General features: G+C 39.1%; 4 protein-coding genes across 5 annotated transcripts; all 4 read right to left on the minus strand.

The window, feature by feature from the left end:
- Positions 1–6,294: 6,294 nt before the first annotated feature.
- On the minus strand, positions 6,295–11,976 carry kcna1a (potassium voltage-gated channel, shaker-related subfamily, member 1a). The gene is made up of 2 exons (XM_041995934.1): positions 11,517–11,976; positions 6,295–10,891 (listed from the first exon to the last, which is right to left on the minus strand). The coding sequence occupies exon 2, from the start codon at positions 10,627–10,629 to the stop codon at positions 9,154–9,156; it is 1,476 nt and encodes a 491-aa protein (XP_041851868.1). The 5' UTR covers positions 10,630–10,891; positions 11,517–11,976; the 3' UTR covers positions 6,295–9,153.
- Positions 11,977–13,321: 1,345 nt separating this feature from the next.
- Positions 13,322–16,627, minus strand: LOC121647703 (shaker-related potassium channel tsha2-like). Of its 2 annotated transcripts, none has more exons than XM_041997358.1 (2): positions 15,131–16,627; positions 13,322–13,530 (listed from the first exon to the last, which is right to left on the minus strand). In XM_041997358.1, the coding sequence occupies exon 1, from the start codon at positions 16,588–16,590 to the stop codon at positions 15,151–15,153; it is 1,440 nt and encodes a 479-aa protein (XP_041853292.1). In that variant the 5' UTR covers positions 16,591–16,627; the 3' UTR covers positions 13,322–13,530; positions 15,131–15,150. The 2 variants fall into 2 exon arrangements, with proteins under 2 accessions (XP_041853292.1, XP_041853293.1); XM_041997359.1 differs by lacking the exon at positions 13,322–13,530 and having other exon boundaries at positions 15,203–15,361; positions 15,459–16,627.
- A 14,157-nt stretch (positions 16,628–30,784) lies between these two features.
- LOC121648106 (galanin receptor 2a) lies at positions 30,785–31,708 on the minus strand. Its single transcript, XM_041998054.1, has one exon. The coding sequence runs from the start codon at positions 31,706–31,708 to the stop codon at positions 30,785–30,787; it is 924 nt and encodes a 307-aa protein (XP_041853988.1).
- Positions 31,709–34,307: 2,599 nt separating this feature from the next.
- pthlhb (parathyroid hormone-like hormone b) lies at positions 34,308–36,670 on the minus strand. The gene is made up of 3 exons (XM_041997563.1): positions 36,397–36,670; positions 36,067–36,185; positions 34,308–35,434 (listed from the first exon to the last, which is right to left on the minus strand). Exons 2-3 carry the CDS (start codon positions 36,168–36,170, stop codon positions 35,023–35,025), a joined length of 516 nt encoding a protein of 171 aa, XP_041853497.1. The 5' UTR covers positions 36,171–36,185; positions 36,397–36,670; the 3' UTR covers positions 34,308–35,022.
- Between the last annotated feature and the right edge of the window lie 24,278 nt (positions 36,671–60,948).

The raw sequence follows: 60,948 nt of genomic DNA on the forward strand, positions 1-60,948 counted from the left end.
CTTCTCCAGCATAACAAGAGAGGGAACACCCAGCAACTAGCTTATAAACCATCAACTGTGATGGTGGCTCTGTTTACATGGTATGGGCAGCTTGCACAAATATGAAAGTATAATTTATGCTGAATGATTTTTAAAGGCTTGGGAATAACATATGCTGCCATCCACATTGCATCTTGTTTATTTCAGCAAGAAAATGACAAAGCACATTCTGTACATTACAGCAGCATGGCTTTTAAAACTGGCCCAAACTGTTAAAATCCCATTTACCTGTAAACTGTTACCTAACAGTACAAAATCCTCACTGTGTTAAAAATGGGACCTTTACAGGAATATGTTTGTTTATATAAAGTAGCAAAGGCACTGTGAAACTGTCAATGTCTGAGCTCCTCTTCTGGACCATATTCCTGGTCATTACAGTCCAGTTGGGTTTATAAGCACTCAAGAGAGGGAGAATGAAGGAGAAAACAAAAGACAAAGACAGGCAGAGAGAGAGACTTAGTGTGTGTAAGGAGAGTGGGACCAATGCCAGCCTACCCCACCCTTACTGCTGCTGCCTGCAGAGGGGAGAGTACTGCATTTCCTGAGGGCAATGCAGAGGAAGGGGGAAGAGGCTCAGTTTTGTTCAGGTCACCATAGACCATACAGCAAACATAGACAAAGTGAGCAAGGGAGAAACAATGTTCAGAAGCTGTTTGTTAATTAAGTAAAATATATCCAATTTCCAGCATAGTTGGAACATTTTCTAAGATACAATATAAGACTTAATTTTATAGTTTGCTAATTAGCTTGAAGTTTATTCAGCAGACAGAAGAAAAAGCAAAATGATTTTCAGTGTTTCCACTCACCAGCATCATTGTATTTAGAAAATGTAAACAAATCTAGAATTAAATACCAGCAACACACTCAAAATTAAGCTAGCAGAGAGGCATGTATAACATTGTGTTACATCACCCTTCCTTTTAATTACATTTTCAATTTATTTGATAACTAGGAAAATTGTTGGAGTTTTGTGGAAGGAATGACCAATTTTACTATAAATAAGGCTGCACTTTTCCTGGGTTGCTGTCCAATTCCTGCCTTCATGGTGCTTCTTACATTTTCAATAGGACATAAATGTGGAATGCAGGTAAGCCAGTCAAGCTGTTCTAAGGCATGCAGACTGAAGCCAGGCATTGTACTGGGAAGTATATGCTGACCTCCCTCGAAAAGAGATTATATTGATTGTAGCATATGTCTCCTCAAATTCCCATATACACCTCTTTACCAGTGGTATCAGTGGTATTTTCACACATCTGCATGTCATTCATGCCATGAACACTGATGTACCTCTAAAGCATCACAAACACTGGACTTTGGGTCTTTTTTTTGAATGACCTTACTGATCTTTGGCATGTAGAATCAAATGCCAGCTTTTTCATCTGGACATCGAACATGTGTCCAGTCATTTTCTTTGTCTGTGAGGAAATTATGGCAGGAGATCTCATCATAATTTTAACACAATTTGTAGTGGCAGGAAGCAGTGCATTGAGTGACAAATGTTTTTTAGTATATTCCTGAGCCCATGTGACTACACTAATCATGCCATTTGAAGGTTTGAAGGTCATGCACATTCAGCTGTACTTTCTGTTCACAGCCTTAACACACTAAGATTTTCTAAGACTTGAGTTCTTTGTAATTTTGCATTGAAAAACATTTCACTAATATTAAACTGGCAGGGTTTGGCCAAAAGAGGTGAACCACTAATTATTACTGCGTGGAAAGACGAAGCCTTCAGAAGCCTCCTTTTATACTCAACCCTGACACCCTCACCTGTCAACAGTTAATCTGCTGATTATAGAAACCTTTCTGTCTTTGTCTGTATTCCAACATTTTTTAGTATGCTTCTGACATTAAATTCAAGATATAATTAACTGTCCTTTGAAATAAATGATTGAATATTACAGCAAATGGTCATCTAATGGAAAAAACTAAGCTAAATTTGTAAAAGCAAATAGTCAAGAGTGTTTTTAAGCAATTATTTATTTAGGATAAGCCTACATTGTATAGCTTTAATCACAGCTGCACAAACATGTATACTTCATTGATAATCACAAAAATTGGCTTTGAGTCAAATCACAATAAATCAGTGTTTTATTTTTTGGAGGGTTCTTTTTTTCAGTATTGGCTGTTTAACTTTGAAGATTTCTTCATCACATCTGATGGTTTTATGACTTTTACACCTTCTTCATAAAATGTACACAGTTTGGACAGAGAAATATTATCACCCACATAAGCAGTTGGTGAAATGATGCTGTATGGATGCTGAATTGCAATCAAGAACATGGTAGCATTAATATAGAAAAACATAAAGAAGTTAATTACATGCTGCATTCACTTGTACTTGGGCACCTGAGGTTTACCCAAGTAAAGGTCACTTTACACTAAATATTTAGCATAATTTTATAGTCTATTCTTGGGTTGGCACCTGCAGGCTATTCAGATTTTAGAATCCTCACAGCCCACCCATGCTTATGTGTACTTTTTTTGCTGTGTTCACAGGACTTGGATTAATTTTACTGAAACAAAGGACAGACTGACTGTCCCCATTTTAGATTATGAGGACAAAAATAAATAAATAAATTATTTTGATCAATTATTTTATAAAAAAAAAAACAATTTCAAAGGGGAACGGAGAAATCCCTGTTTCAAAAGTTTATGTTTGTGAATGTTTATAGTTATAAAACTTAAAAGACATGACCCTAAAACGTTAATGGCAGATGTCTATGAAAATGTGTGTGGACTGTGGCAAAAACATAACAATTACTTCAGGCTGACCTTCAGCCAATATCAGACACTACACATTAAACCAAACAGGACTTTGTGTGTAAAGACTAAGAGAGAGGCCACTATTAACAGAATGGAAAAGTTCAAGCAGAAAAGACTAACACTAAAATTACCCACAGTCTCTACTACACAGTAGAATGCAGTGCATTGATTTATTCAGATGTGATGAAAAACAGATTGAACCTTCAGTAAAACATGGTTGAAGTTCTTTATAATGGGACTGCTTTGCTGCTACTGGTACTGGAAGCATCGAGTGTAAAGAAAGAAATCAGGAGATGGCTGTGTAATTTTAGAACAAAATGGGTTAATGTCAGAAAACTTAAGTTAAAAGTTTTGAGTCTTTAAGCAGAGAAGCAGCAAAAGAAAGAGCAGCTGAAAGGGAAAAGATTAACTGACTCACAGTATACCTGTGGAGAGAAAAGAAATCTGCCATTGCAAACTGGTCTTCCGCACATTGAAATAAGTTTAAATTCAAAGCAATGGGAACTTGTGAAAAACTACCAGTAGACTAGTCCAGCAAGCTTGAAGATGACCACAGGAAACATACTAAGGATGCCAAAAGCAGTTTATATGAGTTTTTTTTTTTTTTTTTTTTCTTTGATTTAATTTTCATTTAATGTAGCCTAAAATTCTTGAAATGTCAACAGCTTTGGTTTACTTGCATTTGTTTTCGTGTCTTTCGTTTTAATTACATGCTTGAAGTTCAGAGGTGAAAGTAAGTGTAAATGTGAAGTCAGCAACTTATCTTCTCGGGGGAATTTCTACAAGTTAAATAGCCAATAAATCGAAAAAACCAAAGAAAGAACATATGCAGCCAATATTATGTAATAATAAGTATTAAATTGCAAAAACGACAGACTTTGTCTTCTTTGAGCTGCTCAGATGTGAGGAGCTAAATGTCTTTAAAAATGAATCAGTTACTTATAGGAGTTTTAGAGATTTGGGCTTTCAGAAATATTTTCATTGTCATATAATTTAATAATAATATTAAATAATTTCAGCCGTCACTCAGCTGTAAGTTAAAAAGACAGCAGTGACCTGAGAGAGAAAGAGAAAGACAGAGGACCTTTTCAGGCATTTGAGGTGTGAAACAAGTTGCAGGGAGTGACAGAGGTAAGTGGTCCCCTCCTGGGACAAGAGGATTAGTGTGGAACCATTACCTTAGCCCCATGAATCACTGCTAATGGCTTCAGTGAGAGAGTACTGTATAGTGGATGGACACCTCAAGTTTTCTAACACAGCAGCATATTTCTGCTGTTAGTGCCACACAGAGAGGGCTGTGGAAAGAGTAGGAGAAAGAATCATTCATTTGTTTTATAGCACAGGTATGTGGTGCAGATGCACACCCAACCAACCCCAAGCTAAAATAAGCATACACCAGCAGATCCTTAAAAATTTATTGAAGTTAATGTAAGATTAAATCATAGGTGGTATAACAAAGAAAACACAAATAACCCTTGCATAGATCACAGACCATGCCTTTGTCATCATCTGACAAACTGAACACATAGTAGCATAATCCTCGGTAAACACAACATGAGAATGACAGCTGGATTAGATAACACAGTCGGAGTTGGGCTTGCATGAGGATGAAAAGAAGAGCAGAAGAGTTCAACAGTCCTTCAGCGCTTTGCTCCAAAGAGGCCCAGCTTCCCAACCAGCACGTAAATGTTGACAGAAAATAGAAAGGCATAGCCATCACATTTCTAATACAAACAAGAATTTCTCAAGCATGATACACACCATCGCAGCATTTGATCCCATATAGTGACTCCTCAGCAGGTCAAACGAGCAGTCCAGCAACATGACTTTCAATAACACCTTGAAACACGTACAGAGGATTGTGTGCAGCACAGGCCCTGTTTAGATGTGATGGGCATGTTTTCCACAACACAAAATCACTACAGTCTGGAGTGAGATAAGAGAGGGCGTAATGTTAGTTGAGAGAGCATTTCAGTTCTGGAATAGTCTAAGAAACTAGCCCTTGTTGTCCTTGCTCACATTCAGAGCCCAGCAAGCATAACCTGAACATCACACAGAGTCGGTGAGCACGGCCCAGATACCCGGCGCCATCTCAGTGATGCTAAGGTGCTTTTAGGAAAATCCAGTAAAGGACAAGCTTCGCAACAACTCCTGAACAGGGCCTCACAGGAAGCCGAGGTGCAGATGAAAGCAAGGGTTTCTTTTTTAAATGATGCAACCATATAATAGTTGATCCGCAGCTTGAAAGGCAAAGCTCATGCAGTCTTCCATCGCCCATGCAGGTTTTTTTTTCTGTTTGTTTGTTTTGTTTTGCTTTTGTTTATGTTTTTTTCAACTTGTCTTGTGTCTCTACAGAAACCTACAATCCATAGGTTTCTGTAGAGACGCATTGTAGCAGAAGTTTCAGCAGAAGAGTTTGGAGGAAAAAATGTGAACAGGAATAAATCCTGGTTTTTGTTCTTACTTTTAACCAAAAACACAAATCATATTTTCTTATTATAATTCGTATTATCTAGTATAAGTGATTATTATACAGTAGTTTCATTTTCATGGCTTGCTGGAGGAACATTGTTTTTATATTCCAATGTAAGGCATGTTTGTCCTAAACCACTAAGGTTATAGTGCCACCACAGAAAAACAAAACTCAGTAATAGCAAATTAGGAACACACATTAGGCTTGTTTTCTTAGGTAATTGCATTATATAGTAGTTACTTTTCTAGCTAAACAACATTTTCTTCTTATGACATTTCCTTTTTTATGGGATAAATTTAGTCTTTTTTTTTTAATGTTCTTACATGTATTTCCAGAAGTGTAACCCCTAACAGTGAGCTAAATTAATAAATGTGTAAAATGAATAAAAATCTGCAAAATCTGAACAGTCTCCAGAACTTCACAAGATCAGGTTTTCGCTAAATGTATGACAAGCTCTTTTTTGTGGGGTTGACTAAACCATTTGCAGCTTTTTTTCCCAACCACTGTCTGTTTAGTTGGATTTTTCAGGATTTTATCTAAACAAAATATCATCCTCCACATCTGACCCCAGTGACATTACAAACTCTGTAGAACAGACAATCAGAGGTTGGTACATGAGCAGCCCTGTTGTGAGTATCTGACAAATGATCGGTGTCTCTCAGGCAATGAGTTTTTTTCTTTTTTTTAACAGCAAAAATCTTATGTACAGGGTTTCTATTGCTGTAAAGAATGCACGTTTCTGTTGGGTAATTTTATGTATAGCACCGTCTGTACCTGCCCTCACTGTTAAAGTAAGGGGTATCATTTACATGATCATTACCTCATTTTGGACCATTTCAAACAGGCTGTACTTGTTGATTCTTTCAAGAAACTGCATGACCACAACAAATAGTTTCTTGAAAGCTGCATTTTTGTATGCTAATACATATTTACCTATATTTATGTTTATATATATATATATATATATATATATATATATATATATATATATATATATATACAGCATTGTAATTAATGCTACCAATGCTTATTTTGGCTGTTTTACTGTTCTAAAAAGTAAAGACAAGTTGAATGACCTCTATTTCTTTTTCTTTTTTTGCACTTGTGATTAGTTACTGACACGTAGCATATTTACTTTGCCTGAGGCAGATACTCTTCAGAGGTACAGTACAAAGATTAGTTCCAAACAAAATTACAAACAATCCTCTAAACAAACCACCCACCAATAACATAAGAGTTTGGAAGAAACATGATTGAATGGAAAATCTTTTTTTTTTCTAAACATTTAGCAAAGGCTCACTTCAGCTTCAGATGACATGTTGTGGTAACAAGACAACAGCAGTAGTCTTGTACTAGCACCACAAAGGATGGCCATTGCACCAACAGAAACAGCTATGACATTCAAATAGCACTGCAGTGGTTTTTTTTCATACAGGATGTTGTCAGGAGAGTGCTAAATAATAAGAAAAATAAAGCATATAGTTCAGTACAAAACTTGTTATCATTTTGATGAATTCATCCCAGTACTGAGTGTAGATTAATGTACAATAGCTGGAGATTTTCAAGTAGTTGTTACATTTTGTCCCAACTTATCTGCAGTTCTCCTGCAATATGCTGAGAAAATATATTTATGAAAATGTGCAAGCACAGTGAAAAAAAAAATAAAAAAAATCTTGCAGGTATGAAAAAAGTCCAAGCAAACACAATGAAGCTATTGTGCAAAAAGGATGGGCTGCATTTTAGTGTGCATGATAATGCCCTTATCTGCATTGTGACAGATTATATGACTATAGATCTAATTTTCCTGTTGCAGTCCACACAGATGTGCTTAAACACATTCAGGTGTTTCCCTGTGACACAGCTGTAACTTGACATGGCACTGTTTCAGTTAGGAAGAGTCAAGTCATCTCTGCAAACTCTTTACAAATTAATGTCCTGATTGTGCGCAGCTTTATGTGAAAAAAGGAGCAGGACTGTGGTACACTACTTGCCCTACATGTAAGTGCTTGTGTAAAGGCTATGCTTCGGGACTCTCACATTCAATATTGCATGACTGCAGTTTTACACTTAAGGTTCTATTTTGCATTATGGGGTAGGAAGCCCTGCATTGAAGCTTGCAGCTCTGCAGCAAGTTTGCAATGACCTCGCTGAGGTAGAGACCCTGAAAGGATGCATGGTGAACAACAAAAAACAACAGGCATGAACAAAGTTGTGAAAATCAGATATTCCCTTTTAAGTTGGAATAGTAAACATGCAGAGTACATTACATTGCTGCCTAAGGGCATAGTTAAGTGCATGACAGCATGAAAACTTGGTTGTGCATGACAGCATGGAGATCAATTTCTTCTTTTTTCTATTTTTGACCACTGTCACCTGCTGTTTGAACTACTCATCTGGCATCATTAATATCATATGTAACACTGCTTCATCACTAAGGCCAGCTCTACTCAACCATACACATATACCATTGTACACTGAGGCACTTTCACTGGACCTGTTGGTGGAAGGGGAAAAGGCACTGGCAACTAATGTCAGAATAATTCTCACAAATGTGAAATTTGAACTGATCCTTTTCATTGGATTCAAAACTAATACATATTAAAATCAGAGGTGGAGATGGAAGCATGACTAACATTATGTTAACTTTTCTTGTTCAAAGAAGGTCCATGCACTGCACTATTGACTAATACTGTAACTGGTGCCTATTATGATTATATGCATTTTTTGATATTATTTGTTTCTTTGCCTACTTTTAAATTAGAAACTCTGCATCCTCATGGTGGCGTTGGATATATTTGATCACAATTCAGAAACACCCACATTTTTGATTTCTTCAGTTGCCCTGATGGTAGGGATACTGCAGAGTGCTTGAATTGCAACAAGCTGTATATTCACGTCATGCATTAAATATACCGGGATACAAAAGTACCTTAGTCGATAGGCCATAATGCAGTTTACTTTTTTCATGCTATGATCTCATTTATGTACTGTTCCCTTAAGATTTAACATTCAATTTCTATGCTTCTAAATGATTAGCATTTCTAATTAAAAACTCATCCAGTGCACTCAGTATGAAAACATATGAGAAGGAGGGAAATGGAGGCAGATATCCAAAAGAACATCCTTTCCAGTATGTGACATATGTCTCATGCATGCCAATATCAAAATGGAAAGTCTCTAAATCATGCTAATGTGAAGCTCACTTTTATCATTGTGCTGTGTTGCATCTAAAGGGCATGGCATTGAATCACTTGGTGATAACACAATTACAGCAACTGCCGGAAAACAGCAGCATTGCAGATGTCCGTGAAGCAAGCAGATCGCCATCTGTTTACATCCAAACAAGAGAGATCAGTCTTCCTCCTATAAGGTGCTTTGCTGAGTAGTAGATCCTTCACAGGGAAGAGAGGAGAGAGGAGGAGAGGAGGAGGGAAGGTTGAAGGGGGAGGTGGTCTAACTTCTTGGCTGTTACCACTTGGCTGCAGAGGCTTGCATGTCTGCAGTCGTTTCTGGTGCATTGTGCAACTTGCTTTAAATGTTATCTGTACTCCATGCATAAAATTTTAATTATCACGCTGTCGTCTGATAAGACAGGGTGTGCTCTGCATCCTCCAGGGAGCCGTGTATATGTGTAATAATGGATGTCTTGTCTTTGATATAACTATATATTTGTAGGATCAGTAGAATTAATTATTCTATCTACATGGCATATATTTTAACAGCTTTGTATTTTTCTGTTTCCTTTCCATATAGCTGAGCATAGTTGTAGGTCTAATGTCTTAGAGTGCTTTGGGGAGATAAATGAAGCGTTCCTAACTTATGGTCTACTCCACATATGACAGTCCAATAGAGATCTTAAAGTTCCTTACTGGCGTCTAAACATCTGTAAGCAGCTTGCTTTTATTTACACAGTTTTGATTGGCTATAGTGCAATTGCCAGTTCTAAGGTTTGCCTCCCTAAAATTGTCGATGCTATTGTTGATATCTCCGTCGATCTCCATGTACTCTGACTTGCTGACAGTTGATGAGCTGCGGCGGCTGGAGTTGGTTTCAGAGGGGATGTTGGGATTGCTGACGTTGAGCAGCTGGGCCTGCTCCTCTCCCTCGGTCTCTCTGTGGTAGAAGTAGTTGAAGTTGGACACGATGACAGGCACTGGGAGAGCAATTGTCAACACTCCAGCGATGGCACACAGAGATCCAACAATCTTGCCCCCAATAGTGACGGGGACCATGTCCCCATAGCCCACAGTTGTCATGGATACAACAGCCCACCAGAATGCATCTGGGATGCTGCCAAAGTAGGAACCTTGCTCCTCCGCCTCAGCAAAGTAGACAGCACTGGAGAACAAGATGACTCCAATGAACAGAAAGAAGATCAGCAATCCCAGCTCTCTCATGCTGGCCTTGAGGGTCTGCCCTAGAATCTGAAGTCCTTTGGAGTGTCGTGACAGCTTGAAGATCCGAAACACTCTGACCAGACGGATCACCCTGAGTATGGCCAGAGATGTTGCTTGCTCCCCTACCCCCTCATTATCTGGGTCTTCAGCCAGCTCGGTGCCGAGTGTGATGAAATAAGGGATGATAGCAACAATGTCGATCATGTTCATCATGTTCTTGAAGAAGGCCGGTTTGCTTGGGCATGCCAGAAAGCGTACTATCAACTCAAAAGAGAACCAGATTATACAGAGAGTCTCAATGATGAAGAAGGGGTCAGTGAGGATATTTGGCTTATAATAAATAGTAGTGTTCCCCACTCTCTGGAAATGACCCATTGGGTCCTCTTTCAGCTGTGGCAAAGTCTCTAAACAAAATATGACTATTGAAATCAGAATTACCATCACAGACACAATGGCAATCCCTCTGGCGGTGCCTGAGCTTTCTGGGTGCTCAAACAGGAGCCAGATCTGACGCTGGAACTCCTTCTCAGGTAAAGGACGCTCTTCCTCCCTGATGAAACCCTCATCCTCACGGAACCTCTCCATCGCCTCCACTCCCAGCTCATAAAATTTGATTTCTTCTGAGAACATATCCAAAGGGACATTCACTGGCCTTCTCAGACGCCCCCCAGACTGGTAATAATACAGAATGGCATCAAAGCTGGGGCGATTTCTGTCAAAAAAGTACTCGTTTCTCAGGGGGTCAAAGTACCGCATCCGCTTTTTGGGGTTGCCCAGCAATGTCTCCGGAAACTGGGAGAGAGTTTTTAACTGCGTCTCAAATCGAAGGCCGGCTATGTTGATGACCACCCTCTCGCAGCACTCGTGGTCATTGTGATCTGGGGGGTAGGTGTCCTGAGGGTGGCCCGGAACGGCAGAGGTCTCATCCATGTTATCTCCTGCTACTACAGTCATTTTGTATTGGGAAAAGGAGAAGAATGTGAAAGAAGAGGCATAGGAAATATATTGGGGTGTTGGTTAGTCAGACTGAGCAGGCATTCAGGATTGGGAGAAATTTTCCACTCCTCAGCTTCCCACACCCCTTGGATTGTTGGAGGCGTCCCCAGTTGCAAGGGGGGTGGTTGGCTGGTCTGCCTCAGTGCGGCTCCACTGCGGCTCTCGCTGACTTGACCATTGCTGCTCTCCAGTGCATCTGCAGCAGTTGCTGCTGCTGCTTCTGTCACCCAAAGAGAGAGGGAGGGAGGGAGGGAATAATGGAATCAAACAGCCAAGATATTTGCTGGCTCAGCAATTTTCTGTAGTTTCCTTGTTTATTTATTTACATGTCAAGGGCTGCAATTAGTGCAACCATCCATTATAGAGGTAAAAAATATCTCATTAAAGAATAATTAATAATCATTTTGCTTTAGTACAAACACTTAATATCACTTCATAAGTGAGTTTTTCATGAAAGTACTGTTTTTCTTCTTTTTCTTGAAATCCCAAGTCTTAACTCTGATGGCAGTTTTATAACGTCCCATCATGTTTCTATGGGAATGTTTGCCTTAGTTTGTCAGATCAGTTCTTTGGTTTTATGTCTTAAAGGAGCATGGCAACATTATCCTAAGCCACTCTCACCAGCCTGAGTTGTAATATGACGCATAGCAATTTATGCTGGTATTGTTTTAACTCTTGTTTCTTCATGCATGTCATAGGCCTAATAATTGCTTACAAATCCATAGACAAAATTAGAAACACACAGCAGCTATTAGTACAGTACTTTTACATCAACAGAACCTCCTAATCAAAATAAAGCATGTGATAAATAACTGTTGTATAAGTCAATAGTTTCGGAGACTTACCGTGACTTGATCTTAAGGGGTCTTAAATGCGTCTTAGCCTCGAGTAAAATCATCCAACAGCGGGGCACCGGTGGGTGTCAGGTGGCAACTTTAGTTGCACCTATAAAGAGCCTAGAGCTTTACTGTGCGCATAGCCGTCTAAGCTGTGCTGCAAAAGGATACAACTCAAAGTGAAAATCAGATTAATCAAATAAGGAGAGCCTGAGATGGAAAAAGAGCAAAAAGAGGCAACTGCCAAGCTGCAGAGTCGGTAGTTCCTTGAGCGGCGGCACGGCGGTGAGAGGTGCTTACAGTTTATACCGCAGGAGAAAATCTTGCGCTGCAATTCGGGAGGGAGATACATTAAGGGGCAATAAGCGAGCCCTTGACATTTCCAGACATCAATGCATCAGCAGAAATCTGCTGCTTTTTTCCACTAAACGGGATGACGGACAGAATGCGTTTCAGAGCAGGATGCTGAGCACGATAAGAAAAAAATAAAGATTTAAAAAATCCAAAAGGTTAAGCTGAGGAATAAACAAGTGTAGCAGCGACGTCGAATAGTTTCTTAACAATGTCAAGCATGTTTTGCTGTGTATTTTACATGCAAGTGCAGAGAAGGCGAAGGGAAGGAGAGGAGGGGAGAGGGAGGGCAGCAGCAGGAGGAGGAGTTGGAGGGTTTCGACGCAATGCAGACCGGCTCTACTAAAGGACGCCGCCAGAAGTTCTTCATACACCACAAAAACAAGAGCTCTTCTGTGTCAGCACTGGCGCAATCATTCTGCAAATATAGACAAATCCCCCTAAAGCAGTGCTGTGTAACATTTTAGATAATCTGTAAATTGATAAATCAGCCTTCATTTGTTTAGAGATTAAAACATCACCTTTTCATTTAGCCACTCCTTGATTTAAGGGCATTCAGGCGTTAGTTTGGCACGAGATGCGCAACTGCAAATCTCGGCGTAAGTTACATCAAATCGTAACTTGGCATGTTTAATTCCCCCCCCCCCAAGTGAGAAATTGAAAGAGGATAAAGTTACAATTGTATGTGTTAGAAAACCTTGATAGCTGTGGAGCAGCACATCAAATTAGCTTGAATCTTGTAGGTTTCACACCCATGATACTCTCCTTCACCATACTGGTCAGATCAAAATAGTTTTGTCAACAAACTGTTGTTGCTTTTGATCCCAGAAGCTCACATGTGAGGAAAAACGGAAATTTGGCCAAACGTTGCGCAGAGGAGAATTACATTCAGCACCACGGACAGCGAAGATAACTAATTCCCCTTAAAAATGCAAACCCCAAAATAAACAAAAGGACATAGTCAAATCAATTCCATACACCTAATATGACAAGAAACAATATGCGTTTGACATTTGGCCCTTACTGGCATGGTGGTTTGTGCTTGAGGGTTCATAAAACAGGAAGGAGTTGACCTTGCTGACTCAAAATTGCAGTTTCAATCCATCCAACGCAAAAGCAGCTTATCAAACGTCTGCGTAATTTTCTAATATGGGCCAACCAAATAAATACCCTTCATTTAACACTGTGACATTTTATTAAGTTAATTGGTTTTGTGGGAGAACAGGCCAACTGCTTCTGTACCTTTGTTTCCAGCTGCACCAGAGGTGGTACGTTGTACTGAACTTATTTGTGAGAGGGAATTTACTCTATTTATTTCTCTGTTTTATTTTTACATAAGATGCTTGTTCTCTGAATTTCGTCTCCTTGATAAAATAATGAAAATGACGAGTATGTTTTCTTGTTCATATTCGTTTATGAAAAAATATACAGGGTTTTTTATGCACATTCATTTACAAAGTCTAAACAAAAGAATGTTATTTTTTACGGATGTTGCACACAATGTCCATTGCTTTCTCCGTGTGTCCACCGTGAAGTCTCTGTAGGTTAAAACACCGGCATTGTAATAGTAATCCGTAAGAAAATGATCCAGTGTGGGAGAAGATGAGAATGCCACCCGTGTACCTTGTTGTGATTCTGAGTGGACGACAAACTTCATCTAATCGTCTGCCACCTGTAAGTAAGCAGAAAATAAAACCCACCACGTTAACATCGGGAGTTGACAGGGCTTAGTAAACCTCTGCAAGCATCCGGCCACATGGGGAGCGTGATCACTGGAGCTTGTGCTAAACCAGTCAAGGCCAACTGTAACAGTGCAAAGATGCTCAAGCTGAAGTGTTAATATGCTACTGTCTGCAGAGGAATTAATCATCCACACAGTGGCGCTCAGAGCTCACTTTTTTCCAGCTCTAATCAGATTCCCATGAAGCTCACAGCAGACTTTCTAGAATCATAAAGACAGACATGGTTTATTCTGTCTTAAATTTTAAATGTATTTATTTAACAACACTGAAGCAATAATCAGACATTCAACTTTATATTAGGTGATGGCGGTTTAATATTGACATTATTTTTTTATTATTATAATTACACTTGACAGAGTTTGTTTCATAACTTGATAGTTATGTATTGTTGCGTGAATGTAGCTGTATTCTGCTCCATTAAGGCGGAGCTTTGCACCTCCCCAGACGTGTTCAGCGTCACTTTTAAATGGACGGACAGATGAGATGTTAATGTTCACAGTACAGCGTTACAGTAATATGAAAATCACGTGAACTCGACATCTTCAGGACGAACACTTCTGTTAAGCACATCTAGGTAAAGACGTTATTTTCCGTGACAAAGGTAACAACTTCTCACATTGTATTGGGACTGCGTTCAAAGTTTTCGCTGAGACGTGGCAATGTCACCAGAATCTGGGAAGACCACCGACACACATATGATCTCTATAAATCCAAGCTGTAATTTGACACATCATCGTCTTATTGACAGTCTTTCGGCGCCGCAGAAAAACAAAACAGACTGTGCGCTTTAACGCGCAGCTGAAGTCTCTCTTGATCGCTCTATAGAGATTTGAGCTTACAAAAGTTGACGAAGCGATGTCATTAAACCATTTTATCTTAAAGAGGAATGTATTTTTGTCATGCGTAAACAAAGGAAACTTGCTTCAATATCACCTGATTAAGTTTAGTTAGTTAGTTGGTTAATTTGTGGAATTTAGCAGACTATGTCTAAATATCTCAAGACATGAAAACATCTCCCCATATATTATTTATTATTATTTTTAAGAGGTGGTTGTAACCTTAATTCGACGAAACTGCTGTGACTTTATTTAATCCACAATTTCCATCCCCTGTCATATACCTCAAAGAATGATTGTCATATTTTTCTTTTTGCGTGACATTTCCTCACAGTCTGAAGATGACTCCCTGATTCTGACTGACCATTTGTGTAATTTAACGCCAAAGACAAGCCTGATCTCTAACACCTTAAAATGACACACAAAAAGCTCCGAATGTAGAGACTTGACATGTGCAATGTGCCCGAGATGGTGTACTATATTTACGCACTGCGGTGATGTCATGTAGTTCTAACAATAGCCTCCGTGTGTGAAAATGTTCCAAGTGTCATAGGGCATGTTTAAGGTAAGCCTTTTGGTTTGGGAATATTGTGAAGCTCCACTTGTTGGAATCAGTGCATGCGCAAAATACTTAGAACGTCTGACAAAAAAAAAACTAACGTGTACTGTAGGCTGTGTTTCACACACAACTCACCAGATACAAAATCGTCCACTTTAGACTTCAGTCAGTTTCCCAGTGTATGTCTCTGGCTCATTCACGTGTAGATGTGTCAGAGCTTCCAATTCGTCGCTTCCCTGATAGGACTCCGGTTTGGAGAGCGACTGATTAGTTTTGATGGAGTCACTGTCACCTAATGAGGGCTGCGGTTCCTGCTGCCCGCATGTCACGTGGACGTACTGAACATTTTCCTCCTCTTCGTTCTCTCTGTGGTAGAAATAATTGAAATTGGACACTATTACAGGAACAGGTAAAGCTATGGTCAGCACTCCGGCGATTGCGCACAAAGATCCGACAAATTTACCCCAAATGGTGGAGGGACACATGTCTCCGTAGCCAACTGTAGTCATTGTCACGACAGCCCACCAAAACGCATCAGGTATACTTGAAAATTCAGAGTCGGGATCTTCTGCTTCAGCAAAATAAACTGAACTGGAGAATAAAACGACTCCAATAATCAAGAAAAATATGAGCAATCCCAGCTCCCTGAGGCTTGCCTTAAGTGTTTGGCCAAGAATCTGGAGACCCTTGGAGTGTCTGGAGAGTTTAAAAATCCTAAAAACACGTACCAGACGGATGACCCTTAGTATGGCCAGAGAAGCAGCCTGCTGACTGCTGCCCTGATTCTCTGCAAGATCGAGGCCCAGGGTGATGAAATATGGTGCAATGGCCACAACATCGATCAGATTCATCATATTTTTAAAGAACACTGGCTTACTGGGACAGGACAGAAATCTCATGGTAAATTCAAATGAGAACCACACGATGCAAAGTGTCTCCAACATGAAAAACGGATCTGTGAACGGATTGGGCTCTTTGACGTGAGAACTTCCATTGGCTTGACTGTCGATCTCTGGGGGGACATCTCTGAACTCGGGTAAAGTCTCTAAGCAAAATATAATAATGGATATCAAAATGACCATCACTGACACAATGGCAATTATCCGTGCGGGTCCTGAGCTCTCCGGGTATTCAAAGAGGAGCCACAACTGACGCTGGAACTCGTTAGTGGGCAGCGGGCGCTCCTCCTCTCTTGCCAAACCCTCGTCGTCTTTGTAAAGCTGTATGACCTCTTCCTCAAGTTCATAAAACTTTATTTCTTCCAAGAAAATGTCCACAGGTACGCTCACAGGCCTCCTTAGCCTCCCTCCTGACTGGTAATAATAAAGGATTGCGTCAAAGCTCGGTCTATTCCTGTCAAAGAAATATTCATTTCTCAGTGGGTCAAAGAAACGCATCCTTTTGCGCGGGTCTCCCAAAAGTGTGGTCGGAAAGCGCGAGAGGGTCTTTAACTGTGTCTCGAAACGCAGGCCTGAGATGTTGATGACCACCCTCTCGCTGCATTCCTGGTCCGATGGTTCCAAGTCAGCAGCATCTTGCAGCAAAGGAGTGACCACCACAGTCTCTTCGTGATTGTCCTGAGACACCACAGTCATCTTTTTACCCCTCTAAGGGTAAATCCGTCACTCACCTCCTCGGTGCCTTCCTCTTGTTCTTTTTCCCGTCAGTCCTTCTAACTCTCTTTCTCATGCAGCCCCCCTCCTTCCTTAAAACAAGGCAATATCCCTCTTTTGCGCCCAACACTTGGAGTTGTTGATATCCAAAATCGTTGTACTGTTATTTATTTACACCTCCTCTTTTTTGTCAGATTAGTGCCTCTGACCTGCCAACTTTCAATAGTGTACACAGATCTCCACTTGCATAAGCTATACTAACAGCTCCAGAAGGCTATCATATTCTCACCGTTTTAAACTCTAAAGCCCTCCCCATGTTGGAAGACCAGATGACACTTGTTGCTGCTGCTGTCACTTCAAAGCAGTGGTGCAGACATTTCCAAATGTAGCTCCAGTCTTTTTGATTACAATAAATAAACAAGTTCTGTTTCTTTAATATCTTTTTTTTCAAGTCCGCATTGTCTTGTTTTGTGCAGAAGGGCCAGGTTGTTTTCTGACCCAGTGTCCTCAGGAATGGAGTCCCTCTCTCTGCAGGTCCTTCATTCATGAAATCATGGTTATTCTTGTCACAAGGGGAGCCTCCAGGATCCACACCGTGTCTACTTTGGGTCACTGTCCCCCATTTTAGAAACCAGGACAACTAATGAACGTGACAAACAGATCCATCCCTGTTAAGCAGAGTCAAGTGTTCTTTTTCTGCAACTACTTATTAGATGTGTCTTGAAATGTAAAAGATTAAATAACCTGAATGCTCTGAAGCGCACAGCCTCGTATAACCAGGGGCCATCACAGACTCACCCAGTGGAAAGTGCTGGCTTGACTGACACCTGAGTAGCCAGAGGGGATAGCGCCTTCAGGAAGCTGCAGCCAAAATAACATTCATCATTACTTGCACCTAAAGGTCTTAGTTGTAAAGCTCTGAACACGGGCTGCTCCACAAGTAGCCTGAGATGAACGAAGAGAGTGTTTCATCCAGATCACTTTCAAAGTTCAGTCTTTCCTAGTTTTATTCTTCCTGTTCTGCTTTCATAAAGTCAGATGTTGCAGTTGTGAACTCAATAGCACAATATTAACAGCATAAAGATGTTAATCAGAGCAACTAAAACCAAACTGTAGCCTATAACTTGCCATTTACATTTATGTTACAAAGGATTTTTTTTTCTTTGCATCTCCAATACTGACTTCTGGCTAGGACTTCTGAGTCAAATATCAGCTTCTTGACTTGGTACCACCTGCTGATAATGTGTTAGCAAAGCACATGCACCAAACGTCTGGGTGAGGCAGAGGCAAAAGGTCTTGACTGTATCCAAGGAAACAAACAATAACAAACAGGCTAAGATTCTAACACATGATGCTAATACTGTTGGCCATATCTGTCAGTCAAAGAATAAGCAAAAATAATCTTTCACTCAAAATCCACAATCACTTCCCTCTAATTAGTTATTTGCTTATCATACAATAACAAAATCTGTTTTAAGAACACACTTTATTTGTCTCATTGGATTATTAACCAAGAATGTAGTGCATGTTTTGTCACTATGTTTATGTTGGGTTCCATATAAATATATACAGACAGCCTATGTAGATGGATATGCGGGAACACATGCCATAAAGCTGGCAGGGTGCACGATTGCTGACAGTGAGGAACCTCCCTTCGTTATTAATGGCTGGACCTATGAAGGCAGGAGACCCCCCTCAGTAACAAGATACTGTGAATTCACTGACTGCAAGAGAAAATCTGCTTTCTAATCCCTCTTTAATACAATATTACAGATATAATCAAGGGCTTTATTAGTCATTTATACCAGCATAACTGTTATATTTTCATTATTTTTAATTCTTACGATCAACCCACATACATGAAAAAAGAAAAACTGCATTGACTGTCTCAGTAGGATAGTGTGATGTAAGAGCTGTGTTAATAAAATATGACCATGATGTAATCAAAAATGGGCTGCACGGTGGTGTGGTGGTTAGCACTGCAGCCTCACAGCAAGAAGGTTGCTGGTTCGACTCTTGGCTGGTGGGGAGATTCGAACCTTGAGGGTACTCAAGCTTCCTCCCACCGTCCAAAGACATGCATGTTAGGTTAATTGATTACTCCAATTCTCCCTAGTCGTGAGTACAAGTGTGAATGGTTGTTTGTCCCCTATGTGTTGGCCCTGCGATGGACTGGTGACCTGTCCAGGGATAGGCTCCAGCTCACCCGCGACCCGTAATGGACCGAGCAGTACAGAGAATGAATGAATATTTAATCAAAATAAAAGATTATTACCAATAATTCTTATTCATTATCTCAGTTATTTGGAAGAATTTTTTCATGAAGGATATGACTTTATTTATGAGCATTTCGTTTCATTACACCTGACCCCCAAAAGTTTGTCTTTGTCTAAAAATACGCAGGATGAGTTTCCTTCCTAACCCATTACAGACGTGAGGTAATCACAGTAGCAACTTGTGTCAGTTACTCCCCTTGGCTTTCACCTCCTGCTGAACCCCAGGCCAAATATTTGCACTGTGTGCATGTGTGTATTTCTGTAAGTGTATATGTGGTATTGCCATTAGAAGGATTGGTGAAAGAATGCATGAGTATATCATGTTTAGTGTGTTTAAGATTTTGTTATAATTTAAAAGAGGAGTTTTTAGAGGGTCAGCAATGCTGGTCACATTGTTTTAGTGACATCCACTCTGCTCAAATTGAATCAGGGGGACATCAGAGCCAGGGTGACGTATGCTCTGTAAGGCTGATGATGACACTGTCTCAGACCCTGGAATGAGTTCGTAGACACAAAGCTACAACTTCCTGCAGGAAAGTTAATATTGAAAGACCTCACATTAGGTCTATATTCTCAAGACTTTTAGGAAGAATTGATTGTCATTATGTATACAGTAACTAAAAATAAATGTAATAAACTAAGCTGTAATCGTGAAAAAGTTTAAGTGGTCTGTAAAATGTAAATACGAAGTACTTCAATTTATTTAATTAAAAATTGGACAAGGACTGCGTATCAGTCCTTGTCCAAATGTCAAAAGAACATAATTTGGTAGCATTTTTGGCAGGACTTCTTATTGATATGATGTAGAAATGCTCGAACTGTGTCCAGTTTTATCATAAACAATATTCTTACATTTCTCACTTACGTTCTCAGTTTCTCACAAATGCTAAAGAACCTCCACAAATTTCTTTCTAAATAACTGAAGAAACAACTTCAGATGGTCAAGTTGGTAAAATCTTACCGATGTTTGACTTCCACTGATAGTGAAATCTTTATCAGAACCAAGTTTAGAAATATTTTATTGAGGGAATATGAGGGAAATTGCTGCATTACAGTCTTAAAACAGCTGAATATGGTGAAACACAGTTAGAAATGGAAGGTTAATAGTCAAATATAGTGAAGATAAGAATTATAAGGCACTGAATTAACTAAAATATAGTAATACAAAGGCGACATTAACGATCAATTACAATATTTACAGGATTTACAAAGACATTCTGATTAAAGATCCACTCAGTGCAAAGTTATGGGTTTGATGGCCCTGGGAAAGAATGATCTCCTGTGGTGTTCTGTGTTGCAGTGAGGTAGAACAAGTCTGTTGCTGACCATGTTCCAGGAGTTATCCAGCACGTTGTGGAGTGGGTGTGAAGGGCTGTCCAATATAGTCTTTGACTGGGACAGCATCCTCCTCTCTGACACCACTGTCAAGAGTACAGCTCCACACCAACAACATAACTGTCTGTTGAGTCAGTCAGTGTCAGGCACCATCAGCTGCCCAGCATTAAGAACAGTTCTGGTCAAAACAGACTCAAATAAGCATCACCTGGCAAATGCTGAAGGACCTTAGATGCTTCAGAAAGTAGAGACAGCTCTTTGCCTTCCTGTAGATAATTCTGTTTGCGGAGAAGTCCAGTTTACAGTCAATAAATGCTTGAGGTCCCAGGTATATGTATTCTTACACAGTGTCCACATTTATTCCCCTGATGGAAACAAGGGCCATCAGGGGCTTGACCTCCTCATGCCCACAAGCGATTCTTTGTTTTTTGTTTGTTTGTTTTTGTTGTGTTTTTTTTTGTTTTTGCCACACTGAGCTGCAGATGGTTCTACAAGCACCATGCGACAAAGTTTCCCACCACAGCTATGTTTTCCTCTTTACCATCCTCTATGAGGCATCCGACTACTGCAGAGTGACAAGAAAACGTCTGAAGGTGACAGTTCTCTGAGCAGTCCCTGAAGTCATGGGTGTAGATGATGAAGAGGAAGGGAGAAAGGACTGTTGTTTGTCAGGCTCCAGTGTTGCTGACCGGTCTGTCTGGTAAGCAGTGCTGTAGTTACAAATACTGTGTTTTCCCAGTCAGCTAGTCAACTAACCAGGACACAAAATATCACTGCCATCTTGTCGCCCAGCAGAAAGGGAGAAAGCTTAACTCCAAAACTAAGAATTTACAAGCCTCTGTAAGGGAAGTGTATAACATCACAACTATTTTGGATGCTATTCTTGGTCCAAAGGCATATTTGTATTTAGTGTAGGGAGGAAGTTTCATTTTAAGATTTTCTACACAATGTAAAGATTTTTCATACAGATGACCTATAATAAGTCTTTCAAAAGTATTTCTATAACTGTATTTATTGTTAGGCTTTGATTAATGTAAATTACTGCATGTAAAACTCTGCTAAAAGTACATGCAAATACAGTTCACATAGAAAATGTTAAGAATTATGTTTTAATTATGTTTATATTTAGGCTTGTTACGTCAATGATGATACCAAGTCAATGAACAGTAAATTTCAACATTATTGAGCATGTTTCATAAAGTCTCAGGACAATTTCAAACAAAACTAAACTGTCACTACGAAGACAGACTTTAGACTGAAGCAATGACTGACTGTATTAAACTCACAGTAAAGTAAGGACTTCAGATGGCGAAGTTCATCATTACATGTCTCACATCTCTGCTGCATGCTGCCTGGCTTCTTGTTTCTATTTTCATGTACAATTCACATTAAATAGAGGAGAAAGAGAGCAACAAAACAGCAGATGAAATGAGTGATCTTGTTTACATTCACACATGGCCAGTATTGTTTTGCTAAATATTCATATTTAACTAACTTTTCTTGATTGCTAGCTCTGAAATAAGATTATTCAACTTCCTCATTAGGATTGTTTAATATGAAATCATTTAGATTTCATATATACAGAGTAAAACTATATATATATATATATATATATATATGTATATATATATATATATATATAAACAGCAATAAAATTACCATATTGAACATATTGGTAAATCTCACAATTGAGTTTTTAAAACCATTGTCTCTTCACCAAGATTTCCTGTTTTTAAGTCATTCAGGGTGCACATGAGAAGATTCCCCATGCATTTCATCATCCCCTGGCCGGTCCCAGTGGATAAGTCCAAGACTGAATTTATTTCCTGTGACACCCCTGAATGTTTTTTTTTTTTTTTTTCCAGTGGAAACAGTGGAAACTGGAAGCTCAAGTTATTAAGTGTATGCCGAACCTGAAGTGGAATTTTGATCAAGAGATGATTGTGATCCAAGTGATATAAGATGGACTCTGGCAAAGATGTGATGGGGATGCCGCTGCATCCAATTAATAGTGTGAAAGTATTTGTCTCAGTGAACCTAAGCTGTGTTTATTCCATCCTCATTACCTGTGCTGCAAGTGAGCCGAACTTAGACTCCTCACCCTGAGGTGTCTGAACCCAGGGGTGTCCACTCAAAGTGGACACCCCGGCCAAGCTTCTTGCCAGTTCCTGAATTTTGATAGCCACCAATTTTAGCCTGCTGTCATCTGAAGTTGATGTTCATGTTTTTGCAGATAGGTAATGAGACATGCAACAAGACATGAAACTAAACACCCCAGATCCGGAGGGGTGTGTTCCTTGAAAATGCCTCTGCATGTCTTGTCCGACGTCTACCTCGGATTAATATTTCACTCCTTGATCAAGTCTTTCCCTTTTTTAGTAGACTGAGTCGTCCAAAATCCAGGCTGGCGGCAACTGTGGGAGGATCAGTTCACAAGAGAACCACACATGCGTCATTAATCAAGAGTCTCTTCAAAGGTCTCAAAGTCGGATTTTAGTGGGAGCTTTATGTTTATATATTCTACTTTCAGACTCTTGACATTTGGCTGTTCCACCACCAGCAGGCTGACTGAGCTCCTGCTGACTTCTGTTGGCATCACAACAATGTTTTTGTGATTGAGTGATCCATATTCATATTGAGTTGAACCACAGCCAGATTATTTTCACACAGCAATACACAAGGTTTGATATACACAGATCACAGTGCTGATAAGAGGAATATAATCAACTGTATGAGCAAATATTTTATGCAAAATCTGTTTTCTATTTGTGGTCAGTAATTCACTGTACCAGTGCTTTACCTACACAGATACTCTGTACTCAGAAAATACCTAACATTTCTTTTAGGCCTCTCATCTATAATTACTGGGATAGGCTCCAGTACCCCCATGATCCTGCATTGGAATAAGCCGGTAAAGAAAAAAAATGGATGGATGTTCTCTAAAATATCCCTTCCCAGTGCTTCCTAAATCCTTAACTGGTACTTAACAACTGACAAAGATTTACATTACAGCCTAGCATTTAGGACAGACTAGATTTACCAAAACTAAGTCGAATTTGAACATTAAAAAAACATTGCAGCCTAAGTTCATTCTAGTGGATATGATGGAAAAACAAACAATGATTACCAGGAACAAAAGAATGGAAAACCAATCCATCAAAGTCACACTTTTGGGCAGCTAAAACGTTTGAAGACAAGCAATCCTGGAAATACTCATTTACTGCCATTGAAAGACCAGTTCTGATGTAACATTGACAAAAATCTTGCCTACAATTATTTCCTATTTGTCTTATGGTCAAAACAACAACATGCTGGATGCTGAACAGAAAAAGTAGCAAAACATCCAGACACGAGACTCATCAAGACCAAAACACATCTTCATTTAACTTTAAAATACGTTCCACCAAAACCACATTAGTTTGGACCAACTTCAGCTCACAAATCTGTAACATACAGCAACTCCATTGGTTTATTTTCCTGTAAACTTGTTTAAGTTTCAACAGCCAACTTTCTGCTGTACAAATAATTTGAAGTCATTTGAAGCAAGAGCACATTTTCCTTTTTCTGATTATTTTCTTTTATAGGGAGTACCACATTGGCACGGGTACCTTCAAGGCCTCCCTTGTTCTGAAGCTCAGTTTACTCAGCATTAACTCCAGTGTTTTCCCTTCACCTGCCATGTACCTACATGTTACAGTCAGCTCTGCAATGTAAACAGACTGAGTGTGATGTTAGGTTAGACTAGGACTGATGCTAACCATCTGGACTGCAAGTTATTGCAAGCTAATTAAAAGCAAGAGGTTAATATTTCTCTGTTTTTTTCTCAGCATTTTGTCATTTGTTTGGTTTTGTTTTTGTTTTCTTTGGTTCACTGGTTAAGCGGTTTGTTGATGACAACACATGCTGAGTTGATCTGGTTCTAGAGATTACTGTTTCCTGTATAACATTGCAAGTTGAAAATATTTGTACTCAGTTTTTCAAGTTGATGTAAGTGAAGATACCAAGAAAATGATACAAATTTACATAATTACCAACATTTGCTTATGTTTGTTTGCAAAAAGAAAAAACACCTTTTAAGGAGTAACACCACTGTGTAATCAAACTATTTTAAATAATACTAAATAACCTCTGCTTATAGTGTTATAGTAGGAATCTGTGCTAATGTTTGTGTCTGAACAGATACTGTATTTTCATCTTTTACCAGAGCTGTAATTTAATCCAGCTCTAAAATACAGCCTCTGTGGTGGAACCTTAGAGACTCCTATAAATAAACAGGCAACACTCCTTCAACACTTGCCTATATGGCACATGGAATGATTAGCTCATGGCAATAGCCCTCTGATCTTACGGTGTGTAACCACAACTATTTTCTGTCAGCTATGTACATTGGCTAACTCATGCAGTGTCTCAACAATGTGGCCTCTAAGGAATCCACAAAACATGGTTCAGTCATTGTGTGCATTGGCTTTACATTCATTTGCTGATGAATGCCGATTTGTAATATTGTTGAAAAAGGGGAAATTCGTAAAGTAAACATGGTCACAACTTAATTCTACAGCCAAATGTTATTGAGAGGCTTTGGTTTGTGAAATGTGTAAAACCTGATTCAGCATCAAGGGTAAGGGCACTATTATGAAACAAGCAGCTGTAGTTTTTTCAAAGGAAGGTCACAGTGAAGGCTGGGACATTTCTTTCATATTAGTCTGAGATTAATCGATGTTTCTAATAACCGCAACAACAAAGTTTAAAGAAAATACATCAATAACTGTGTTCTTACAGATGAAAGGATGGAATTAAGAGATTTTTTTTCATGGCTCACTAACATAGCCGTAACTCAATTATCATGCTTCATACAAATACCTGTGTATTTTATTGCTGACTTGATTGATTATAGCATTTCAAATAAAATCTGTTCACATATTTTTCTTTTTTATTTGTCTATTATAATGCCTCTGTCACACATCTTGCTCAAAAGTCCCAAAGTACTGGTATTAATGTGACTCAGGCAATTTTGAAACATGCAAACACCTTAAAGTATCTCTACAAGCTGAAAAGTTTTCCATAATGCAATAAAAAACAAAAGAAAACAAAACATGAATTCTATAGAGCTGTCTGGTGACATCGGAAGAAAATATAGTAATTTCATGACAACTGATTATTATTAATGCATGAGAATGAGATAATTATTTAGATAATTAAGTCATGGCCACAAGTTAATAATGCATCAACAATTGTTATAATTACTTATTGTTCTCCTTTCAAACTGTGTACCTCAAGTCACCGTATAAGTGTCTCTTATTAATTACGACACTGGGATAAATCACAAGAGACTGCAGGATATCATATTACCAATTTTGTGAACTTTTGCAGATTTTTGCACTTTGTTGTCCCCTAACAAAAAATAATTTGCCATCTGTCTTGCATCCTGTCCCTTCTCTGAGCTCTTTAGCCGGTAAGTTAAATGTTGACCTTTTTCTTATTTCTTTCTCTGTCACTTCTTCTTTTTCTTTTTCTCACTTCTTCTGATAATGTTCTATTGGATTTCAATACCTTGAAAACAATGCTTAGCTAATCTAAATAAACACAGACAATGTTTAACAGTTTTTTTAGAAACCTTTTTTAAGGTTTCTATTGGTCTCTTTTAGGGTGTTGTTTATTTTCAACTATGCAAAGTTAAGAATTGTGACTTTCAGTTACCTGGCATGGGCTATTGTCAAAATTAAAAATGAACAAAACAAACATTAATCATGGGCATATATATGCTACTTACTGAGAATTTTATTCATACCTCCGCCAGAGTTCATTGAACAACGGCGAGGCTGTTAACTGCCTCCGTGATCCTCTTCCACGTATTGTTTTTGTTCACTGCTTTAGCTCCAGTTTTTTGGCTGCCAAACAGCACCTCTTTATTCGTTTCTACCTCACAAGTGAGGCTTTTGATCTCCACCCCCGAAAAGTTTATTTTTTTGGCAAAACAGCTCTTCTCCATGGTTTAACCTCACTGGGCGAAGCCTCTGGATTATGAATAATTAAGGGCGTAACATGTAAATGATGATGGATTTCAGCCGCCGCATTTATCAAGGCCCGATCATTCCTATGCTGAGGTCGGTCAGATATGAAACATTTCATAAATCACTCATGAATTCAATCACTTCTGCTATCAGATGTGCATTTCCACAGTCGTTAGATAAGTGAGGGCTGGTGACTTTGGGACTGGGTTGTCATGTTCTTTAGGTTTTGGTTTGAGTTTTGTGTCTTTTCATTTTGAGTTTTGGTTTCCTGTTTTATTTTTGTAGTTTTTACCCTTGTGTATTCTGTTTTGATTTCTGCTTCCTGTTCATTAATACACCTGGTTTGTTTTGCTCATTCATTTCACCTGTTCCTCGTTCGTCCTTCAGCGTACAGGGGTGTGAAAAAGAGTAAAAAAAAGAAAAAAAAGAGGTATTTTGTGCACATTTGTCACACTTAAATGTTTCACATCATCAAACAAATTTAAACAAAAAAAAAAAAAAAATTAAAGACAACACTACTAAACACCAAATGCGGTTTTTAAATTAAAGTTTTTATTATTAAGGGAGAACAAATATGCAAACCTTCATGGTCTTGTGTGAAAAGGGGTGGTGAGGTGTAGCAGTTTATGTGAAAACCAGATTATTTGAGATTTCAGCCCTTGAGCTAAAAGTGTCCAAAATAGCATGTTTAAATGTCAGCTGTTGTTACCAACTACCTTCTGCAGATATTGGTGCTTTTTCTTCTTTAATACAATTCATCACTCAGTTTTACACTAAGGAAATTTTAATTTAAACTAGTCATATAAAAATCCTACTCTGTGGATGACTGAAAGCATTTGTAGTTTTAGGAGAAAATGCCAGAAAGTAGAGCGTGTGGAAATTTACTAAATTAGAGATGTATAGACTCCACGTTAAAGACATGATTCAGGAGCTAAAAGAAATGATAAAAAAAAGCTTGCTCAGCCTTTTTCTCTAACCTTGTTTCTTCTAATAAGAAAAATCCTAAAGGCTTGTTTAAAATTATTGAAAACCATGGTGCATCCTCCACTCTTTATGTGCCTGTATACTCACAGGAGGATGGTAATAACGTTCTAAATTTTTTCATGAACAAAGTACAAGACATTAGAGCCAATATTAATCTTCCCCTTATAAATGTTTGTTCAGCTGACTTTTCACCTGTGTGCTCTTGGTCTTTCTTCACTGCTGTCAGCCAACAGGATGTGATAGCGGTCGGTTACGGCGTAGCTAACGCTGGTGAGTTTGCTCTCGCATTCAAGCTTAGGAGGTACACGTCTTTTTGGTGTTATGTTATTGTTTCTTCTCCTGATCTGAAGGTGGCAGCAGGGGTGGTTTGTTTGTTTTTTGCATTCTGTGTTATTCTCCTGTTCGTTTGCTCACCTGGCTCTCCTTGTTAATTCACTTCACCTGCATCTCGTTAGTTGTGTTCCTGTTATATACCCCTTGGTTTAAGTCAGTGCTTGTCAAATCAAGTATTGCTCTGTCATGTGGTTCCAGAGTTTCTTGTTTCTTTTATTAAAACTTGTTCCTGCACCAGTCTGCCTCCCACCTACCTACATACCTACCTCCTAAATCCTGCAATTGGGTCCTCACCTCTACCGCACTGTGTCAACACAGCAGTGCAGTAAAACAACCAATAACCCTCCATTTTTCTTTCAAACCTCATCACACAAAACAAAAGCACTCCTAAATTCCTTTTTAAAGCAATAGATATTTAAATAAACACAGACTTTAACAAGTCTTCCATGACAGCATCAGACACTGCATGTGAGGACTTTGCAGACCACTTCAGAATTAAGATCGGTGCTATTAGATCTTGTCTTTTATCTTAACAAAATGTTGATTTTCAGCATACCCTAAGCAGTGTTCTTACCCGAGGAAACACTGGAGAGTTTTGTCCTGGTTGATGCAAAGATGGTTGGTTGAGTTTTCTCCCAAGTACACCTACCTACATTTTAGATCCCATTCCCAGGTCGCTTTTAAAAACATTTTATAGTTTCTTTGAGTTCAAGCTTTTAAACATTGTAAATTAGTCTTTTCAGACATGGGTCTTCTCATCTGCCTGCATAACAGCAGTGTTGAGGCCCCTTCTGATGAAGAGAAATTTAGATCCCAGCATTCTTGATAATTACAGACCTCTATTCAACTTACCGTTTTTAAGTAAGATTATAGAAAAAGTTGTTTTTATCTAATTGCATGAGTTTTTAGATAAACACAGCATTTTGAAAAAAAAGTCTGGTTTTAGGACAAACCACATTACCGAGACGACCCTTTTAGAGATGAATAATGAGCTTAGATGTAACATGGACTCTCAGAAACCTTCAGTCCAGGTGGTCTCATCATGGATCTAAAGAAAAGTTTTCAATACAGTAGATCACAACATTTTATTAAACAGACTTAAGTCTGGTGGGCGACCCTGGTACTGTTCTTAACTGGTTTTATCCCAAACAGAAGAGAGAAAAAAACGTAATATCTTCACATCTGAGATGTGAGAGTTTGCATGTCTTGGAGATTTATTGTACAAATTCTTCGAACAATTCAGTAATTTAAGTTGCAATATTCACTTTTTACTGATCAACAACATGATTCAAGCAACCTCCAGCAGCCTTTGCTGGTTTTGCTGATGTTTTGACAACTGATGGTTGTTAATTTTCAGAAAAAAAATCGCAAGATATGATAAATATTTTCCTTTTGATTGTGGGTAATCTGTATCTTCTAATAAGTGTGGGTACTACAAAGAGCAGTCTTTATTTTACTGTAAAATGGCTCAGTATGTTTCTGACCCAGCATGTGCATCATGCAGATTTCCTATAGCAGTCTGATACTGGTCTGTACAAGTCAGGCCAGCTGCCCTTGATGTTCCCTACAGAGAAGACCAAAAGTCAGGGGGGCAACTTGATACAGGGAGGGGTAGATTGTCTCTTATTACAGCAAGAAGTCAGCCAGCTGTGTTAAAACATTTCCCAATCTGGTACACTTTAAGCCTATAGCTCCCTCAGAAAAGAGCCTGTTTTCCCCCTGATCTGTACATGCCTGTGTGAGTGATACCATTGATCAAAGAAATTGGCACCCTTTGGCTTATTGTGTGGATTCACCTGACATACAATCATTCAGAGATCCCTTACAGTTGTTAAGGTTTTCATTGTAGACTTGACATTAAAACCAGGGTCAGCGGCTGACTACATGATTTTATGTCACATAGGAATACGTCCACCTCAGTAAAGTGAACAACAATGTCACACTTACAGTACCAATCCTAATTTACACTTATGAGTCATACATTTTCAAATCCTGCATTTCAGTTGTAACATCTCTGGTGTCACCTCTTCATTTTTGTAGTTCATCTACAGGTGTTTTGTTACTGTACTGTCACCTTTAGCTAAAATCTTACATAATAAACAGATTTTTTTTAAAATCAACAATCTTGTTATCTTGTTTAGTGTGAGATTCAGCTCAGGGCCATTGAAATGTCACTTTTGATGGCTCAATTTAATTGTTTATAGGTGAGAAGCAGCAGCTCACTGAAGAGTTTATCCTTCCTCTTCATGTCGTCTTATACTGGAGGATCATATAGCTCATGTCTTCTGCAGAGGTAGCAAATCCTTCTCTATGATTTATTGCTGTTTGGAAGATAACCACCTTGTGAACAGAGACCAACTTGACACTGATGGAAAAATTTATCAGCTCACTGGTGCATAATACAGTTTATTACCATGTAGTTAGAAAGACCTGCTAACGTGTCCTGGACTGTATATATTTATATACAGTGTAAAAAAGAGAGTAACTGAATGCTAGTAATACAAATCTACCATCTGTTTTATTTCTTTCCTCATGGAAAAAAAAAAAACACAGGAATTTGGAAAGTGCTAAAAAGAAGAAAAGAAAAAGTTCCTAAATCATGTTGGGATTTTTTGGTTTGTTTTTTTAATTAATTTCAGCACAATAATAAATCCCTCCTCAAATACATATTCAGTTTAAACTATTTTAGAAGACAGTCAGCATTTTATAAAAATTATGTATTGGAGGGAGAACAGAATAAATCCTGGCATCATACTGATACACAAGAACCAAATAGTATTCACCTACGATTAAAGATAAATTTCATATATATTTGGATTATTTGTGGTAAATAAATAAATAAAAACCTGCATTTTCACTTTGCTAACATTTTGCAGGCAATGCAGCAGATGGCTCTATGAAATAAGTAACCAAATAGTCAATGTTCTTATTGAGTAATTGGCTGATGTTATATCTCTAAATGTTAAGGAATAAGTGTTGTAAGCTCGTCCAACGTACATTTAAATTAATCAATACCATGCGTGTTAAATGGAAACAGAGACAGAAGCATCTGAAGCAATAAATAGTATTAATATAGACAGAAATGTAGTAAATGCTGCAATAAAACAAGAGAAAAAATGGAAAATGTTACAGAATTATCAAGGTAATCATCAGATTATTTTTAATTTAGCAGTTTTAGATTGAAATAGTTGCCTTGTACAAACAGTAACTGTACAAAACTCATTGCCAGACTTAAATTTAAAAGCTGTCTGTGGTGATGCTGTTGACCTGCGGTTGCACTCTGTTCCTGTTACAGCTGAAGAGCCAGGCTGCCCTCCTGTGGCGATAGCGCTTAGACAGCAGCACATAGAGCACTGGGTTGATGCTGGGATGCAGGTACTGGAGCACAGTGCAAATAAAGTAGAACAGATCCCAAGCTTCTCCGTGACGATACAGGCCCAGGTACACGCACAGCTCTAGCACATAGCCAGGCAGCCAACACATTGAAAAGGTAGCAGCAGCCAAGAACACCATGACTGAGGCTCTGCGGGTGTTCCTGGCACTTGACACTGACATTACAGGGCTCTTGTGAAGAAAAAGAGCCAGGCGGACATAGTTGAAGGCAATGACCAGCATTGGAATAAAGTAGAAAAGTACAAATTGGCTTAGGACTACTTGGTAATGGTGCTCATGAATGGTTGGAAGGCAGAAGGTGACGTTTGCCAGGTTTGGGTTCAGATGTTCCTTGGTAGCAAACATTCGCAGGGGCAGGCTGATAAAGAAGCTTAGGGCCCAGACCAATACAAACATGAGAATGACAAGATCCATTGTGGGTGGCTGGTATGGATTGGTGATGATCATGGCACGGGTCATGGACACGGCACACAGCGAGTAGGTGCTAGCTGCCAGGCTGAATGCAAGCAGGAACTGGTAAACCTTGCAGGAAGTGTCTCCTAAAGGCCAGGAGTGGCTTACAGCAGAGTGCAAGGTGAAGGGGATGAGTAGAAGGGTTAGGAAGTCAGCTAGAGTCATGCTGAGGAGGAGGATATCCAGACGGTTTTTACGCAGTGTGTTGTACTTAGCAAACAAGGAGAAGACCAGCAGGTTTGCACAGAGCCCAATGCCCAGGATCACTCCACAGGTACAGGCAAAAATCACCCCATAGGTATTAGGAACAGCCATGCTATCATCGGCTTAGCACCTGTCAAATATAAAAATAATTGGTTTTATGGGTTTCAGCCTTAACTTTAACTAGTTTTTTATGTGAGACAATGTCTTTTATTCAGCTAAGATTAAAGATAAACTTCATATATTTGGATCATTTGTGGGGAAAAAAATGTATTTTCAATTTACTGACATTTTGCAGGCAAAACAGCAGATGGCTCTGAAATAATTAACCAAATAGTCAATGCTCTCATTGACTATTTGGCTGATGTTATATCTTTAGATGTTAAGTAATAAGTTTTTTTAAGCTTGTCCAACGTACATTTAAATTAATCAAGTCTATGACTGATCATATGTCATCCCACAAAAATACATGATATAATACCACAAAACAAATATGTTCAACCTAAAAGATTAACCAAGAAGAAAAAATGCTTTTTAACTTTAGATCTGAAAACAGCTATATACATACATAATTACATAAATAAATAAATAGAAGAGTTTTGCCTCTACAGTTCCAAATAGTTTAAAACTCATTTAAAACTCACCATCTTTGTTCTTCAGCTTTGTCTCCTAAGCCGTGTCTGTGCACAAATTAGCTTCATTATTTACCCTGAATAAGTCAGTCTGTTACTGATTTTTTGTTTTGAAAATGTCCTGAACAAAGGCAAGGTGGCATCTACTCACGACATGTTACAAAGTGTGATAACTGAATGCGGGGGGAAGAAAAGCAAACATTACATGGGCCGAATTGATTCTGGTTGACTGCATTTAAAGGGAAATGATGCATGTTGCCCAGCTGCTGAGAGAATAGTTATGTATTATTCATTCATCTTGTTTATTTATTATGTGAGAATATCTGCGTGTCTTTGGTTTCTCATGTCATGTCATGACTTTATGGTGTGGCTGTGAACAAATTGTGTAAAGAATTCAAAGACTTCGCTGCTCTTATCTATAAACTGTTGATGAATCCCCAGTAGTAGTAGTATTTGTTGTCATAATTATGTATAAAATAAAGTCATGTTTTATGACTTACGTACTAAAGTTATCTTGATAATACTGTCAACCTAAATCAATTACAATTACATTGTAACATTAGAATTTAATAACTGTTTATTCACATGTAAGAAGTTTCTTGTAAAAGGTTAATATTAGAGTCATCTGATAATGAATTTCTGAGTAAACATGTTTATAATTCTCTGTTACTATGTTTCACAAAAACCTATAAATGCTAAATGAGAGGTTAAAGTGGTACCTGTGTACCATTTTAACACAACACACACCTACACCAACTCTCTCTTCATTATATGAAAATGCTTTGTTATTTCTATCACACTATGAGTAATATTTTACAATCAACACCGCTAATGATCAAAAGATGGTCACTCTCCACAAAGCAGAGTCCATTGATTGTGCTCTTTGTTTCCCTCTTTGACAGAGATATCAGCATTTCTCTCTATTGCTTTAATTGATTTCTTCAGTATGAGCTGTGGGCTCCTAGCAGTGGCTTTATCAGGCTTTGCACAGCATTTATGACTGTGTGTCAGCTAATGGTCTGTTTTGTACATGGCTGCATTTAACACAGGATATAGCTGATGTTGATGCATTTGGTAAACTTGCTATTTCCAGAGTCTGTGTCTTTCATTGGGTGGCTGTTAAAATGCCACGTCTTCTCGAGTGCGACATTAACGGCTTAATTGTGTTCTACTTTTGCCAAAAAGTTGACAAAATCTATTTTTTTTTATACAAACCTATAAATGAAACATTTAAAGTATGTTTTGTCCCTTGTGTGGCCTATCTGATCCCTGCTCCTATACAACATCACACTGAGTGACTTGCCCAAAAATCTTTCAGGGGGCTAGGTTGGGTGTGTGCATCTTCTTTTTAATTCAAGGTTCAGGTGGAGAAAGATGAACTAAACATGATACACATCAATCACTTTTGCAATGCTTATTATATTAATTTGTAGAATATTGTTCTGGAGATGGAGATTAATTAAGTTAATCATTAATTGACTAACTATTTCATGCAGCTAATTCTAATAATTGTTGTGATAACTGTTTCTTCCATATAATCTGTGAAGACTAAAGTTTTTTTTTTACTTAATCTTCTTTTTTTGTATGCCTGGTAAACTACAGACATTTGGTTCCAATACTGTAAGCTGTACTGAACATTTTATGTTCTTTAGAAGTGTTTTTGTTGTTGTTGTTGTTGTTTTGCCTTTTTGTGACATTAGACAAAACAGCAAATTGGTCACTTGTCATTTTTTGAGTAGTAACAATATTAAGTATCCTTCACTGTACTGCCTTTTGTCATTCAGCTAAGCACTACACCAAATGCACTGATTCATGCAGTGACCTGACAGAAGTTTCTGATGCTGCAACAAGCGGTGATCTGTTAATATGCAGATTTCAGTCAATTTCACTTTCTATGCAGGATTTCTTTCTTTGTCCAAAAATCGGTCTAAAATTGCTAAAATAGTCATTTTTTGACTACTTGATCTGATTTATTAAAGTCAATTTAACTGAACCTCTATGCATATGATGAATAAAGACAAGAGTCATAATATATCTAATGGCTACATTTTTAATGTTTGATTAACTGGAAACATGTACAGCATTCCCTCAGTGCAAGTGCAGAACATTGAGTCTAATAGCCTCTGACTCTGGCTTATTACAGGAAAATAAACTAAGTGAAATGATAATAAGTTCTAACGAAGCCTCCAATAAGTTATTAGTCCATGAGAGATCTGAGGTGGGAAAGGAAAAGTAGTACTATCAACAAGAGTTACTAAGATAAAATTCAACCACAAAAGAACGTATACAGGATGTAACTAAAGTGCATAATGGAATTTAGTCAGCAGCACCATGATACATTCACAAAATAATAAACATTTTCAAAGTGAAATAAATTATGGCAGAACTATTTGAACAGATGTATTAATTACACAGTTTTTACAGGTTTTTGTGACTCCATGTCCATGATAGTTTATGCACACAGAGCCAAACAAAATCAGATCTCTCAGCAATTCCTTTGCTTGTTATACGTTGGAAATAAATACTTCCTCCTGTGCTCCGTCTCTGCACAGCTGGTTAGACATTGCAAAGTATGTCACTGTTTTGCAGGATGTCAGAGTTGTAAAGGTGACAAGAAATTCCAAATAAATACTGTATGGACCTAAGAGGATGTCATGGTGATACTTCAGGAAGTTTGAGGAAACAAAAATACAACATTATTATACAAGCACCACCCTGGCACCATAAACAGTCTGTCAGGTATCAGTCAGTCAGTGTCAGTGTTTTAGTGCAGCACTATAGAAGGTCTGGGGTATTTTAGGCAGGATTCTGTGTCCCTCGTGGCCCCTTTGCAATGGCAGACCGTGCGCGCCACCTCTTCTTTTCATTATCTCTGCGCCGGCCAAACCTCACCTTTTTCTTCCTTTTTGTAGCAACTTTTAGTGGCTGGTCCTTATAAGCTATGCCCTTGTTGGTCTCCTGAGGGAGATTAGTGCCCTCCCTGTCCAGCCTGAACTTCTCAAGGAGGTCCTTGGTGGCCTCTTGTGGCTTCTGGTGTAGAGCATTTCCGCTAAAAGTTTGGCTCGGGGTTCTGGTCTGTGCAGGCAGTGCACGCTCATCAGCCGTGTGTACCTCCTCCAGCAGCTCCTGTAGCAACATGCGGCGTCTGAATTCGTGCATGGAACGGCTCTTGTCATGCATCAGCTGCGCGTGGCTGACTGACCTCCTCCTTACAGCAGCAAAGTGACAGAGAGATAGATCAAAATTAATTTAAAACAGAGAAAGGGTTGAAAAAGCTTAATTTTTAGACTAGATTATTCATGTTTAAAGTCTTCATGAAAAAACATGACATGGATCATTTTAGACCATTAAAACCTGTTCTAACAGTTCAACGTCATTTCTCTGAGATATTCACTCTAACAATCCTCCTAAATACATTTTTGGTTTAGACTTTTTTGGAATTTCATTTAACAGCAGTGTTGAGAGTGTGTGTGTGTGGGATAGTTTTAGAAGTAGTGGGAACTGAAATTTAAGGTCAGACTTCAAGAAACCTCAGTACAGTAGGTGGCAGCATAAACATGTCTGAGATTTGTCACAAATTTAAGTATCAGACAGACTTAGAAGAGAGAAAAACATGAGTTCTCTAAATTAACATGTCCTTTTATTTGTGGTTTTTGTTGGTCGGTTTTTTTACTTTGTTTTGACAAAAGCAATATGGATCCTTTAAGGATTTTGGATCAACTTTTTAAAATATTAATAAAAGCTCATTTTAAATTAATGATACATGAATTTTAATTATTTCTCTGTTTCAAAATATTAAAGTGTAAAAAAAAAAAAAAAAAAAAAAAAAAAAAAGCTCACGTTCTTTTAATAAGTGCATCAACTGGTTTCCCATCAAGAGTCACTGGGGAGAACAGCAAGAACACAGCCAAGCTCCACTGATGAAGTAATATTAAAGAGCACATGCTTGAGCCAAAGATCTGAAGAACAAAGTGATATTATCAGTCACTTGATGAATTATCAAAAATGTCATTTTATAATTCAATGCTAAACGGATTGTTGCTTTCTAAGTAGCTGATTTAATCTTTTTTATTATTATTATTACATGGTTGTTAAGCAAAGGCATCTTTCAAACAGATGGTTTACAAAAAAAGTCTTAAAAAGAAAAGAAAAAAAAAAACTTAAACTTACAGGATGTGATTTTCCCCCTTTGTAAAATTCCACAAAATAGTCCAAGATCTTCAGAAAAAAAATAGATATTACAAAATGTAATTCAGAAATATTATGCTAAATGCAATTTGGTCCATTCAGAACTTGTGTCCATATCCAATGGTGTAAATGCAGGCTTGGGAAATCCCCCCAAGTCTCCTCCATTCATTTGCCTCCCAACAGTGTGTGTTGAGCTATTTATTTCTCCCCAGTGTCCAAATTAAAAGAGGGATAAAGATAGAAAGAGCAACAGCCCATCAGCTGCAGAGCTGTGACTCTTCTCAGTTCTGCAGTACCCTCAAGGAGAGTTACACCGAAGCATCATCTTTGGTGGCCAGAACTGAGAGCAGAGCTAAGAAATTTTTTTCATTCCTGCACTCTGAGTTAGCCGGTGAGAGAGAGAGGAACTGAGCGAAAGTCCAACTCCACTTTGGTTGAAGATGCCTACACCACCTTAGCCCATATTCATTCTTAACACCCTGCCCAACCTTCCAACCCTTACCTCTCTCCCCAACCCCCAACCCTTCAAATACACACACACATACACACCTGCTGGGACATGGAGGTGGCGCCCAAGCAACTCAAACGCCATCACATAGAAAGCAGAAGAGAGTCTCTGAACTAGATCTATTTTCATTAATGTCAAATAATTTTCATGCACTTTTGAGGTAAACCTTATAAAGAATTCCTTCATAGAGAGGTCAGAAATGGCAGCTGTGCATTAATATAGGTAATCATAAATTATGAAGTTGAGCACGAACAGTATAAGGGGAGGAGCAGGATTACTCCAAGGTAAACAGCTAGGCTTTACCACTTTCCCAGGGGAGAATGACCATAACCTCAGAAAAACTCAAACCACAGCCTCTCACTACAGACCATTCAGTTCACCTCCACTCTACCTCAGTAAACCAGCTCACCACTGAATGGTAACAGTGGTTTCGGAGGGCTCTCAGATTTTCAGCTAATACGTACAGTGGAGCTTTACATTAAGGCAGCTGTATACAATCTCATATTTACTGTTTGGAAGAAGTTTTAAACATTAACTTACAGATAGTGTATTAAAAGCAAATGTTAAAGCTCAGATGCATGATGTAAGCGGTACTTGTGGGACTAGAAGAGCAGGTATTTTTAGTATCACAATAATGGAGTACTGCATGCCTGAGTGTAGAAGGGCTTGCAGGAACTAGAAGTGACAAAAAAAAGAAAGAAAAAGGAAGAAAAAAAATTCAAGACTTCATGTTTTACTTAAACATGTTAAACTACAACCCTGCCATCTGGATTTTTAAGACTGTATCAGCATGCATGGCTTTAACTGTCTTACAGATTGTAAACACATCTCTACTTTCAGGTGTCTTCCCACAGACCCTAAAAACAGTCATCAAGCCACAAATGAAAAAGAAACTCATAAGCAGCTGCAGGCTGATATCAAACTTCCCCTTCCTTATAGAAAAAGCTGTATTTCAACAGCTACACCACTTCCTGTCACTAAATAACTGTTTTGATGTCTACCAATCAGGTTTTTGGTTGCACCACAGCACTGAGACTGCTTTAGTTAAGGTCTGTAATGACATCCGCTTGAGCACAGATAGCGGAAACATTTCAGTTCTGGTACTACAAGATCTCAGTGCTGCATTTGACACAGTCAACCATAACATCTTACTATACTGGCTGAAAAACTGGATAGGACTTTGTGGCATTGCAATTAATTGGTTTGAGTCCTATTTAAAAAGACAGGGACTACTTTGTGTCTATAGGTACCTATAAATCTGAGTGAACCAAAATAACCTGTGGAGTTCCCCAAGGCTTCATGCTGGGGCTATGGGATAAGCTTTGTGCCACTGGGGAGCGAATCTGAATTCTTTATATTTGAATTTGAATCAATCAATTTGAATCTGAATATGCCTGTTTAAATAATTGCTTTAAAAAACTGAATCCAAATTACCATATTTGATATTGAATCTTTGTTTTTTGAATGTGTATATTGGTAAAGTTGAAACTTTTGTATTTGAAAAAATTCATTCCCCAATTCATTTTCATAGTTCAGTTTTAGTTCTCTCCATTCAAATTCAGATCTGAAATACAAATTCAGATCTCAAATACAAATTCAGATCTGAAATTCAAATTCAGATCTGAAATTCAAACTTTTGTGCCACACATCCGGGACCTGAGGCAAAACAAGTCGATCGCAGATGGAGTAACGTCAGTTTTGTGCAGTTGTTCTCAACGGCTACAAGCAGAGGGAGGGCGAGAGGAGGATGGCGGCGGGGAGAGAGAGAGAGAGAGAGACGCTAAGATCCAGGCCTGCCACTCTCGCTACAACGGCAGTTACCGTTTCTGCAATGGCACTTGCCGTTTCTGTAGCGGTAGTTACCGTTTCCTCAACGGTCTCAGCGGTCTGCCACTGTGGGCTGGTTGCAGACTTTTCACATTAGTGGTAACTCCTAATACAAGAAAAATATGTGTAAGTTTGCACAAATTAATGTGCACCTCAAGTGACATACATACACCATGTAGGCTATAACGGACCAAAACAAGACAGGCCCTACGACAGCGTTCAGGGGGGACCACCTGGAGGTGGAACAGATGGCAGGATCAGGTCAGGACGGCCGGACCGGGGCAGACTCTCCAGAGGGCGACCCGGAGGTCGCGAAGACTTGGACCGGACCTCTGGAGGACAGGCAGGCTGGATCTCTGGCGGCGGACGGGCAGACTGGATCACTGACGGACGGGCAGACTTGATCTCTGACGGACGGGCAGACTGGGTCTTTGGCTGCGGACGGGCAGACAGGATCTCTGGCAGGCAAGCAGGCAGGATCGCCGGAGGCGGACGGGCAGACACGATCTCTGGCGGCGGACGGGCAGACAGGATCTCTGGGTCAGGCGCCAGTAACGGGTAAGGGGCGTCTCGGCCTGAGACCCCCTCGGGAGCAGGGATTCGAGCAGGGTGAGGAGCGTCTCGATCGGAGACCCCCTCGGGAACAGGAACTCGAGCAGGGTGAGGAGAGTCTCGACCGGAGACCCCCTCTGGAACAGGAACCCGAGCTGTGGACAATAAAGGTGCCGACACAGGGGAAGAAGACCTGGACACCGTTGTGGGACACTGCGGCGCAGGGCAGGACCTCGGAGAAGGCGTGGGACGCTGCGGAGCTGGGGAGGACCTCAGAGCTGGCTTCGGACGCTGCGGAGCTGGGGAGGACCTCGGAGCTGGCGTCGGACGCTGCGGTACAGGGCAGGACCTCGGAGCAGACTTGGGACGCTGCGGTGCAGGGCAGGACCTCGGAGCAGGCGTGGGGTGCTGAGGCACTAGAAGTGGAGGCAAAGCTGGAGACGTGGGCCTGGGAGCCCGTGGTGACACCCGTGCCCATGGAGCTGATGGCGTCACTCGAGACGTGGACCGAGGAGCTGGTGTCGACCTCCGAGACGAGGCCCTCCCCAGTGGCCTGGGGCTTATCGCCAATCCAGTCCCCCAGAAAGGCGACCACTCTGGACAGTCCAGCGGCTCTGGCTCCGTGTCCAGTCCTAAAAGCAGTCCCACCAGTTCGCTTGATGTCATGATCTCGAGGGGCCTCCGCCCCCGGTGCCTGGACGTCCTCCTCCTCCTGTACCTTGTAGGAGGAGGTTTAGGAAACCACAGGTCTGGCTCCCCCACCGTAGGGAACCAGTCAGCAACCTCAGAGCCGTAATACTGACAAAAAGCCATCAGACCTGCTGGGTCCATGTCTGGTCGGATCCTACTGTCACGAATGGCGGCCGTCGGAAGAGGTGAGGACCCAATTGCAGGCAGTCAGGCAGGAGGCAGAATCGGTGAAAGGAAAAAGGTTTATTGGCAGGATCCAAAACAGGTAAAACATAACAAAAACCAGAGGGAACAGGCAAGGGTGAAATGATGATGAATGGTGAGGATCCGACAAGGAACAACAGAAAACCAGGGGTACTTATACACTGAGGGAGTAACAAGACACAGGTGAAGTGGATGACTAATCAGACCAGGTGAACTAATGAGGCAGGAACAGAAAACCACAGCACACAAGGGAAAAACTGAACATGACCAGAAATCCATAAACATAAAGTCCATAACCGTGACAGCATCTGAATTTGAATTTCAGATCTGAATTTGTATTTCAGATCTGAATTTGAATGGAGAGAACTGAAACTGAACTATGAAAATGACTTTACCAATATACACATTCAAAAAACAAAGATTCAATATCAAATATGGTAATTTGGATTCAGTTTTTTTAAGCAATTATTCAAACAGGCATATTCAGATTCAAATTGAATGATTCAAATTCAAATATAAAGAATTCAGATTTGCTCCCCAGTGGCACAAAGCTTATCCCATATGGGGCCCCTGTTGTTCAACATCTGCATGCAGCCACTTGCTCAAATTATGGAAAACAACAAAATATGTTACCACAGTTATGCTGATGACACACAAATCTACATAACCATCTCACCAGGAAACTACAGTCTAATCCAATCTCTGTTAAAGCCCCAGTGTGTAACTTATTTGGTTTTTATTACCAAAAATCGAGTATCGCTTTCATAAATACGTATTTTACCAAAGTCTAATCACAATCAAAACCAAATGAAAGCATTCTTGTAGCTCAGAATGAGTTGTTCATAAACATATAGGTGGCAGTGCACCCAACTGGAGGCTGCCATGTTGTATTATCGTCCTTAGCCAAAAGTCCTTGCCAAAAGGAAACAAACTTGTTTGTGGGGGGGACAAGCAAACAAAACCGTGGATCATTCACCTATGGCCTGAGGTTGTGCTTTATGCAAAGACTGCTGTGTGGTTGCATATTGGCAATTGGCTGCCGATCCGGCTGACACCACCCTCCCTCATCCACCTCCACTGTGATTGGTTGCCGACTCTTCAGACTTCAGACCAACCTCTGCTACAACGATTGGACGTTGCCATTCCCGCACTTCCTGCCCTGGTACCAATCAGAAGAACCCCAGGTATTTAAAAGGGAGGAAGAGCCCTCATTCTTGGCAGCTGTGATCTATTAGGCCCACAGTTTGCCAACTGGGATTGTTTGGAGACGCTGGTGTGTGAGAAAACCTTGTGGTTTGAGCTTCAGATTTCCCTTTGATTAGATTGTGTGCACAGTTGTGCTTTTTGAGTTGAATTGAGAAGAGACACTCTCATCTTCTTTTGAGTACCCATTTGTGTTTGAGTTTGTATAGAATTTTGTATAGAGTTGTACAGAGTTTTGGTTAATGATAATTAATAGTTTTAAAGAGGGGTTGTAACACTGACTTCGAAGTGTTTAGACCCTGAATTGGGACACAACTTATATCTTGGTGATGACTGACCTTTTCTCTAAATATGCCTTTGCAGTGCCAATTAAGGACCAATTAGCCACCACTACAGCCCAGGCAATGTACAACTGCCTGATTCAGACTTTTTATTGACCAGAAAGGATACTAAAAGGCCAGGGTGCATCCTGTGAATTGTCTGTGATGATAGAGCTCTGCCAGTTGTATGGATTCCAGAAAAGCCATACAACAGCCTAGCACCCCCACGGTAATGGCACCTGTGAAAGGTTCAACCAAACCCTGCTGGGATTATTAAACCCCTGTCTGAGTGTGAACAGGAATAGTGGCCTGATCGCCTGCCAGCCCTTGTCCAGGCCTAAAATAATACTATGCATAGTACAACTGGGGTGAATCCCCACTATATTGTCTTTGGACATCAAGCCAGGCTATTGGTGGATTGGGTTATGGGTTTGCAACCAATGAGTGAGTCGCATACCTTGGAAGGGTGGTTTAAATACTATCATCAATCATTGAGCAAGGCCTATGAACTGGTGAAGAGTCGGGCCCAACATAGACAGGAAATGGATGAGGCTCGCTATAACAAGCGAGCCTCAACTCCCAGGAGAAAGGGTGTTGGTTAGGAATTTTCATGGAAGGGCCCAAGGGAAACTTAATTTGAGGTGGTTACCAGAACCATTTGTTGTGGTTAAGCAGCTACAAGAGGGGCGCCCAGTTTACATGTTTACAGAAGGTCCTACTAGCACTGTACATCGGAATAACCTAAGACTGTGTTCTTTGTATCAAGGACAGGACCATGCTGGGACAGAAGGACCAACACCTATGGCAACGGACGACTCTAACCCGCTGCCCCCTCCAACGTGGTGGCTACCAGGGCTGATGGTCACTCAACAGCCTATAACAAACACAGCACTGCAAACTGACCCTCCTAGAGGACATGTGGCACCCAGTGTAGGACCTTAACAGCCTGATATGTGTCGCTCTTGCATGTCCAATTTAGGGGCATCCCCAGTCAGATGTCGGGTGGAGTAAATGGTTGGGACGACCAGTACTAAAAGAAGGGGGAGCTGTCAAGTTGTAAAACAAAACTGGACTAACTAGTCAAACATGTCCCATTAGTGACACCTGGCATCCGCCCTCCTTGCCACAATGTTGGTAGGGAGTTTATTAGATTAAAGCAAGACAGGTGTGGGACGAAGCAGGCCGGCAAACACAACAAGCGTAGGTGGCCGAGCAGGGAGACACAGAAGGTGTGTAGAAACAAGGCACAAGCAGATGGGGTAGCAACAGAGGAGGTGAATCATGCTAGAGACGACTGCAACAATTCAACTCCTCTGCAGGTGTTGCTAATTACTAATCAGCCGTCTTGCCATTTTCACACCAAAAACTAAATCAAATACACAGTAAACAAATAAAGTGCACAGCAAAGAATACAAGACTATGATTAACCATACAAAAAAATGGGACAAGTCTGAATAATTAGTGCAGTTCTGTTTTACACCTTGACAAATCTTTGAGTTAATAATTAATTGTATAATAAAAATGGTTAAATGTTCCAAACTAGAAAAAAACTTTTGGCATAATATACTTAATTTTAACATTACCTTCCTAAACCAAGGATTTAGAAATGGCTCAGGCTGGTTTACTTCCACAAAGTTTTGATAAGTGTTAGAAGTAAATAAAGTTAAACAAAGTTCATAGTTTTATAGTTTCAATAAAGTTCATAGTTTACAGTTATAACTGTTTTCTTCTTAAGACTATTGCAAGCATATTCTGTGAATCATATTATGTGAATCCTACACTGTGTGCGCATATATTGTCAGTGGATACGTAACTCATTTTTCTCATGGGAAAGCTGAACATGAACTTGCTGAGAAGACCCATCAGGAGCAATTAGGGGTTCGGTGTCTTGTTCAACATGAGCTCGATGGCCGGGCATCGAATCGGCAACCCTTGGGCTACAGGACGACTATTCTATCCACTAAGCCATGCCGCCCCGATAAGATAACACAGTGTTAACACTTGGACTAAACAATTGCATTTTCAGTTTGCATTTGGCTCTCTTTTGGTTTACAGCTCACTGTACACAATTTACAGCTTGTTTGTGTCTTTGTCTTTGTGTTTTTGTGCTAAATTGAACTCCTTGCAAGTAAATTTGACTCTACCAAGATTCCGTTGGTCTGTCGTTCCTGATTCAAAGTCTATGATTATTTTTATCCAACAATAAGATTCACTAGTCACTGAAACCAAAAGCAAAACATTCAAGGGTGAAAATGTGCTGTAAAATCAACCAACAAGCAGATACAGTACAGAACATAGAACTTCAGCTCAGATGGAGTGATCTAAAACTTCAATTATTGATCTTTGGCTACAAGAACTGTGATAAGTCCAAATATGATCCAACTTGTGGTCAAAATAGTGTTTTTTATGGACCGACCATGCCTTGCAGAGAGGCTGAAACAGCTCCTCACAGGTTTTAATCAGGCAGTGTTTGTCCCAGTCATTCGACTCCAGGTTTCTCTGTCACTGCCAACAAAAAGTTTGATGTCTCCCTGCAGGACAGAATTATTTTACTATTTGCAGAATAATTAATTTATCCCATTACTGCAACTAGCTATTTTGTCTGGATGGAATAACTTGCATTTCTCTAAATAAAATCCATAAATTATTTCTATGTGCAGTGATGATTAGTAGAATCATGTTAGGGCCAGCCTAGAGACCAGTTGGTGGTAGATTGTTTAATAGAGGGTCCAGTATTTTATAAGCATGAAGTCATGATTCAAGTCAGCAAGGGGTCCAGAAAGGGTGTATGGCTGTCTCCTAAATTAAGGTCTCTTCTGTTTCCAAAGTGCATAACTGAAACATCCAACAATTTAGCACTTCGTTGAGGAAAAAAATACATCATCTGATTCCTTTCTACAAGGACTTTACCTGCAAAAAATTGTGAAAAAAAAATCCTATTTCCTGGCAGACTGCAGCATATAACAGTTGCCAGGAAAGCTGCTTTTGATTCATGCTAAATTGCACTCTCAACACAAAACAGTATCCCTGTCCGTTTTTCATCCTTTTCACACTGCACCCACTTCACATTCAAGGATCCAGAGTAGATACACATCCACCCACGCAAGTTTCAACACATTTGTACTCTTCTGATCTGAACACACTCTGCATTTAGACAAACACACACTTTAGATATAGAGTTCAGTATCATAAATGTGTCATACTTATTCCCTGCATTGGCCCACCCTATTATGTCATTAAATCTGGCTTAGGCTGCAGTCACATTTCCTTCTTTTGTTTAGGAGTTAGTCATCAGCATTATGTACAATAACTTATGTTTTTATAAAGATTGTATCTGTACTTCTAATTTCCACACACATCTTATGTTATTCTATTACTAATTCACAGCAAGCTTTCACTTTAACTTTAATACAGCAGAGTGAAAAGTGAAGACTAAATCTGAAGTTACACCTAAAGTAAGTTTTTACATATGAATTTGGTACAGTTTTTGTTGAACAAGAAACTTAACCAAATTATACAAAGATTTAAATGTCATACTTAACCAAATGTTTAGCAGCAAAGAACAAAGTAATTTTTAAAGTATATTTGATAATGGTCTTTTATAGTGTGTTCATGGCTTTGATTTGTTCACATGAGAACTGCAGGTTTGTTATCCTGGAAAACCTCACTTGAAAAATGAGTTTTGCAGACTTACTTCTCACTGTTAATGGTTTTTTAACTGCGAGTTACTGTACGGGCCATTTCATTTAGTTCATTTGAGGCATACTTTATAATTTTGTATTGTGGGCACTTGGAATAGTTTTCTGCAACTCATTCACACCTACCAATCATAGCTGTCATCTGAGGAATGCTCATTATTTCTCTTTAGATTCCCTGGGTTTGGCTATTTTCAACAGCTCTGCTACAGAGGCTACGATGATTCATAGAGATTCATAATGCTGATGAGACAAAATGTTAATTTGATCCTCTCAGTATTTAGGTGCTGAAATGATTGTTTTTCAGTTGTTGTTTTGTTTGCTTTTTTGTTTTTTGTTTTGTTTATTTGTATGCATATTATAACTTTTTTAATGCTGAAATAAAAACACTGAAGGAAAAAGAGAACTCAAACTTTTCAGTTTTCTCAGATATTTTGATTTACTTGATTTTGAGTTTGTCAAAAAAAGGTTTTGCTTGTTTGTTTCCATTTCTTTATGCTTAGACCTATCAAATATTGTTTCAAAAATGTATTGTTTGAAATTAGTCAGCTACAAGATTAAATGTTTCTGCCCTTGGTAACTGACACCAGACATACCAGGTTAAATTATTAACACATTGAGGGGGGGCACTACTGAACAGGAGAGATGTAGGACCTGTTTTGCAGTGGCTCTTCTGGATTGTGATTTTTCTATATATCTATAACTGTACTTCTTGACAGTTGTCGCCGGGACCAAGGCAGAATTTAACAGCCCCTTGCTCTGTGCAATATTTTCTGCTGTTTCTGCACACTTAATGATGTCATGCGGTGGGAAACTCGATACGGCTAAATCAGGCTGCAACAAGCCTCGACCATCTCCTGAACCGGAGTCCCCTGAACGGCTAAGTCTCTGTTCGGATCCAGCTCTGCTACTGAGCATGATGGAAATGATAGACAAAATGCTCATATCATCAACAAGTTTGAATCCATCATCTCAACTCCACTTAAAATGGAGATGAGAACAAGATTAACTTGACATAGGCAGACTACTGCAGACCGTGAGCGCTCAGCTAACACCCATGAAAGTAAGCTCGCCGACCTTCGAGCTAACGTTAGATATCATCAACAAGTTTGAATCCATTGTCTTAACTCCAGTTAAAAGGGAGATAAAGGTGAAGCTATTTGAGAACAAAATTAGCTTGACATATTCAGACTACTGCAGACCGCGAGCACTCAGCTAACGCTCATGAAAGTAAGCCAGCCGACCTTTGAGCTAATGTTAGATATCATCAACAAGTTTGAATCCATCGTCCCAATTCCAGTTAAAAGGAAGATCAAGGTGGAGCCATTTGAGAACAAGATTTGCTTCACATAGTGAGACTATTGCCGACAGTGAGCGCTCAGCTAACGCCCATGAAAGTAAACTACCTGACCTTCTAGCTAATGTTTGTAAGCTAACCAACATGGTTTACTTTCTGTCTAAGAAATGTGAAAACCTGGAGGGAGGTTCAAGATGGAACCTTTGTCTGGTGGGTCTGCCAAAAGGCTCCGAGGGGCCTCATCCTTCCAAGTTGATCACCCAGCTCCTACAAGAAATGCTCGGTCTCGAAGACAAACCCGTGCTAGACCAGGCCCACTGTATTCTACATGCTAGGCCCAAGGATGGTGAACCCACCGCCCACTAGTCATTTGGGTTAATCTATTTCAGGTCCGAAATCAAATTCTATGCTAGGCAGGAGAAGCATTCCTCATTTTCAGGCAAATCGAGAAGTAGGTCTATTTTAATGTCTAAATCTGTCCCCTTTATACACTGCTGATCCCAGTGGTAGATTTATATTTGTCTCTGGTCAGATCTACAATCAGCTGGTGGTTCTGGCTAATGTTTATGCTCCAAATTGTAAAGATGATAAATTTTTTTAAACATCTTTTCTTAACCCTCCCTTAGAGCCCCTCCTGGATAACCAAGCTTCTCACCCTATTTTTAAGGGATGGCTCAAACACCTTGTGGAGAAAACTCATTCAATCCCTTGTATCTGCAATACTGTTTCTTTCACATACCACTACAGCTTGTTTAAATAGATGAGAGTAGGGCCGTTATTTAAGAATTCAAGTAGTTAACAGACCAAATTTTGGACACATAACATTACAAAACCTAGATCTGAGGCTCCTCTGGGGCTCCTCAAAAGCTTCATTTGTTCGTGGTTTTCTTAAGTTCATGCATGTATTTAGTGTCAATATTTTGAGCTCTCTTTGCATTATACATGAGAAAATGCTCTTAACTTTACCATTAAACACTGGTATGACTTCTACTCTACTTTTTGCAAATATTCCTCTTTTTGATTTTATTAAAAGTTTAACTGATCTCTGATCATAATCTTGCAAGATTTTCTTCCAACCACAGTCCTCCCTCGAAGAAGATAGTTCGCTAGGTTTTGGTCTTGTGCTGGATAAGTCTTAACTCAGTTTAGGTGTTTCAGCAGTCTCCATACCTGTTTAATTTGCTTGATGCAGACCACTGATATGGCCCAGCTGACCCTTTCACAAACCCAGGATATGTCTTTGACAAGATTGGAAAAAGAATAAAAAGCTACACCTGAAGATAAAATAACTTGCTGCCAGCTGAAACATGAATGACTGTAATGGGATGCTCTTGCCAAATTAGTTAATCAAATTCTGTTGGTGACTTTTTTTCTTCAGTCTTAATTTATGCTGTAACAACATAATTTCCCCTCTGGTATTAGTAAAATGTTACCTGGATCACTGTTTAGCTTTCTTGATGACTAAGTCCTATGTCTGCACTACTATGACTCAACTTGAGATAACTAATGGTGTAGGCAACACCCAGTCTTGTATACAATAATCATTACACCTCCAATCAAGTTTAAAATGATACATAAATAATGTTGTTGCTTAGCAGTGTGGATACTGAAAATGTAATTATCATTATTATGGTTATCAGTCTTGGTGTAAACAGCTCTGTACAAAAAAGACAAAATAAGTGTGACTATCATCACAGCAGTGCAGCTCAACAATCTGTCTGGATGATTTGTAATTCTTTGGAAGCCAAAATCATAAGTGACAAACAAACCTGATTAATTGCAGACATTCATTACTATAAACTGCAAATAGCAGCCAACTCATACACAGTGTTTGAAAATACCAGCTAGCACTGCTAGCATTAGCCACACCTAGCAAATCCTAGAATTGCGCAAAACCTAAATATCACAATAAAAAACTGGTTATGCTATATGTATGTTATATGTATGTATAATGGAAACACCTAAATTTAAAAAAAAACCTCAAATATTGCTAAAACGTTTTTACGCTCTCATGACGTGGTTTTTCAGATGTGTCAGTATAGCGGCATATCGCAAAAGTGTAATGGAAACGCTTTTTTTCACATTTACACAACCCTGGACATAACGCAGGGGGTCGCATGACCAGTTCATTTCAAGTAAGGATGCTGTGGTATGAGTAGGTGCAGGAGGATATGGAAATATTTTTACAAATAATTAAAGAACAAAATAAAATCACCATCCTTAATGGCAAACAATAGTGAAATGCAGAGTTTTACATATAATTTGAAATCTCCATCCTCAAAGTGGAGTCTTGCGAGACAAGATTTTATGAGAAAAACGGCTAAAGGTTCATTTATGCTCGACCCAGAAGACAGATATGCAGACTGACGGACAGTTTCGTCGGTCTTCTGCATCAGTTGCGCGCATATTTGGTCTGTTCTCAGGGAGTTTAGCTATCAGTTGCTTAACTTAGAAGACGGAGCAATACCAAAAATATTGTGGGGGCAGTGCTGAGCAGAATAGCTGATATGCGATCAGGGAAAGAACAAGCCAGAGAAGAAAAAGAGCAAGGGAAGAAAGAAAAAACAGCAAGGGAACAAAAAGGCAGAAGAATGAAGACAACCACAACAACTGCAGAAACTGTGCGAGCTTTTAAAGAAAGACTATATGCAAGTGTTTAGGGCGTGTTGGGTAGTTGAAAACAACTTTATAATTAATTAATGAATTACCGCCGCCAACTGGGATCAAAACGTGGAAGTGAACACTGAACTCGGCACTGCCCACTTGTGGATGAACTGACTTACCCATGGAAATGTATGTATGTCTGTCTGTATGTCTGTATGTCCATCTTCTGCATATCTGTCTTCTGCATCGAGCATAAATGGGCCATTATGCACTAACCGCTGTTTAATGGAAACACTTGCAAATTGCAATTGCACTTTGTTGAAATTTTAGAATATCGCTTTCATTTTGCAAAAAACTTTAATGGAAACGCAGCTATAGTTTAGATCCTGCTACATTCAAAAGATGAAAAATATTTATCAAAACAATTACAGCAAATAGCTTAAGATGGCTTTTAAATACAAATACAACACAGTTTTTCTGTTAAACCTCATGTGTGCTCTGTTATCATTGTTCTCTGATGTTCTCTCACTTAGACAAGTCTAAATTAAAATGTCTGTTGAATTTACAAGAAAATAATTCATCATGTTCTGCACTAGTTGCAATCCATTTTCCAGAGAAAGCTTATGATACAAAAACATGGAACTGGAGACATTAAGGCTCCAAATCTCAACCAACCAAAAAGAAAACATACCAACACTAGCACCAGTAAAATGTTTCACAAAAGAAGGAGCTGCCAGTTAAAAACAATGAGAAACATTACATTTCATTTGACATTAACATCAAACATGATTTTCATTAAATTTATTACAGTCAGTTGCTTGGCTTGACTGAGTGTCTTTCCCAATCCCAACAAACAGTGGGAACCTAAGAAAAACTCATATGGGTAGCAATGTAACAGAATTAATCTTACTTTCACAATTATGTTGTTGATACTCCATGATTGATGCTCTTCTAGACAGGTTCCACCAAACCTTTTTAAACAAGGGCTTTTAATAAAACAGTCTTAATACTTCGTTTGTGGTTATTCACAGTAAAAACTAGCCCCACAAACCCACCCACCCACCCAAAACAGATTTTGTACTAGACACATGCTGTTCACTGCTTTTTTTTGTTTGTTTCCAACTTCAAATGCAAAGTTTCAGGTTATGTCTTACAATGCACAATGGGGTGTTTAGTCAGAGTGTCAGAGAAGGGTCACCACACCACACTCTAAGAGCGTACATCCTGAACATTACCTAATTCCTGCTCAGGGTTACCCAAACATGGCCTCCTCCATCATGCATTTATTTGATCTGAAAGTAGCTGCAAGATTTGTCTGTTTCTGTTTCAGCTGCTTGATATATGATAATCCTCCTCAGGTAGTGCTTTTGGGCTGATTTCATATTTACAACTAGGTGTTGTTTTTATGCTAACCATAAATGTCAAGCTCCTGGAGACAGTGAGTCGGGGAGGTCCTGCCAGGACAAAAGAATGTTGTCCAGGCTCAGTCTAGAGCACAGGTACATTAAATCATTATTTTTCAGACAGGAAATATGTGCCATTGGACATTTTGCCCGTAAAATGTATTTCTAAGATGAAATGATTCCTGCCTGGCACAGCTCTACGGTCTTTTGACCTGTAGTGCTTTTATATTCATCTATTCAGTTTCTAGTGACTAATGCAAATGTTGTTTAATATGTGATTAAACTATGTTTGATCATGCTCTAAAAGTAATTCAAAGTGAGTCAAAAAGAAAAAAAAACAAGTCCACAGCTTGAGTCTTTGACCTAGCCTCATGTGGTGTTCACCACATTAGCATTTCTCTCTTGGCAGCTGTTAATGGTGAGGTGCCTTACTCTCTGCAGTGGCCCTGTGCTCCAGGCTCTACAGGAGAGGGGGGTGGGCTTCTCGCCCCACACTTATCTCGCAAGCCAAAACCACAAGCTGCCCAATTTATAAGCCCCTCCCCAACCACCACCACACAAACACACACAGACACACACATACTCTCTCTCGACCTCAGAGGCAGCTCCCAGGCCAACTGGACATGACCTGAAACCCCACACACCTATCAGCAGTGACCCCCACCCTCCTGCCTGCGACCTATCACCCAAACCATTACCATAAACTTCAACCCAGCTGCCAAACAACACATAAGGGTGTTCTTACAGTCAAGCTTGTCCATTTATAGATAGCTAGATAGATTTGTCTGGGCAGAAAATGGAGCTGCCTGAGAAGGGCAAACACTCTTGTTATGATGGCATTTTACACGCGGCATAAAACCTGCTGCAGTGTTTTATGTTTTGCGGCTTGGGGTGATGTGGTGGGGCTGACTGTGGAAAAGACTTCTGCCCACAGCAGTAACTACTGTGCAATATTTGAGGCTGATGAAAAATGTGCCCACTGGTGTTTGAACCACTTTGAAGCATGCCACAAGTCGGCGCGCTCCATGTCCTTTACTCACCCGACAAATTGTGTCATTTTGTATTGCCTCAGCCTCTGCGAAAATTGAATCAATAAAGGTCTGACTGAGAAGACCACACACACATGGTGTTACGGTAATGATGGCTGAGTCTGTTTGTTTGCTTAAGTGAAGAGCGGGCTCAAATCGTTAATGAGTGCTTTGCGTCCAGCGTGCAACCACAGCTAAGCCAGTGGGTCAACAGGGTTGGCCAGACTAACCACTGTGTGTTTGTATGAGGGTAGGAGAGAGATTATGTATTCATACTTTAACATTTCCTTAAAAACTAGGAAAAAAATGACATTCATAAACTAAAGTTGCCTGATGTCACAACTTGTCTTTATGCCTTTGTTTTTGTGTTTTTTAATCGACTCTGCAACATTATTATACTTGTTTCTATATTTAACATCATGCTATATTTACTTGTGCTTTGACACACAGATACAGTTTTGTTTCCTTAGTGAAAGAAATTTGTATCCGAGTCATTTCAGTGTGAATATTTCAACAGAAAAAAATGCTTCACTTGAAGTTTCCAAATCGTTATAATTCACGCTGTAAGCCAAGTGCACTTCACCAACTCAAAGCTGATCCATTTACAGTAAATGAGCTTGTCTCTCTCAGTTTCCTGGCCAATTACTGTACAGCGAACTTTTGTCTTGTATTTATTTATCCATAGGTTATTTTAAATGGACTGCATTCAATGCAGAGGCCTTGTTGAGCAGTCTTGTCCTCCCAGCCTGCCCTGGGACATGGTAACGGTGCTTGGCAGACAGACACGGATGCAGAAAGCAGCCTCTGGACAGCTTTATCCTGCATTGAGCGAGGCCACCCGCCTCGTTCTCACCAGGACACAGTGACTGGCAAGGCACTCCCAGGACTCAGTTTTTGCCTCAATTTTTTGCCATCCCAAATAGGGGGAGAAGCTCAGTTATCCAGGAGGGGCTCTAAGGGAGGGTTAAGAAAAGACGTTTACAAAAAACTCAATTTTCTGCCTCTCCAAAAGAACTGTGAACATTTTTTAAAGCCCTAATAGCATTAGAGGATATCAATATTAACTAAAGAATAGGTACTCACTACAATATAAACAAGTATAACCTCAGAAGGGGAAAAAATCCTTTTACAGAAACATCCATTTTAAATGGTGGGCATGTGACAGGTTGTGGTCTCTGAGAACCATTTGTGAAACTCCAACATGAGGAGTTTATTTAACCCATAACACTACATTTTTAGAAATTCCGGACATTTATACTGTTAAGTAATCAGAAAATGCTTCAACAACGTAGATGGGTGTGTTCATTACCATGCATAAGCTCATGACTTACATGGGGTTTGTGTTAACAAGAGCACAAAAGTTCAGGGGGTATACCTGTCACAGACATTATTTTCAAAGTGTGTTTGCAGCACTTTACACAGACAACTGTGTACCTGGAAGGTTTTAATGACAGCACAGACTTTTCTCTAAGCAGCAAATATCATGCAGAACCACATAAACCAAGAAACAAATCTGCGTGAGGGAGTTAATTTAACCTTTATTTAACTAGGCAAAACATTAAGAACTATTTCTTATTTACAATGTTGTCCTGGCAAGTACCAAAAAGTACTTGTATGACAGAAAAAAATAACTAATGTACACTAATTTCAATAAATTATTTAAAACTGTCACAAAGCTGTGGACGTGAGGACTCAAAGTGCAGGCAGAAAAGGCAAGACTGGTGCAGGTATAAGGGTTTAATAAGTAAACCTAAACTTAGTTAACAAAAGACTCCGGTGGCAAAAAAACGCTGACATGGCATGGATAACGAGTGGCGAACATGACATGGACTTCCTTTAATTGACAACAAACAGTAACAGTGACAACAAACAGAAAGCAAACATGACCCTAAACAAGAAACCAAGAACTAAAACCATGAACCATGACAAAAACATTTTAAAAGTGGTATTAAGTTTTAGCAAAAAAACATTTACAGGTGTCATTAAAAATCTTATTTAGGAGGTGTTTAAAAACAGAGACAGAAATAAAAGCATCTGGTTTCAGAGTTCCAGTCACTTGATGCAGCGAATGAAAGAGACATTTGACCAAAGCGAGACATGGTTTTGGGAATGTGTAGCATGATATTATGGGGAGACCGCGTGTTGTACTTGGCTACTGATACTGGGTGCAGAAGCTGTGTTAGATATGGAGGTGAATGATCTTGGAGTGAACCAAAGAACGTTGCGACGAGTATGTAAGGAAGGCCATTTAACCTGAGAGTAAAGCAAACAGTGATGAGCTATGAAAAAAGCATTTATTGCAAATCAAATTACAGAGTGGTAGATTGTGTCCAGTTTTTTTGTTTTAGTTTTTTAGCACTTTTTTTTTCTTAGAACAGTAGAGTTACAGGTGTGATGGTGGAATAACTCATCTGACCTTTGTAAGGGAAACCCAAGTGCCCAACTTATTAATGTTCCCCATTCTGTCTAAATGTTGAGCAAGAAAATTTTGGCAGTATTTTTATTTATTTACTTCATTGTCCATCTAATTCTTCTAAAATGCATTTCTAATCCATATTTAAAACTGAAGTATGCTTATCGGTTAAAATAACTGCATGTAGTTGAGGGTTGTGCTAATTTGAAATCAATTTAAGGTCCAACCTAAGATTGCGAGTAAGATATGCTACTACGTGCTCATGTATATATTAAGTTGACATGTGCAGTTGCCATGAGATAACTGAAATGAGTTGCATGTGTGAAAAGTGTTTACATGCTCAAAAAGATTTAGATTATTTACGTTAACTGTTCCTAGAAATGCAAAGTTTCTGTCTGAGGCACGTGAAAGATTCAGCAAAATCGGACAAAGTTACAGGGTGAATCCTAGTTGGACATTGTCTTCCTGTGTAGTGGACTAAGCAGGACCTTCAGAAGTAAATGCTCAAACTGTATGAAGCAGCTATGCTCAGATAAACGGGAAATGTGAACTGTGAAAGAGCTGAACATCATCACTTTACTGTTAGCTGAAAAACAAATTGCCCATCAGTCACTGCTGTTTGTATGTTTGCCAATTTATTTAAATGTATTTAGTCATATTAATTACTGTTGTCAATTTTATGAATTAAATATTCCAGTATTATTATTGAAACAAGCTATTGCTAGTCAATTAGAAAGCTGATTTGATGCAGCTGATTTAGCTGGGTAACTCAAAACAAGCAAGAATGTTATCTGTCAAATAAAAAATGAGCAATATCTCAGGTAATGGGGTATACTGCAAAGGCACTGCATGGCAGGAGAGCTGCGTGTACTGGTGATCTTGCAGATTGTTCCAAATAGAGGTATTTTATCAAAGGAAATTCTCTTAGCTAACATTTCCTGAACAGTCAACAGGGATTAATGAGCACTGTTTATGTACACTGTGTAATGGAATTCAGCTACAGACTGTAATCAGCTTCTCCTTCTCCTTCTTCTAACCATGTACAGAATCACAATGAGTATATGGGTATACTTAAAAAAAAAACTTCCATAGAGCACACAATGGTGTTTTCTAGGATATTCTTCAAACACGAAGGTAAAACAAGGCACACTGTGTCTGTCTGCAGATCTGAATTGATTTTACACAAATGCAATCATTTATTTGTTAGCAAGTTATGATTATTGTGTTTCATTACTGCGAACAGATCCTCCTGAAAACCAGGCAACTCAGAGGTTCGGTCAGCTTAAACTTCAGATTCTGAACAGATTCTAATTTGGGATGACAAGTTAACAAGACTAAAATTAAATGCTTAGTTTTTTCTTAATTTTCTTTTGTTTTGTTTGTTCTGTTATATTTTTTGTTTGTTTATTTGTTTATAAAAGGGTGTTCATGCATGTTTTAGTAATTGTATGCTGAAGGAAATCTATTTATATGGTAGTCCCAAACTCTACAAACTTTTTGTAGCAACAAGTCATATTCACATGAGCCTTTGTGGTCTTTGCACACTTGCTAACGTGGATCTGTGAATCTGGAGAAAAGTGTATGTCATTAGGATACTAAAATTACGTAAAACTTTACTGTTGAACATTGAGAGTAGAAAACTAATCTCAGATGATATACAGTATGTTTTACTTTTCCACAAATATTGTGGAAAAAGTTAAAAGGAAAATTCTTTCAAAATCGTTGGCATTATTTTTAAGGACTGCAGAGTGCAACACGTTTTCTACTGCAACCATTGTAAAAGCAGAAGTTTCATGCTGAAGCAAGTGATCCAACATTACTTTTCACACCACAGCACTTTGTATTTATTGTGGTGATGTTGCCAAGAATATGTGCTTTTGGTTGCAAGGGCAAGTTGACCCTTTTCAGCACCACTAAAGACCCAGTGATCTTGGATCAGTGAATGTAGCTTGTTTGTCCTCGCCAGCAACACGGTTGCAAAAATGTTAGGATTTGTTGATTACACTTAAGAAACCACTGCTTAATGACTACTAAACAAACTAGCTCATGGGGAGACTGAAGCTAAAAGAAATCATAGTTCAAACAATAGAAGCTCAGTTGATCAGTTAAATTGTTTCAGATGTTTATGATGTGTTAACTCTTGGCATATAAACACATTTTAAGTTCAAGCATAATGGGTACAAAGAGTGTAAAGGCAGTTAGGGTGTGACAGTGTCATGTGTAAATACATTTGTTCATTAAGTAACTGAAAGTATTAATTTCTTGCTCAGAAACAGTTACTCACACACATAGTTTGCATTTACCAACCCCCATGCACTTCACATACTATATTGTGTCCAAAGAAAAGCAGATATCATTTTGGCCTCATGTAACAATGGGGTAGCTTATAAACACATAGGGGGTACAGAAGAAAAATACTATATATATATAGCTACAATTATACAGTTATAGTTGAACCAAACTGAGACATACTGCTGTAATGTTTGCTGTGTCTGCTGTGCTTTTCAAGTTAATGCTTTAGATTGCTTTCTGACTCAAAATATGTAGCAGAGTTTGAGTCGTCATGCTCACAAATAGTGTGTCTGTCAAAGTTTGTTTTTTTTACAAGTTTGTTTACAAGTAGGGTAGCTTCCTGATGTGAAACAGGTGTTTTGTATATTACCCCATCATTCTCTTCACCTGAAACAAACAGCAAGCCTGAAACAATTTCAATCATCCTGCACTGAAATTTAGCTTTTAAACTTGTCAACTTATCCATAAGAGGTACTTTATGTGTTACAAGACATAAATGAGTTAAATCAACCATCTGTGCTAAAGCTTTGAATTCCTTCACTGAATCTACGAACAAGCAGAAAAGACTGAGAGGACAGCAAGGAACCATTCCAGACTAACGTTGGAGCTTGACTACTAAAGCCCATATGTTGTGAGGAACTAATGAAATGAATTAGGGTAGGATATGAAAAGAAGTTTCCTTCTCTGAGCACCTGCTAGCAATCATGGCTGGTGAAAGCTAGACTGTAAACACACAAATATAAAACAAGAGATTAGCATCAGAATTCAAATGCTTTATGTCACTTTCAACAAAATAAAAAGTATTACTCACCGGCTGGTCATGCAGTCTTTAGCAGTCTCAGGATAGGCCTGCTCTCTGCCAGCCAATTAACTGCCACAATACATTGCAGCAATATGCTGTGTAAGCATCTGCGACTAGGCCCACTGGCAGCTAGCAGCAACAAGGATGGGCCAGCTTAGCTGTATCATTACGATATATATTTCTAGTTAGTCCCTTCTGTTATGTTTTTTTCTTTGATTTGAGCAGCTCCGCTGAATGGTGTCATGAACCATGCAAGTTATCTTGGAGGTTGTGGCTCAAAAAGTTTGTGAACTATTGTTATAGATTATGTTACTCAACAACCAAAATGGCTTTTAATTGGTAATCAAATGAAAGTGTTCAAGAAATCAATTTGTAATTCCACACTTATAAATAAAGGGATAAATACCCTCAAAAGAAGATCATTAGAAAGGATAAATATATACAAACTTGCTTAGCTCAAGGGTAAAAAGTATATACAAATTACAGAAAATGGCTGTAGGAAAGCCAGTTTCAGAGGGGATACCTTCATTATCAGACTCACTGTTTTTAAACAGAGGAGATTTTATTTTAGAAGCAATTAATGATTGATAAGTTTCAATATGTAGTTACAGTAAAACAACAGTTGCAGTATTCAAGGATTGGATGTGTTTTTCATTGTCTGTATTTAAAAGTTAAATATGGTGAACAGTAACGTCATGGATTTTTTTTTTTTTTTGACAGCCACATCTCTGGTTACTGAGGTTTTTACCAGACACAGTCACACATTTAAAATTACACAAGCTCAATTTTCAAAGTACTGAGGCACAAAAAATGAGAGCAGTACTAATAAATCACCAAATGAGAGAAAACATGTCTGACTTTAGGGCTGCATTGAACAGGATATACAATAAATAATCAAAATCAGATACATCCAACAAACAATACAAGGGGGGAAGAGTTGATTTGAATCTGCCATCTTGTCTAAATAAAGCTGAATAAAAGCTCTTACAGTTAAGTTATTAGTCATATGTTAGACCCCTAATTTTGAGTAACATTTAACACCAACCACAAAATCACATTTAAAGACTCCCCTTTAAAGCTGACAGCAGTATTCTCTTTGAATCTTTCATATGTTTTGGTCTTTCATTATACATTGATGTGATTGTTATACATTAATTAAAGTCCTGCTGGTCTATAAAACTCTGAATGGTCCACATGTCTGGAACAAACTCCGAGCCTCAGATCAGCTGAAACACCCAGTTTATTCATTCATTCTCTTTACAGTTTAGTCCAATACTGGTCGCAGGTAAGCTGGAGAGTATCCCAGCATTTTTAGCAGGTGAGAGGCAGGGTACACCCTGGACAGGTCACCAGTCAATCGCAGGGCCAATACAGATAGGGACAAACAACAATTCACACACACACACTCATTCCTAGGGAGAGGGAGGAAGCCAGAGAACTCGGAGAGAACCCACGCATACACGGGGAGAAGATGCAAACTCCACACAGAAAGGCCACCGCCCCCCCAGGTTCAAACCTCCCCCCAGCCGAGGCTCAGACCAGCGACCTTCTTGCTGTGAGGCTGCGGTGCTAACCACCACACCACTGCACAGCCCTGGAGATCACTCAGTTTATTTAAATCCAAATTAAAGACCCACCTGTTCTCTGCTGCATTTCAATAGTTTTTAATTAAAAGTCCAAATCTGCACATTTCTTTTAAGCTTGAATTTTTAAACTTGATCATGTTTCAATACTGGTTTTATCCAGTGTCCTTTCTTTTTCCTTTTTCTTTTGTAATGTTAAATGATGCTTCTTGTATTCTATAAAGCGCTTTGAATCACCCTGTCGTTGATTTGTGCTATACAAATAAACTTGCCTTCCATTGACCTTCACTTGATGAATCTTGTTCTTTAATTCTATATTTCTTCAGAATGGTTCCCACCCTCTGAGCAAAAACTCAAAAATAGCCATTTCTTTCAAGAAAACATGTACCCGGCCTTGATGATGTAAATGTTCAAAAGTGTTAATTTACTAATGAACAGTGAGTCCATTAGACATTCAATTACACACTCTGGGCAGGAGATAAATCAACACCAAGTGTAATTCAAACATGGGCTCTGGCCAGGCAGCTTGTTTTCTGTCCGACTGTGGTTTTCCAACAGTCTAAATCCATGAAGCAGATTTGCTCCAAACAGCCAACATATTTCTTCAATCTACATCCCCTTGTAAAGCAAAGGAAGGAAGGCAGGGCTCACAACTGTTTGTTTTGTGTTGCCCACACTCTTACAACCCTGTAACATAAGGCCAGGCTTTCATTGCCTCTGCACTGCATGTGCAAAAATGAATAAGCTTTTTAAAGCTTGTTTTGTAAGAATTGTAAATAAAGCAGCACTGATTCAGAGCTAGATCCCCTTTCTCTTAGATGGGGCTCGCATGGGTGGCTTTGGAAATACTGAGGCAAGCTGAACATGTTTGTATTAGACTGTCTCAAGGGAGAGTTGAGCTCTTTGGCTCAGATGAATTACAGGAGGAAAAGAGTTGTTGTAGGCTCTTAAAGTTCAGTGTTAATGGTGGGAGTGAAGTGGCTGTGTAGGTGTTATATGTTCAATTCATTGCTTGCTTATATTTCAGAGGAGGGAAAGGGGGATCCCCATATCAGCCCAAAAGCTTTTTTTTCTTTTGTTTTTTTTTTTTGTTTTTTTTTTTTTTTTTTGTTTTTTTGACAAAATATTAAATATGGAGATTTTAAAGGTACGAGCATTAACCCGTTGGTACCAGATGTCCATGTCCAGTAAAACTTCTTTCTGACCAGTCACCAGTGCAATTTATCTTTGAAAGTCTATAGGAAAATATCTCAAATATGTACATATTAGTTTTGTGTAATGGTATGCAAATCTAGCCTGCTAGTAGATTAGTGAAGTAAAACTATTATTACTTTGGTTAATCACTGGGTGTAAGATGTTACAAAGCTATTTGCCAGTATCCTACAGCTGCTTTGTCCTGGCTATTGTGGTAGACAAAACAATAACAATACTATTATTATTATTATTATTATTGTTATTGTTATTGTTATTGTTATTATTAATCCCAATTGGGCATCAAAGTGGTTCACTTTTGTTGTCAGTCCAAAGATTTGACCCTGGGTCCTTCAGGCTCCAGGAACAGATTACACATATTTTATTTATTTATTGTATTTATTTATTTAAATGTGCTGACCCTTTGACAAGTCAGTTAGTCTAATTCTACCTCTGTCTTTGTCTGAAAAACTATTAATTCAGTCCTAGAATAAATAGGCCAATAACATGTTTTTCCATAAACACTATCATAAGGTAATGGTACCCTAATTTTGTGCTTACAAGTGGCTTCACTGATCCAAGGCACATAAGCAAATACAGGCTGGACAGGTTCAATGCAACAACAAAAAGGAGAAGTAGAACATTGAATACCAGGGATAAAAACAGAAAGATGGTGATCAATTTATTCTAACACCTGTAGATATCTTTTCCTGATCAGAGTTTCTCATGTGTGGGCTCACCAACCATACTATTCAGTAATGAACTACAGTAAAAGTAGGCCTGTGCTGTTTAGTGCTGTCTATGTGTGTGTGTGTGTGTGTGTGTGTGTGTGTGTGTCTTGATGTGAGTACATGTGGAAGCAAGCATGCCTGAGGCTGCTGAGCTTCAGCCCTCTCGACATTAATAAGGACTTCCTTCCTAC

Source organism: Melanotaenia boesemani, chromosome 10 (genome assembly GCF_017639745.1).
Source record: "Melanotaenia boesemani isolate fMelBoe1 chromosome 10, fMelBoe1.pri, whole genome shotgun sequence".
NCBI lineage: Eukaryota > Metazoa > Chordata > Actinopteri > Atheriniformes > Melanotaeniidae > Melanotaenia > Melanotaenia boesemani.

Bases quoted from the DNA above. Each gene is read 5' to 3' on its own strand.
- kcna1a (XM_041995934.1), bottom strand. From the start codon at position 10,629: ATGACTGTAGTAGCAGGAGATAACATGGATGAGACCTCTGCCGTTCCG.
- LOC121647703 (XM_041997358.1), bottom strand. From the start codon at position 16,590: ATGACTGTGGTGTCTCAGGACAATCACGAAGAGACTGTGGTGGTCACT.
- LOC121648106 (XM_041998054.1), bottom strand. From the start codon at position 31,708: ATGGCTGTTCCTAATACCTATGGGGTGATTTTTGCCTGTACCTGTGGA.
- pthlhb (XM_041997563.1), bottom strand. From the start codon at position 36,170: ATGTGCTCTTTAATATTACTTCATCAGTGGAGCTTGGCTGTGTTCTTG. The intron at 35,435-36,066 runs GTGAGCTTTTTT...TGCTGCTGTAAG, and splicing joins GATGCACTTATTAAAAGAAC to GAGGAGGTCAGTCAGCCACG.